At 42.6% G+C, this 72,089-nt stretch overlaps 1 protein-coding gene across 3 annotated transcripts; it reads left to right on the top strand.

Annotated features, from left to right (window-relative positions):
- The first annotated feature begins 28,257 nt into the window (after positions 1–28,257).
- Positions 28,258–34,004, top strand: SCG2 (secretogranin II). Of its 3 annotated transcripts, none has more exons than XM_009560365.2 (2): positions 28,258–28,362; positions 31,649–34,004. In XM_009560365.2, exon 2 carries the CDS (start codon positions 31,662–31,664, stop codon positions 33,537–33,539), a length of 1,878 nt encoding a protein of 625 aa, XP_009558660.1. In that variant the 5' UTR covers positions 28,258–28,362; positions 31,649–31,661; the 3' UTR covers positions 33,540–34,004. The 3 variants fall into 3 exon arrangements, with proteins under 3 accessions (XP_009558660.1, XP_053930944.1, XP_053930945.1); XM_054074969.1 differs by having other exon boundaries at positions 28,265–28,369; positions 31,649–34,003; XM_054074970.1 differs by having other exon boundaries at positions 28,294–28,379.
- The last annotated feature ends 38,085 nt before the right edge of the window (positions 34,005–72,089 follow it).

Below are 72,089 nucleotides of genomic sequence, written 5' to 3'. Positions count from 1 at the left end.
GCAGCAGAGATGACCCCTGGCCAAACCCTGTGTGTTGAGGAGGAAGTTCAGCCTGTTATGTTGATACCTTTTTTTATCTTCTTAATGAAACCTCCTTCCTGCCATTTCAGAGGAGAGGAGGGTTTGACGTCATGTGCTGATGAGTCACTGCTTTTAACAGGCCAGCAAGCAGGGATTGAGAGTGCTGTCTGGAGCAGCTGCTCTGTTAATCATTCACAAAAAGCCCAGAGAAGGCTCAAGGGGAATGCTTGTGAATAATTAAATTTCTGTTTTCATTATGAAGACTCAGTTGATTTACCTGGATCTGCTAGACCCCAGGTATTGGGAGGTGAAGGAGGAGGACAATGATGTCACCGATTTATTGATATCACTGTATTTTGGATAGTCATTGGTGTCAATCAAGCATATACATAATTTATCATTTTTATGCAAAGCTTGTATAATATAGCTCTGATGATCAGCTGCATCTCACTTGCTGCAACTACTTCAACCATACCCATGTTTTCTAGAAGAAAGTTCCTGGGGAAGCAGATGCCCTTGATAGGACAAGACACAGTTATACTGGAAGGCTGAAGATCTGGCATATATCATAGCCTAAAGTCATGTATTTTCAAAGGAAGAAAAGTTGTCTAGGTTTGTTCACTGATGGTTTTCCTGCTCATAAACACCCTGTTGCACTCATCCTTGTTGTGATGAGCTTTAAACTACAGTTGCCCACATGCAGTGATCAGAGTGTTCCTAGATACTGCTTTGGATGAGTAGGACTGTTATTTGAGTGAAGGTCCACACTGGATAAATTCCTACATGGTGAATTATTCGCTGCTCAACTCTTCCTCTTCCGAGTTGTTTAGTATCTTAGACAAGACAAGAGCTGCTGCCTCTTACCCAGAGGCAGAATTAGACGGGCAGTTGTAGTCCGAAAGCCAGCCTATCCCCTAAGTGGTCAGTTGAAGCTCCCTCAGGACAGAAGCACTCCACTTGGCTTTGACAAAATGTTAGATTTAGCTTCATTACCCAGCTGGAGTGCTGGGACGTTAGGGGAGTGGGATTGCTTACAAACATTTACTTTAATTACCTACATGATCTGAGTAGAAAGGTGTTATTCTGGCTGACAGAGGCATAATGAGATAAAACCCCCACACTAAAACCATTTGAGTCTGAAGAACTTGCCTGTCTTCAGGCATTGTTTTTGTGGATTCATGATGTCCCACAGATGTGTAGGCAGAACCTAATTAGCTACAGCCATCAAAAGAGAAAACTTTTAAATAATTGGTTGTAAATGGATTTTTTTCTTCTTCTTCTTTCAGGACTGTGGCAAATTTACTTTCTTGAACTGATTAGTAGAAAAGTTAAATTGATCATACCGACCTCTCCATATCCACATCAACCCCAAATTCTTCCTGCAGTAAAATGCACTTATTCAAGGGGCTGCACTGTTCTTGATAGGTGGAAAAAAAATGCTGATAGCTGAAATCAGACAGTATCACTGTGAAAGAGACATTTGTCCTAGAAATGCAATAGCTGATGATTTGCCATTTCTGTAATGAGATGTTTTCCAGAGCCCACTTCTAGGTCTGCAGATTTGATGGTCAATCAAATGACCCTTTCAGAAGACTTGGCCTCGTTCCCTGAGCGGGGAGGAAGCAGGAGCTCCCCGATGAGGAGTTCAGAGGATGGCTGGACTGGCTTTTTCCCCAAGAGGACGAGAGATGAGTCTGAGTAGTAGCAGGTGCTGGGACCAGGATAGCTGATGTGTCAGTGTGGCGAGTTTGGGTTGGTAGGGTTTCTGTGCTGTCTGTAGCAAAATGAGAGATGGCAGGTGTACCTGGATCATGGCACAGCACAGGATGCTAGCTATGGAGAGACTGGGAACAAACTGGAACTGAAGTGGGAGAGCAGGGTGGGAAAACCAATAATGCTGTGCTGTTTTCACAAGTGTGACCTGGTATCTACCAGGGGACATGGGAGGGAAAATATTGGACTTCACATGACAGAACAGAAGCACGGATGACACTGTAAGCGAACAGGTTGCATCTAGCTTTTCAGATCATTGCCACATGTTATACTGTGTAGGTAGTGTTGTTCATGCAAACCCATCCATCAGAAGGAAATGGGGCTTGCACTGATCTTGGCAATGGTAGAGCTCTATTCACAGATAGATATAGATATAGATATAGATATAGATATAGATATATACACAAACCAAGAGTCTTTCTTCCCCATGGAATCAGCCTTAGAAAAAATACACACCGGGATGGCTGATTTGTAACTTTGGTCCTGTGGCACATCCTTCCCAGAGCTCTTCTTGTTTGACTCCTGCCTTCTTTGTCTCCTTCGAGATTCCTGTGTTCAAGTTACTATTGATTTTAAGGCCTGGAGAAACTTAACTATTAAAAGCTGTGATTTTAATAAATTAATGACAGGAAAAGTATACCTAGCTTTACTAATAACTTCAGATATTCAGATTTGAATTCTTCCGTGTCATGAGCCACTGAGTCTGGGAAGTGAGATAGAGCTCAGTTTCAACATCACAGCTCAGGGTGGTTATTTATACTAGCAGGGGAAAAGGTATCAGCAAAGCATATTGTGTTGCTTGCAAATGGAGCTTACTTTGTGTGGCACACAATAATAATTAAGGTCATTTTTCATAGCAGAGTTGCTATTGAAAAGTTGAGGAATAGTGAAAAAGGAGAGATCGAACAGGAACTTAGAAAGTATGAGAATAAAACACAATCAAAAGGAGGAAAGTATTTAAAATCTGAAAAAAAAAGCCTGTCTCTGAGGCCTTCTGTCAAATGTTGGTTCTACAAAAGATGCTTCTTCTTTGTTGCTCATTAAAAAGGGTGCCACTGAAGAGTTACTGTTCCCTGAGAAATCAGATGCATTGTGTAGTCAAATATCATATTAAAAAAGACAAGGATTTCTGCAAAAATGTGGATGCAAGCAAGTAATAAAGCCTAGGGAAGTTATTAAAATCCACCCAGAGAAACTGGCCATGTGAGGTATGTTACGATACAGAGAAACCATCAGCAATATGCAGTCTGCTGGGACGTGGGAGCCTGAGGCTGCAGTGTGTAACCCTGAGCACCTGGAAGCCTCACCATGCAGATGAAGACAACTGATGGCCTTTCCTCTGGCATTTCTGTGTCTGGAGGCGTTTTCGGTGAGCACGGCTTTCAGGTTTAAGAACAAGTTTGGAATTTTTCCCTCTTCTTCAGCCACATTTTTTCTCCTAATTGCAAGGCAAGTATAGTTGCTTCTGGTTTGTTTTTTGTTTTTTTTTTTTAAAGAACTGATTCAGCCAGACATTTAATCTCTTGCGTCCTGTACCCAGCAAAAAAAAAAGGATGAGTTTGTATGGAAAAATAATATTTGGAGAAAGATTAACACAAAGCACCAAAGCCATCTGCAATTGAATGATGGGCCGTGGAACCTTTCACCAGCCTAGGTCAACAGTGAGACCAGAAACTGTCCAGTTGGTTTTGACATACCTTGTGGTCTCAGTCTAGAGTCCAGGGGTGTTAAAGGGTGGGGGTTTCCTCCCTCAGGCTCTCCCATCAGAGCCCAAGCCTGCCTGCTTGACTGTCTCAGCGCTCGTTGGTAATTGCAGTGTTATGGGGTAGGAAAAAGCACAACTGGTTGCTAGTCAGATAATTGATTTTTTTTTTTTTTCCTTCACTACTGGCTTCTCAATTTGTGTTCAGGAGAGCTCATCTAGAGTCCTCGAACCTGCTGGTTCGCCAGGCCTGCGGTCAATGTCTTACTCACACGGCAGAGCATTAGGGAGTTCTTGTAATGCCATAGCCTAGTATGGTAGAAGTGTCATTATTAATTATTGACAGAGCACTCAAAGATCAGATTGTCATATTTCTGTTCTTTGTTTCTTTTATAAGAAAAATAATAGTTTCTAAAGTTAAATTTAAAAAGCTTGGAACTTTAAAGAGATGCCGGTTCTCCCATGCCTGAGGGATAGATTTATTTTCTTCTAAGGTCAGGGATAAGTTTCTCTTCCAGCCTCCATCCTTGATCTGACACCATGTGATTTACACAGGGCTCTGTGTCCTGTGTAAGCCAACGCATCAGATGACTCCCAAAGCATGAGCTGTAAGCTGTTCTCGCAGGCACGGTACCAAAGGCAGAAGAATAGTTCTGACTTTGGTGCAGTTGACTACTTCTTGATTCTCCAAACTGGCTAGCAGGCTTCCTCAGAATTGATTATGGCTTGAGCTCCTAAAGATGGGAATACCTGTAGCACCCCCTGATCACCAGCACCGTTCCTCCGTGTGTTGCAGCAGGGAGTCTGAGTGTCCCCATGAGGCTGTTCTGCATTTCAAGAGCATGGCTTTTTGTCTCCTCAGAGAGACAAAAATGTGCCTTTCTTTTAGATCCCAGCCTACTAGAAAACAAGGTCAACGTGATTGTTTTGGAACAGATGGCTTCCTTCCATGTAGTGGCTTTTCCCTGGCTAAATGGAGGCTGACTATACATAAACATTAAATGCAGCTATATGTGGATTTATAAGCATAGAAACAAAGTACAAGGACAGGAGAATTTAGTGCTGCTGAAAAAAATGACCATTTTTTTTCAGTCGGCATTTTAAGTTCCTAGTTTTCTTTATCTTCAGCAATCATCCTTTAAACTAAGCTGAGCTGGCACGCGACAGGTTATTCCAGTCCCTCCTTGGGAAGGTTTTCAGTGGAAGATGACTGGAAGCAACTGCACAAGAAAAGCCTGATGTATTCTGAGCCATCTCCCCCGGCGGAGAGAGGTTTTGTTGGGTTCTGTGGAAATGTGAGCTCAATCAGATCTGATCTGGATGCTAAAACACGAGACAGACTGTGAAGCACGGGTGGTGAGGCTAGAAAGAGTACAGCGAGATTAATTTTACACAGAAAGACTCATTCACTATTCCTACAAATGCATACTTAGTTTTTTTCAGAACATAGGAAATCATTGTGCCCCAAATTCTTGTCTGTCTGTATAACAGCATGCTTGGCGGGGGAGTGACCTACATGCCTTGTGCAATAGAGCGTTATTTGAGATTTTCTGTGTTTTCCAGGGTGCCTGCGTGCTTTTCCTCATCCCAGACAAATAGTGTAGATTGTATTAATTAATTAATTCGAACAATATTGTGGAGTCTTCAGCACAGGAAGGGCATGGATCTGTTAGAGCAAGTCCAGAGGAGGCCATGAAGATGATCCGAGCAGCCCTTGGGTCACCTCCCATATGAGGACAGTTGGGGTTGTTCTGTCTAGAGAAGAGAAGGCTCCAGGGAGACCTTAGAGCAGCCTTCCAGTAGTGAAAGGGGCTACAGGAAAAGTTGGGAGGGGATCTTTATCAGGGAGTGCAGGGACAGGATGAGGGGAAATGGTAGATTTAGATTAGATATTAGGAAGAAATGTTTTCCTGTGAGGGTGGTGAGGCACTGTTGCCCAGAGAAGTCATGGATCCTCCATCCTTGGAGGTGTTCAATGCCAGACTAGATGAGGCTTTGAGCAGCCTGATCCAGGCAGTGGGGGTTGGAACTGGATGGGTTATGGTTCTATGATGCTAATATTGCATGGGAGGAAGACGCATTTCCTTCCGAGGCCTATTCTAGGTCTGTTTTATATAGTTTTAAGAAAGCTGGTGGCACCAGTAGTGAATGTCAGTGATGAAGACTATTGACCCCTGAGCGAAACCCTGCAGTGTGTGGAGAGCTTACCTTTCCAGGAGTGGCAGTCTGAGCTCTCCCTTCCAGCTTTATCTTATTCCCTTTTTTCAGAAAATACAGAAGAAATATAATTCAATCACTCTGGTGTTCAGAAGCCCTGGCTCAGTGTAGGACACTTCAGCTTGGTAACAAGAGATGTTGCTTCGTGACTCATTTCCTCTCCTTGGTCACTGAGTCACCGTCCATTCTTATTGCAAAAAAACTACCTGACAAAGTCTGAATGGATTCCTGGGTCCTCAGTGTTTTTATCTAACTTTAGATGTAGAACGAAGCACTTACAGACATGGGGGTTTATCTTTCCCTTTGAAACACCATGAACTGTGTTGAAATAGAGACTTAGCAAGAGCGTTTGAAAGCCTTAAAAATGTACAGGTTTTCTTTGGCCAGTAGGTCCTTGCCATTAAAGGACTGAACCATAAACACAAGGGCCACAAAAGAGTTCAGAACTTCCTGAAACAAACGCTTCTGTTTATTTTCAAATTTATCAGTATTGAAGATATCCTGTTTTAAGAAATTTCAATTTTTCTCTTTTGAGATGGAAAGTAGTTTAACGTGATAACTCCCAGTATGCTGATAAAAATAGCTCACTTGTTTAAATCTCTTCATAAATTCCAGGTAACAAATGACAGGCTGAAAGAGTTGGAGTTGTTCAGCCTAGAGAAGAGAAGGCTCCAGGGAGACCTTACAGTGACCTTCCAATACCTGAAGCGGCTCCAGGAAAGCTGGGCTGGGGCTCTTGATCAGGGAGTGCAGGGACAGGATGAGGGGGAACGGTTTTAAGCTGAAAGAGGGGAGATTTAGATTAAGTATTAGGAAGCAATGCTGTATTGTGAGAGTGGTGAGGCACTGGCACAGGTTGCCCAGAGAAGGTGTGGATGCCCATCCCTGGAGGTGTTCAAGGTCAGGTTAGATCCAGTGGGAGGTGTCCCATGGCAGGGGGGTTGGCACTGGATCATCTTCTCTGACCCAAACTGTTTTATGAATCTATGATTCTGTGATTGAAATACCAGCAAAAGCATTAACAGATTAAAAGGAAGCTAGATGCATCATGTGTTTTTCAATAAATTTAGGCTAGGTAACACTGAAAAGTCATATATTTTCTTCCTCTTTCTTGTGATTTGATTATCTAATGTAATAATTATGTAATGATGTGATATGATGTAACATTACTTCACTCAGACCTTGTATTTAGTTCTTGTTGTTCCAAAGGAGACCTCTCAACCTGCTTAGAGCAACCTGCTGGGAGGCAAACTGATTATACAGAGACCTGCTTTACTTAGCTGTCCTTTCTGCTCCCAAGTAAAAGCGATCCCAGTCATGAGAGTTGTTGACCATCTCCATATGCTTAGCAGCATTCGTCAACTATTTTAGTCCAGAATAGTTTCTTTTGACTTTGGTTAAGATCTAGTGACCATTCAAAGTGACCAAAAGAGCCCACTGTAGAGCTGCTGTCTCCCCAGTTCTGCACTCCTGGTGCTTGTGTCTGACCCACTGCATGGCTGTGGCTGGTAGTGGCAGCAACCAGGAGCTTGGGCTGAGACCTTCATTTACGCCAGTAAGCTGATACATCCACCCCTGTAATAAACACGCAGACCAGAATATTACCATAACTAGGTTCATTATATGAGACAGCTGAGAAATTAGGGGAAAACAAAGCAAAACCTGGCTCCATAAAATCTGATTAGTAGTTTTTGCTAGAAAATGCTCGCAACAAAAAGATTTTATTTGCGTTGTTTCATAGAGGTTGGATAAGACTAAATGACTGAAGCTGAGAAGGATTAACGTGTATGCTTGATTTACGTGTGCTCTGTCCAAACCGATCTTGATGTTCCTGTACGAGTTTAATTGTTCGCAAAGTCTTTGCAGAAGCAAGTCCCTGAAAATTGACTTTCAAAGGCTGGAAATGTATATCCCCAGAGCTCATGGATGTTTAAATCCTTGTTGTTTGTCTTTGCTCATTACAGGATGAATCCTTCTCTCCTGATTAAGGTGTTCGTGAGATATGAATGGTCAGATAAGCACAAGTAACTGAGACTGATTTATGAGTTACAGGACCTCAGTAATCCCTGATGACTGGTGCAGTCTTGGTGTGGTTTGGATTGTATCTCCAGTGCAGCTGCTTGCAGCTGTCTGTACCCCCTTTGCGGCCCTCCTTCCCCTCTGGGAGGGAGAAGGACCATCCCTGGAGTCTGAATCTGGCTTCTGAATTTCTGCACTCTTTTAAGTTTGCTTTCATCAGTTGTATTTGAGACACCTCATGAGGTGACTTAGCAATGGGGCATTGAATACTGGGACTTCTTTGTTTCCTTTTAGTTCTCTAGCTGTGTTTTAGTTAGTCCTCATTTGCATATTAAAATACATTGTATGTTTTGGAACAGAAAATTAAAGCAAACTTTGAAATCTAAGAGCTATGAGGACCTAAATTTGTGTCTGTGCGCAGCATAGGGGTTTGCTGTTCTTGTGGATGAGTTTTCAGACACCTCTCTGAGTAAACTGCAGAAAGGTTGCATCATTGCCACAGATCTGGCTGGCAAAACATGCCATAAGAGCAGAGTCCTGTTGCTTAGCGACTCGTAAAAGATGATTAACCCTTTCCAATCTCTACCCACTATTTGTGAGGAAGCCCTCCTGAGGCATCTTTGTGGACAATCATCGAATATGAAGAAACTACTCTAATATCTCTAGCTGCTCGCTGTATTGATTTATTCATCATTAATGTCAAATGAAGGACCATCTTAATCTTACCACTAGTTACTGAAGATGATCACTTAATAAAAAGTCTTTCTTCCATAGCATGACATGCAATTATTGCAAAGGAGGGGTCATGTAATTACAGTAAGGATGGAGTAAGAAGTGATTAAAAATAATTTGGGGGTTGACTCTTTTGCTGATATTTCTACATTTGAACTCAAGTTTATTTCTAAAACTTCTGCTGTGTGTACAGACTGAGCCTGTGTGTATTGACATTGCTCTTGCACAGGATGCCTTAAAGCAACAGTTTGGTAGCAACAGTGGTGATGGGAGTTCCTCACCTCTCATCTCCTTCCAGTGCAACAGGGAAATTATAAAGACTAGGCTGAAAACACTCATTTTAATTAAAAATGGAATTAGTCCCTGAGATCAATGGGCTGCAAAATTTCCATTTTTGTCTTTGCAAAGTGTCTGAATTTCAGCAAGAGATGATAAGCAGGAATGTGTGGGTGTGGTGGGTGTGCTTGGTTTTACGTGGTGTTGCCCTTTTGTGGATACTAAGGTACAGAAATTTTCCACATTGTGTTACTAACATGTTCCAGCACTCACATTGGTATATTTTTCTCAAATGTGATCGCTTTGGGTGGTGCTCACTTTATGCACTTGAGTTTGAGGTTTAAAAATTGGATGTGGAGTCAGCCTAGCCATCTACATTCAGAGCGAGAGGAGCAATTCTGGTTGGGTCGTTCATTACATCTCTTTTAAACACTTTGTTTTGGTCTGCCCTGGGTTGCCAGTCTTTTGAAAAGCAGCCTAGCAAGACCATTGCACTCCATGGGTGTTAAATGAGATGAGCCCAGCCTGCTGGTTTTAGTGATGTCTTGTGTAGCATTATTTCCACAAGGATGGCTTGCTAGTGTTCAGTATGCTGCTCAATAACAGTGGCGGAGCAACATGGTTTTCAATTGCAGCAGTGGAAAAAAACTCACATGGGACTAGAGGTTAAGGCATAGAGATAGAGGATTTTAAATTGCAATGGCCTCTCTTTGTGAAATTAGCTGGTAATAAAGGCAAGAATTCCCCCAAAGCAAGAAACACTCTGTGTTTCACCTCTCCCCCTGCACTCTTCCAGCAGCAGTAATTACTCTGTGTAACTCTTGGCCCTCCGTCCTGGTAGCACGTGAGTAGGCTGGGGCTGCCGCCTGCCCGGAACAGCTGCTGCATACACATTAATCGTCGTGCAGCATCATTGCAAGCATCTTTGTCTGTCAGTAGTAGAGAAAGCTTTCTAAGCTAGAAATATTTTGTACTTAGTAGTGTTGGGATTGTGTTCTCTCATTTGCAGGTGGGTGAAGTCTGGGACCCTAACAGAGACTTGTAAGGCGTTAGAATCAATGCAGATGACAACTCGCTGGGAACACAACCTTTCCTGTGACGTATGTGAAAGCAGTCCCCGTGTTTCTTAATCTATCCTTGTTCAGTAATGTACTGTGTGCTCCTATCAGGCAAATACAGAAGCTGCTGGAGATCTTGTTTTCCTAATGTCTTCTCCTGATGCATTTAAGTCTTTCGGCTCCAGAGAGCAGTCCCTGTGATAAACAAGCTGACAGCAGGCCACGTGGTGTTTCACACCACTGCTTTTCATGTGAGTCTCCATGCCAGTGAGAGATCTCAAGGGAGATTAATGCTCTAACGGAGGCACAAACCACTGCAGATAGTTCTGAATTGTTAGGCAGATTATTTGCTGCTGTTTCATACAGCTTTCTTGACTCCCCAACAGCAAAAATAAACTTGTGCTACTGATACTGGAGCTGTTTTGTTGCACCACTGTTAATAAGGAGCTGGACCTTGCAAACTGGGATGTTTTGGCATTTCACTAGAATGGACGAATTCGACTTGTCCAAAATATGATCTGTCAGAGGAAACAGCCATTTATCTTCCCTTCTGCTAGCCAGTGCGGCACGCAGTGAGGACAGCATGTATTACTGGCCCAGCTTTCTACCTCTCCTGGCATGTGTTGCTCAGTTGTCGTGGTTTGGTTACGAGCAAGTAATCTTGTGCTTCCCGTTTTGTTTCTGGGCAGAGACCAGCCTGGGAAACCGTAACGTAAGTGTCCATTGATGAAGAAGTCCAGCAGCCTTCTTGTGTGCTCCAGAGGAGAAGCCAGCAGCACGGTGCTGCTCCTGGGGCTGCGGAGGGAAGGGCTGAGGCGATGGTGCCTCCAAGCTCTCTGCTGAGCCATGGTCAGAGGGCAACGTCTGCCTTTCCACTTCTTTCTCCTCACCTACTTACTGGGGTTGGAAATCAGAGCACTGGCATCGCTTAGTAGCGATGGGCACACCAGGAGGCAGCCTGTAGTCACACCGTATGCTTTTCCTTGGCAAGACACTAAATTTCTGTGTTCTTTTAGGTGTGTTTCTGCAGGGAATTTTCACAGAGTTGAGATGCTGGGACTTAATAATATGCTTAATTAATTCAGGACTTTTGTGGGCAGTAGGGCCATCCCATGTAACATGTATGGATGAACCTGGCTGCCACTGGAGAAGTGCTTGGGATTTTTTGTACCTTTCTGATTCAGATTTTGTATGCAGCTGAAGGCCTTGGGATTTTGAGGAGCTGCGTAGGCAAGTCTGCACTTTGGACAGGCTGCAACTTACTTTTGATGCTGAAACCTAGCAGCAAAGGGCACATCCTGAGAGGTATGTGGGTTTCAGGGGGAAGGATGGTCCAGAGGTTGGGATCAGGTCTGGGTCCCCCGCAGACTTCCCACGTGAGTATGTCAAATACCTTGGCCTTAGACTGTCTGTGAAGCCACAGCTATTTGTGAAGTAGCATCCTCTCCTCTCCTTTCCAGGGAACATGTAGTGTGAAGGGGAGGAGGCTCAGGTATTCTGGTGGTGGGTGCACCTGAAAGGATGCTGGGACCTGCCTGTACCCATCTCAGTGAGCTCCAGGGTGGGTGGAGCTGAGTCAGCTCTAGTCCAGCATCCACAGAGCTGTGTTAGCACCATGCTGGGTCTGCTGCTCAGCAAATACACAGTGTACCTGCCCACGGGGATTGAATTATCAAATTCCCATAAATTCTTTAAATTAGGGGAAAAAGTCTGGACATGCAGATATTCATTAGGCCCAGAGGTGTTTCAGCCACGTGAACTGTGAACTAAAAAACAGCACGTGGAATTCTAGTCACTACAATAGGGAAATTAAAGATAACTAATGTAGAAATTATTGGTAGTTATTTATTTTTTTTTACCTTTTCTTGGTTAATATTCAGTGATCCAGAGCTGTACTTGAAGACAGTTGCAAACACAAAATGTGAGACCGGCAATAAAGAGTGGCTAATCTCATTTTAACTTCCTTTAATTAGTGCAGAAAGTAGCCTGTCGACCGTAGCTGAAGTGGAAGGGCTGCACACTGAAGCATTCACTGAGATGAATTAATATGTGATTCCAGGTGAGGCCGTTTCTCTCAGTGCTGTCAACAGTGATCCCTAGGGATTTTGTTCTTTCCAACTGGATGACAGCTAATGACAGATTTCTTAATATTTGTTACAGTGTTGATGCCTTTAAGTGTATGGCACATCAGGAGAAACGATTCACTGCTCTGAATAGCTGAACCTGGTCTTTTTGTTCTCACCATTTGAGTTTAATGCTATAGCTTAAAACGTAAAAGCCTGTGATATGAGATTATCAGAAGTTCTTTAGTTGTGAACTGCCATATTTTAAATTGCTTTCAATTCACCGTGCTTCAGAGATAGAGCAAATCTCAATGCCACAATGCTATAGAGCACAGAAATTTGTGTAGGTAACTTCCACACAAAAACCTGTTTTCAGGCACAGTACAGGGAGCTATTCTGTCACATTTCTCATTATTTTGTGGGTTGTTTCTCGAGCAGTTTTCTATCCTGTGAGTTGTTTCCCTTTCTACTCCCCTCAAAACCTAATGAAAAATTTATGACATTTTTTATACTAAAGAGGCCTCCTGGTCTTGAGTGCTTTAATGCTGTGATGGGCAGGGAAACTTGTCTGCTCTGCGGAGAAAGAAACTGGGAACAGAGAGGCTAACTGAGCTGCTGAAGTCCCTGCAGGAAATGCGTGGCATATCGGGGAAGACATGCTCTTGGCTAACTCACGTGGCCAGCCTTCCTCTCAAACTTGCTATTTGGACCTCTATGTTAAAATATCCCTTATGCTGAAAGGAAGGCTCTTCATTCCTAGGAACAAGCCCCATCCCTAAGCAAAACGCAGCACATTCTGGAAAAAAGAAACCCCACAACTTTGAGCGAATGTGCCTTCAGATACTGTGCAATACTGACAGAATACCCTCTTTTCCATGCAGAGACATCTCTGGGTACCCACACAACCTCTGCAGCCAGCACAGTAACATGTCAGACAGCTGCTGCACTCTCCTAGCCAGCAAAAAATGGAGCAGAACCCAGAGCCCCATCATTGTCTCACTTTGGAAATAGCAAGCAGTCATTTTGTCTGGAAATCTTCATAATCTGATTTATTTTCAGTGACTGGGTGAATGTATTGCTGTGTTTTGTGTTAGAAAGGAGAACATGCTTTCTTGTCTAGGCTCTTCCTCTTGTAGGCTGCCAAGCATTAGCAGAGACCTAGTAAAAGCGAGCCTTAGCAGTGTTTCTTTCCATTGGGATGTAGATCACTGTGGAAGGATGGTTGTAGGTCCTCAGGACTGTCTTTTGGACCTTACGCTCACAGACACCACGCAGAAAGGCTGCAATGACTGCTCAGTTTCATCAGTGTCCATCCAGTCTGGATTCCTTGGCTGGGACATGGGTGAGTGTTGATGGAGAACACCACTCTGATTTGCCTTCAAACATTAGCGAGCAAGTGCTAATTATCCTAACAAGTATTTCTAGGTTTCCCAGCCCAATAAACTTGGATGCTATTGCAATGCAATGGCCGAAGATAGTGTTTTGCAACCATCACTTAAGCTGATAATTAGGTACCTTTTTTACAGGTACTGAAGCCAGCTCCATCAAGAAGGCTTTCCTCTCTGGCCACAGGAAGTTTCTGGTGATGGTAAACAGGGGTAATAGTTCAATGTTTTGATTCTGTCTAAAAACTAATTTCCATAGTATCAAGAGGGAGAAAATGCTACGGGATCACATAGACCTGGGAAAGTACATACAAATACTATATTGTGAGAAGGCAGCTCTACCTGCAGATAAAAGATATAATTGTTATTGAGCAAGATCAGAAGACACCCAAAGAATATATGACTGCAAGTGTATTTGACAGGAAGCAAAGATGGTAATTGAAACAAAAAGTGTCCCACTTACAAACATTCAGTGCTTGTGGTCTGGATCTTCTCATTCCATCTGATAAACATTACCTTTAGTGTGGGAGTGCTTTTTCCCCACTGTGCCATCAATTTGATTTTCCTAGCCCATTAGCAGCAGCACATAATAGCAAAGCATGTATCTTAAGATGTTGCACTGGGGTTTATGTCCTAGGATCTTGGCTATAGGTCACAGCTTGGAGTATTGACAATATCCAGTAATGAGGCAGTGCCATGTCACATACAACTGGACGAGTTATTTGTAGCAAGCAACTGATTTAATTTCTTTCCCTCAGTCCCTGAATGATCTGCTGTGAGGTTTTGACTGCCGGAGATGTGCGTGTATGAAATGACAATGACTGTTTCATGCAAATAGGTTTCATGCTCTGGGTTGCGTATCAACTATTCAGAGAAATTATTTCTCATTATTTGCTATTTCAGCTGAATGACAGGCCTTGCAAGTCATGAGGCATTGAGTCTGATCCCCGAATGAATAGTTTCCAAACTCACATGGAGCTTTCAAGATGATCTTTCAATAGGGCCGTATATATACACTGAGCATAAACCCTGATGAAAACCCATTTGCCGTGCTTTCTTCTTTTATAATGTGTTCTTGTCGATTTTTGTTTATTGCCAGCAAGGAAAGGGAGTGTTGCCTGGTCTGTAGGGCAATCAACTGCTTGTCTTCAGACAAAGCATTGTGAGTACTTTTTGGCGCCATTACCTTGATTGTAAGCAGGGGACTCATTAGTGCAGGAAGACAGGGTTGAATGTACAAGCGGTGTGGTAGTGGTTAATGGATCACTTGGTATGGGTTTGCCGGTACAGCCGCAGGCAGGTTGAGCTGACCTGTGCCAGCAGGGGTTCGGCTGTCCCTGCTCCCGTGGGCAGCCACCAGTGAGGCTGGGCTGCAACACTCGCGCAGCCCAGGCGTTCTCTCTGCCTGGGAAGCAGCCAGCTTTTGCTGTGTTCCTTACGCACTTTTTCAGCAGGAGGTTGTACATGAGAGCGCTACATCATTTGTGACAGTTGTAGCTCTAAATAGGAAATGATTAATATTTCATGATTATTTTTCTGTAGGGCAGAAAAATCTTGGGAGAAGGCATCGGTCTGGCTTGCTGGAGAGAATGAGCCTGCCTTGTTTAGCTTCAAATCAAACTGTAGCCAGGCACTGCATGCTAATATACCTATATTAAATGAAAACTCTCTGGCTGGCTGACTAATGCTCTTCTGCTGATGCGTCAGTACAAAAGTGAACACTTAAATGTTAAAAACTTCTGTTTCACTTGTCAGTCGTTCAAGTCAGCTGTCTCTCTGCCTTTGCTTTGTGCACCTTTAATCTAGGTTTTAAAACAGTGCAAGAGGTCATGAAGGTCCACCAACCACATCAATTGCAAAATCTTTCATTCTGATGGCAGTCTTTCCTGTTTTCTTATTTATTTATTCTTCCCTTTCTTGAGTTGTAAGGAAGCCATAAAGTATTTCAGGATTGCACTAGAGAATAGCAAACAATTGGTCAAGGAAACGTTTGTGTGTCTGTAATGGAACTTTTCTGTGCAGCTAGCTATTCAAAATGCCTCAAGGTAAAATATATTGGCAAATATCTTGTAGAACTTCTGTTCTTATAATATTAATAGGATAGTCCCAGAGTTACAGTTAATCAGCAGCTGGGCCACCAAAACTTTGCCTTATGCTCTGGACTGCTCACAAGGAAGTCTAGAGGAATGTCATGGAAAAATTGGTAAGAAAAATGGAAGCTGCTCTTCTTTCTTCTCTGCAGGTTGTACTGTAGGAAGACTTATAGAACCATAGAATGGTTTAGGTTGGAAGGAACTTTCAAGCCCATCCAGTTCCAAGCCCACTGGACCAGGTTGCTCAAAGCCTTATCCAAGCTGGCCTTGGATGGGGCAGGGATGGGGCAGCCATGACTTCCCTAGGCAACCTGTGCCACTGCCTCACCACCCTCACAGGAAAACAGTTCTTCCTAATATCTAAATCTCCTGCCTTTCAGCTTAAAACCATTCCCCCTCATCCTGTCCCTGCACTCCCTGATAGAAAGCCCCTACCCAGCTTTTCTGTATCCCCTTTAAGTATTGGAAGGTCGCTATAAGGTCTCCTCAGAACCATCTCTTCTCCGGCTGAACAACCCCAACTCTCTCAGCCTGTCCTTGTATGGGAGGTGCTCCAGCCCTCAGATAATCTTCATGACCTCCTCTGGACTCTCTCCAACAGATCCATGTCCTTCCTGCGCTGAGGGCTGCAGACTAAACAGGACTCCAGGTGAGTTCTCACAAGAGCAGAGTAGAGGGGCAGAATCATCTCCCTCAACCTGCTGGTCACCAGTTTATGCCAGATTTTAGTAGGATGCTATTAAGTGCTTCAAATCAGAATGAAGGAAACAGTGGGACAGGCATATAGGTTCTATTATTTAACCTGAACTAACTAAACCAGAAGAAAATGAGATTAAAAGATGGTGTATGTTCCCACAGACTAGTATAATGGTTTAATCCTTGTGCAGCAATACTGTAATGTAAGTAATTCACAGCAGATTCTGCTGGTCACAACCAAGGTTTGACTCTCTTAGATGCAGTAGAGAATACTACAGAAACATGATGAAAGGCAGTCAAGATTGCGGAGAGAAAACAGATGTTAGAAAGTGTCAGCATTAAGATCGTCTGTGAAATGTTAATTTACCGCCCCTCCCCATGCAAGAGCAACACTTGTTCTTAGTTACAGTCACATCTGCCCACTCTAAGCGTGCAATGGAGTGGATATACTTGCTATTAACAAACAAAACAAGGACTCCTGGTTCTTTCCAGGATGCTATTTTAGAGTTGGATTTGGTTTTATATCACAGCTGCGCCGGGTTTTTTTGCAGGGCTGTTGGTTGACTCTAAATAAGGCAGAAAGGAATGTGTCAGAATGGCAGCTCCTTTCTAAGACAGCTCTACATTCACAAGACACTTGAAAATAAGTTTTAGAGAGGAATGATTTGTGACACTAGAAGTACTTTGAGAACTCATTGAGAAACAGGGTCATCTCAGAATTTTTGTCTGTAGTATCGAAGGATTCAGAGACTTTAAAAAAATTACATAGCTGAGTTCTTCTGCTTTTCTGTCTAAAAAAACCTGATAAACCAAGCCGTTTGGGGTATGTATAATTTTCTGCACATGTGGGGATTTACTATGGTGTTTGATGATCCATCTTTTTTAAGCTAATGCTGCTGATATGTCAGGCACAACTTGCTCAGCATTATTAAAATTCATGTTGCTTTATGAATTTAGGACTTACATCAGCACAATGCAAAGTACAAAATCAACAACTACTTCGTAGGTCAGGGTAGACTTCAGATAACAGGCAACGTTGCCAGGAGAAGATACCACATTTATCTGTGGATAGTGGGTGCCTTTGTAGATGTCGCTTTCGATGATCAATGTTGCATAAATTGGCAGGCTTGTTTTATGATCTGTTTACCTGAAAATCATTGTTTGTTTGGCTCTTTTCTCTTAAAGTATCATTGTTTGGTAAAAGGAGTAGTTGGGCTTGGTTATAGTGATTACAAAAAGGAGGTTTGGGTTAGTTCTGTCTGATGCTACTGGCACAAAAAAGCCTCTGCAGTGCTTGGTTTCCAAGTTAATGCTGTCTCGGTGCTGCTGACTGTTGATAGGTGGTTTCTGAGCCCTGGCTATCTAAGCAGCTGTGAGAAGTAACAACATAAACTTAGAACAGAATTACCAGTAGTAATTAGAAATCCCAGCTAAGGGCTCTCATTCAACAAATACTGACTGCTGCTCAAAGCACTGAGGCATGTTTTTAATTCTGTGCATATTCCCAATATGTTTGGTCTTTTTACAACAAAACCATATACTTTCAATGCCATTGTTTTACTGCTCTTTAAAAGCAAATAAAAGGCTATAATTTGTATATGTTCTTAGTAGGTAAAACTCATGGGACATAACTGCAGTTGTGTGTGTGGATTTACTTCTGGAAGCAGGCTTGGCATTTCTGCCTTCCTACAGGTTAATTGTGCTGGGATTTGCTCTGTTATGCTTCTCACTTCAACTTATTTTTCCTGAGATTTCTCTTACATCATAAGCCTCATTTCATACATTTAATATCACTGTTCATCAGCCTAATTACCCTTCGGTCCCACCTCTTTGGCACAGAACCTGAAAGAGAGACTCAATATTCCTACCTCAGCTCCTGCACCATCTGGTCTTTTCAGTTCAGAGCCTTTGGCTGTGGTCTCCTGGGGAGCATACATCTTCTCAGCTGTGCTGGCTCACATATTGCAGCTGCATCACTGACAACTGCACCGTTCCTTTCTCTTCCCAGTTTCTATTGTGTCTCTTCACATGTTGCAGTTCTTCCTTCCCATTTCTTCCTGGTCGGTACAGAACAACTCTATTCTACAAAAAATATGAGATAGGAATTGATGTCCTTTACATGCCTAGCAGGGAGAAAGGAAAACCTTTTCCAGGAGCTCAGAGAGGGCTGCTTTTACGCAGGGCTAGGTCTGTACCCACCAGCCACTGCTGGGTCCTTGCAGAAGATGGGATGAGGAATGAGAAAAGGCCCTTCATGCACCAAGGTGAAAACCAGCCAGCACAGGCTTGTACAAACAGCCACTGAGCTGGGACAGTTTCTGCAGCTGTAGTCTGAGAGAGAAGCCAAACAGCAGTATGATGCCATGTGGAGTATGATGTACAGCCACTGCAACAGGCAGCAGCGCATCAGGAGAAGCTGGGAAGATACTACTTCGACAAACACATATGGTCATGAGTTCCCGATTAAAAGCAAGCAACATCAACCCAGAAGGGTTTTGGGTTTTGTATAATAATATCATGATATAGTTATGCAAAATTGAGAACTTCCTCAATATTACATCTCCAACAGATGGTGACAACACCCTGCATGGACAAACAAGCCATTTAGTTCTTCAGGCAACATCTCCAGAGCCAGACGTAGTATCTGGCTTTTTGGTTCGGCTTTGAGATAAACTGGTGGAAAACCACAGCCAAACAGCTCCCTGTTGAGCCCAGGTCTTATGCAGAAGCATAAGAAAGCCACGCTCTAGGTAAGGCTGACAGTAATTCACTGCGGTGCTTTGTATCCTGATTTTATACAGCTGTAATGCATTGGTTTTGGCCTTGAATTTCAAACAGTTTCTTTGTGGAGAAACAGAACACTTCAGTGGGATCCAGCATCCTGCCGAATGCAGTAGATATGGATGAAAGGATACCGGTCATTGTTCAGAAGATGGCTACTGAGTCCTTGAGGGACGCAGCTTGCATTTGTGAGCAGCTCCTGGGCTTCTTCAAAACAAAGGTAAGAGCTACAAGTCTGGTGCAAAATGTATCGTGCTGATCCAGACCTTTCCTCACCATGCTGCCTTGTACAGAGGAGATCATCACTGAAAATTGGGTTGGTTTTAGGGTCAGGCAAACAGTTTGCTAAGGTGGTGAAACAGGAAAGGTAGAAAAATTAGTGTTAAGTGTAAGAATGGATGGACCTGAGTCTCATGAGCAGCCCTGGCTCTGGTCCTGTGTGGTGTCCTTGTGCCTGGGAAGTCTGCTCAGCCTGTGGAATGAGTATGGAATTGGGGAAGCTACTGACAGCATCACATAAATCCATGTTGCTGCCATCAAGAAAAGACAAAACAATATTATCTCGGTTGTCACAATGCTCATGTGATGTGTGTGGCAACAGATGTTCTTTCCCCACTCAGTTGAAAAGCCCTGTATGAAAATAAAAGGGCTTTTTCAATGTGAGCACTTGCAAATGGAAGCCAATAACTCAGTCGCATTCTCCTGGAGAAGTGCATTTCCTGCAGCCATAGCCCTGTTGCACATTCTGGCTGACAAGACAGGAGTAAACAGGGTCTGTAGAGTTCACGCTTGATTTTCCAATGTATCCGGGAGAAAATTTCCGGAGTAAGGACGCTGCAGATTTGGGGTGAAATACAGTAACGTGCCTGTTTACTTTCAGATTTGAATCCTGTTGTATCTGAATTCTTAGCCCAGCACTGTAGCAGCTCTTTTCATGACAAGCCTTCTGTAGCCTGCAGGGATCCCTGGATACAAATGCTTTGCTTTGAGTACATTTCATTCAATTGGAAATATAGCTTATGTTTAATATTTTATAAAAGAGGCTGTGTTTTGTCGTTGCTGGGTCAGAATGTATGCTCTCCGTCTACTCGTCAACATGCATCCATTTTTTTTGCCCAATTCTTTCATTCTGAGGCAGAAAAAAATGATCTTATATCACACCGTGTTATGTTGTGCGTCAGCTGGGACTGCTCTGCAAGATGCCTGTAGCCATAAGCTGTTTGGGCTACTCTTCAGATGAGACAGTGCATAGGCTACTTTCTCACTGGGTATTTGTCCCTTCCCCAACTTATTTGTTACACTACCATTTTCTTGCCTGAGGAAAAAAAACGGTCATTGTGTTGGTGCGCATGTGGCTTTAGCCAGTGGTGGTATCTCAGCCCAGAGCAGATTGCCATGCGATCCAGCTGGTGGGTGGCTCGGTGGATTGGCCCCGGGGTTTGGAAGGAGAGCAAAGCAGGAGTATGGAGATGCTCAGCCCTTCTCAGGCATAACCAGCAAGGTGTACCAGACAGACAGTATGTGCCTTAGGGGAAAATCGCAGCATTTTTGCCTGATCATATGGATTTTACTTGCCAGTCAACTCTGATAGCTGAGCGAGAGATGCAAGACTGCTATCTAAAACAGTTTGGAGGTCCAAGCAAATGTTCTTTCTGGCTTGCAGGGGTGTTGCTAGTCATCATTTGGATTGTAGCCTGTTTGAGAAACAATACCATCATTCACATTTTGACTTTTGCTAGAGAAGGGAGCAGCTGGCCTAGCACTTTTTTCCCTAGCCTGAGACTTTTTCAGGCTTGAGTGATAAAAAACCAAATTATAGATGCTAACAGAGCTCTTAATCTTTTCAGTGGATGGACATGTTGTGCCATGTGCCTCTGGCTCCCACCCCATCCCGTGCTGGGTGGAGCATGGTGTCTTGGCCGTGTGCACTTATGCAGGGTGGCAGCTCGCTGCTCCCAGACCGCATTGCTCTGTCTCTTGCTGTCCTGAATATGCCTGCTGCACATCTGGGCGATGGCATGAAGTCCTCACTGTCTGGGAAGCACCTCTGACACTTAATAGATGGGCTGTGCCAGAGTCCTTTTCAGCTGTAGGAGCCACAGGGCATGCCTGACCACAGCAGAGCTGCTTGAAGCAGCCAGGCTGGCCGGGCAGGAGGCTGGTGCAAGGCTGGGGCGTAAATGATTAATCCTATATCTCTTCTGCTCTTTTCGCTGGCATTCTGGCCTTGCCTTGATCTTACACTCACTAAACTAGCAAAGATGCTGTTGAAGCCAACCGGCTCTCCCTGGTTGTATATCCTGAAATTCAAAGTCAGTATAGTTTAACCCTGAAAACATAAGCTGTCTGCTTTAATGCTGATGTGGCAAATGTTAGTAGCTATAACTGCATGGGATAATATGAATTTTTGCTCTTGTTTTGATGCAATCACTCATGTTTATGTTGAATTAATTTTTAATTTAGTACATGTATTAAAATAGAGGCATGACATGAAGTGGTTCTGCCTTGTCCACACAAGCTACCAAATCAAACTGTCTGCCCTCCTCTTGGCCAAGGTTATTTCCAGGAAGAAATTCTACAACATTGGCTCTGTGCTGTGCCTTGCATTGAGTCTCTTTTTTCTATTTATGTCTCATTTGTGATCAAATGCTAAATTTGGGGTTGACCCAGATCTATACAGCTTACTGTAGCAAAAGGGTTGGAATATATGTAGGCACATACTTGTTAAGCAGAAGAGGACAAACCTATGGCTACAAAAAAGGCCATAAATGGCACCAGTGAAACTAATGACATGAGCAAAGACAATGAAAGAGAAAACTGTGATAATGTGTTATGGCAAGGAAATGGAGCGTGGATTTTTCCTCTCCTAGCATTAGCATGCTTTGTTGCTAAAGCACTCGTTGCTGTAATGGCTTGGAAATGGAAGAACATTTGCCCATTTGAAGTAAGACAAGCATGTGGCTTTATGCTTTGAGAATGGTTGGATTCTCAAAAAAGAGTAAGAACAGGAGTGTTAATTTTGGAGTGGCAATTTTGCTATTCTGAATCCTATCGTGTGTCACCAGGCAAGGCAGCAGGTAACAAAATGGACATTTTCTGCTAGAGACAGGGAGATCCAAAATCACTGAGATTTTTCATGTTTATGAAAGATTAGTGTGAAAATTAATAAGGCTTTAATAATTAAGTCAGGGATAGAAAAGGCTTAGCCCCAAGATCACGAAGCTTCTGCAGAGGAGAATTGCTGAAATGATTTAGCAGAAGACTACATAATGTAACTAACCTTATGCGCAGCTGTGAAATCACTTCTGTTTATTTAAAATGAAAAATCACCTAAATGTGTACATAGAACATTGTTGTACTGATTTTTTTTCACTCCCATGTAAAACCTTTCTGCTCTCTCATGAAAAAACGTTACTGAAAGACAATCTTGGCTGACCCAGACACCCTGTTGCACCCTCACCCCAGACTGGACCCTCGCACCAGCCAAGGAGCTTTGCACAGGCAGGCAGCACTCACTTGTAAAAGTGGAGGCAAACTGGTTTTTCTGATTGCTGCTGCTACCACAGCTGCTCTGAAGGGCTCAGGGGTTTTGGTTAAGTAATCTCCAATGCTTTGGGGCATTTTCTCCAACTACTACTTTGCCTCCTTCCTCCATGAGTCAGCAGTGGGGAGCAGTGCAGCTCCTCACAAAGATACAATCTGGTTATAAGCAATCATCATTTTATTTGACTCAACTTTGGCAAAGGAAAGTTGGCTGGGGCTGGAGTATGGGCTGCATCTTCTGTATCCAGATGATGCTAAAAGTTGGTGAGTCGTGAGTCTCGTGGGTGATGCATCTTTAAAGCAACTTGTGGGCAGCAAAACTTCCCTGAGCACAGCGAGCCCTCTGGGTGTCAAGGAAAGGGGAGTCTGCCCCTTCCTAATTAAAACTCTTCTCAACTTCTCCTTGGCAAGGTGCAAAGAAATCCTCTTTTTGTGCTCAGCGACTAAATATAAATCCTATTTTGAGTTTCAGAAGCAGCCACATGACTAAAATGAGCCCCTCGCTTTCATTCATGTTTGCTGTCTATTAATCTGTTCTCCTCACCCTCAGCAGGGTATGACTCAGGGCTTTGCATTGTCTTCCTCCCTAAACTATTTGTGTTTTGACTTTAAATTCTGCTGTCTGACGCAAAGCAGCGCTGAAATCATGACAGTTTGATCCAGCCAGCTCCCAGGAGGCTTTTGATCTTTACTGGCTGGTAAATGTAGCGCTTGGAACAGCTATGCAGAGCAGATATTGATATTTTTACACCGAATGTTGGTAAGCAGATGTCACAGGCTTGAGAACAGCCTTGAAACTCCACGCAAGAAAATATGTGAGTATGTATGTGGGGGAGGCCTGGAGATAAAAATAATTCCCTGGTTACACGAGAAGACATATACTCCTTAATGTGTTGGTGTTTTGCTATTCCTATTCACGGTACTCAAACTGGAGGTTGCGCTAGAACAAGTATAACAGTAATAACAGTAAACTCTTTCCCTTCTTTTACGCAGCCCTTTCAGCGGAGGCTTCTCTCCTCCTCCAGTCCTAGCTGAGCTGAAAGGTCCCATCCACCTGCCATGAGCCCCTGGTGACACTCACACAAACACTTGCAGTGTTGGTATGCCCAGGCTGCAAAGGTGGACACCCTCCCGTGTCTCAGAGGTAGCAGTCAAATCTTGCTCTAAGGCTTCCCTTTCTATTATTTTTTTTTTAAATGCAGGCAGCACGAAATCCTGAACATGAAAATGTTGGAATGTTGGGTGAAAGTTATGATTTGTACTTTTTTGTTGTTGTTCTTAGCAAAATCTGTTCTTGAGGCATCCTTAGGGAGCGCATAGCAAACCTTTTGGAAGGCGTGTCGGTCGGGCTGGCATTGAACCTACTTAATCTCTTTGCAGCGTGGAATAAAGCCCAGTGATCTACGGCCACCAGTCATTTGCCTTGACAGCTGTGCTTTTAAAGGACTGTGGTTACAAACTGCAAAGCCCTTACGTTTCCTTACAATGTTATAGCTTTCCCTCCCCTTACAGCTTTGGTAATGAAATTTGAACTGTTATTGTGTACTGAACTTAGGGAGGCCATAAATATTTGCATACAAATATGTTTGATCTTTCAAGCATGCAAAATGAGCACAAGATAACAACTCTAACGTTGGACACAAGCAGAATTCAGGTATTTTGAAATTTAAATAATTTAGAGGAATCTGTCTCTGTGACAGCAGGTGAACTTTTTTTGGAGGAACCAAAACCTCCCCCTTCTCATTACATACAGAATAAGTGCAGATATTCGAGTTAGATATGGACTGAATTTTAAATGCGACAATGGCACTTACTCTGCAAGAAAGGCCATGTCTGTAATGAATTGTAAATTATTTTTAGTTGCCACTGGAAACGGAGGAAGGGGGAGGGGGAATAATCAATATTGACACAACCCTGCTTTATTTTTAAGCTGTACTGATCTTTGGTGACACCAATTAGAGGAGGAGAGAGGTAGAGCTGCAGTGAACTGCACGAAGTGCAAACTATTTCGGTGTTTAGGAAAGAGCCACAACAGCCAGACAAGTGTGCTGCCTGCTGCTGCGCATTGCTGCTAGGATGGTCATACCACCAGCATCACTGCTTCATCCTCTCTTGTGAGCTGGGCACATGTGGTGGGAGGCAGGTCTCACCGGGAGACCACAGTCCACGAGCAGTAGTGGTTGTTGCCATCATCACCACACCAATGCTGGGTCCGTCCTGGGGACTGAGCATAAGGGCAATGACACCAAACCTCATGTCAGAGTTTGCTACTACCTGAAGTCAAGTTGTCTGGCTTTTCTTTCTCCACTAACTTCATGGATAGTGATCTTCTAGGTGGGTAGGACAGAACATAGTCGACTGGAGTCCTCTTGCCTCTGTTTGCTGCAGCCAAGTTCTGCCACCCACCCATTGTCTTGTTTCTTACATGAAATTAAATATAATTTCTCTGAAGCTTTACTTACCCTTAAATTAGCATGCAAGATGCAGGGCTGGCTGATTAACTTTTAGCTCCTCGTGATGCATAACTACATAAGGTAGCACGTGTGACAGGGCAAGCCATTCAGAGAAACCATTGTATTTATTACCAATCTGTTCCAGGATCCACAAAAGGATGCAGCATGATCAAAATGTGCTCAGAAAAACAAGATTACCAAGATCCTCTGGTTAAACTGTTGCTATTGAGCTAGTTTTAATGCAGTTGCCTAAAATTCAGAGATGCTGTGATGTTGCTCTTGTATAAAATGCCATGGAACTTCTAATGACAGCACAGATCAAATTTTCTGTTGCATGACTCACGCTGAGGAAAAGAATGCCATACACAATGTGGAGGGGGAAGTACATTCACTAAGACCCTCCTTGCAGGACTGTGTGGATGCAATCAATCATGAGAACGAAGGCCATGCAGTACTTTTTGATGTGGAATAAAATTGGCAGCTGAATTGCAGATACCCTTTGGTAAATTTTATCCACTGAACCCAAAATAGCCACAGCAGAGACCTAAGCTAAGTATCTGCCTGACTTCACCCCCTGTAAACCTCAAGTGAGTGGTTAAGGAGCAAAGGAAGGAATCATGCTCATGTGCCAATTAATCTGAGGTGTCTGAAACATGCACTGGTGCTGAAGATCAGGGATCTATGGATGGGGGCAGAAGGATGGTTTTGTGGGAGAGAATTTGCTAGATGAATGTTAGATGTTTGGTGGCAGAATGCGCACAACAAGAGGGTTTTTTTATTGTTTTTTTGTTGGTTGGTTCGTTGGTTTGGTTTGATCATGGTGACTATTTTCTCAAGGGACTCAGGTGTATTAGTGACAGTAATGTCTGCATTTACCTGTATTGTGCGCGTTCCGAGCTGTGCTCAAGGAGGATGTGATGTTTAGCAATACAGCTGCTCAAGGTAGACCATGGTCCATTTGGACCTTGCTTTCTGCTTAGTGCAGCAGATGCCTTTTGGTTTCCCATCTGAAAGCATACTATTGTGGCTCCGACCTCCTATTTTGCCTATTTTCATACTGGGTCCAGCGGTGAAAGTGAGCATTTGGGATGGTATCTTGGGCCTGAATAAAGCTGCTGCTGAAGAGTTTCAGCACAAAAACTGGTCCTCTGTTTTACTCATAACTCTACGTGAGGTGATACAAGAGGGTTCCAAATCTCCATTCCAACTACAGCAAATGAGCAAGGATAGGTGGGTTTTGTCCGTGTCCACAGCTGCAGTTATTTCTACCTTGCTGTCCTTATATCAGTTTAATTTTGTAACATTTATTGGTTTGGAAGGACTGTTCATCCAAGGTTTTTTTTTGCATTTTGTGCTGTAAAAGGTCAACATTGTCAGGAAAGATTTATTTTTGGGGAAAAGGAGTCCTCATTTGAAAAATACAAAGTAAAACAACCTTTCTGGGCTAGAAAGGAAGCAGAAGGAACAGGCTAAACCCCAGAGCAGCAGCTGAAGCAACGTGGTCCATATCATGCCTTCTGATTTATGGCACGGTGGTATTTACTCACCCCAGTGATCTGTGCATGCAAGCACCGGCCTTTTTGCACACAAAGTGCCAAGAATAGAGTTAAAAGTGCAAGGGCAGTGCCTGGCAGTGGTGCCATAGGTAAATAGTCCCTCTCTGGCTGAGAGGAGTGGGGTTGAAGCTGGGCCTGTGACAGCCTGGGTCCCATCGCACACCATCAGAGGCAGAGCTTGCCCCCTCCTGCACTGCTGGGAGCAACTGAGGAGGACTCCTTCCGTTGTCTCTTTCCCTGACACGCTTCAGGTTTCGTCTGTCTCTCGCAGTGGAGGGGTGTCATTCCCCCCGGGGAGCACCGAGCCCTCAGGAGGATGGTTTAGTTGGTCTGGAGCTCCTGGGCTTCACGGGCGAGAGGTCACAGATGCTGTGAATTGTCTGCCACAAAGCCAGAACTGTGCTGCAGTGACTCATTCAAAGGCTTAAAGAGAGAACCCCCCCAGTGCAGGCGGGCTGTGGCTGCCACAGGGCAGCTCCTGCCAAGGGCACCGCCAGCGCCCCGTCCGCAGCACGTGCCCCTCGGCCCCAGTCCTGCCGAGGCCGCCCCTGTGCCCCCCTGTGCCCCCCTGTGCCCACAAGCCCGAGCTGTTGCTCACATTAACAAAATTGCCCCCTCCCCACCTGCTGCTCCGTGAGGGCTGAGAAGCAGAAGACACTGACAGCACTCTGTCTACCCAGTTCATTTTCTTTCCCTCATCTTTCTTCCTTCCCTTCCTTTTGTCGTTTTTCTTTCTCTGTTTTTTCCTTTTTTTCCTTTTTTTCCTTTTCCTTCCCCCTTTTCTCTTTGTCTTTAATTTTTGTGGTTTTTCTTTCTTTACCTTTCCTCTTCACTTTTTCTTTCTCCTCTTTTCTCCTTCTTCCTCTTTATTCCTTCCCTCCCTTTTCTTTTTACTTTCCCCTATTTCCTTGTCTTTTTCCCCTATTTCTTTATCTTTTTTCTTTACCTTTCCTTTTCATATTTTTTCCTTCCCTCCTTTTTTCCTTTCTCCCTCTTTTTTCCTTCATTCCCGTTTGTTTATTTTTCTATTTTCTTTTTTCTTTCCCTTTTTTTGTATTTATTTCCCTTTATTTTTGTCTTTTTTCTTCTCTTCCTCCCTTTTTCTCTTTTTTTCCCTTTTCATTTTTTTGCCTTATTTCTTTTTTACCTCTCCTTTTCATTTTTTCTTTTCCTTCTCTTCTCTTCTCTTCTCTTCTCTTCTCTTCTCTTCTCTTCTCTTCTCTTCTCTTCTCTTCTCTTCTCTTCTCCCTTTTTTCCCTTTCTTTTTCTTTTTCCCCTTTTCTTTTGTCTTTTTTTTCTTTTCTTTTTGTCTTATTTCTTTTTTACTTCCCTTTTCATTTTTTCCCCTTTTCCTCTCTTTCTTTCCTCTCTTTTACTGTTTTGGCTTTGATTTTTTTTTTCTTTTCCCCATTTCTCCTTTTTTTTTTTTAATTCCCTCCTTTATTTTCTTTTTCCCTTTTATTTTTGTCCTTTTTTCTTTTTCATTTTTTCATTTTCTTTTTCTTTTATCTTTCTTCTTTTTCTTTTATCTTTCTTTTTTCTTTTTATCTTTCTTCTTTTTCTTTTTGTATTTTTCTTTTCTTTGTCTTTTTTCCTTTTCTTTTTGCCTTTGCTTTGTCTTTTTTCTATTCTTTTTGTCCTTTTTGCCTTTTCTTTTTATCTATCTTATCTTTTTTCTTTTTATCTTCTTTTTTTGTTTCATCTTTTTTCTTTCTTTCGTCTTTCTCTTTTATCGTTTTATTTTTGTCTTCTTTTTGTTTGTTTTTTTTTTTCCTTTTCTTTTTGTCCTTTTTTTCCTTTCCTTTCTGTCTTTCCCCCCACTTCCTTCTGCCTTTCCTCACTTTCTCCTCCCCCCCGCTCCCCCCCCGGGGCGGTCCCTCTCCCCCTGCCCGCGGGCGGGGCTGGCGGCGCGGTGACGTCAGGCGGGGAGGGCGCTATAAGCGGGCGCTGTCCGGGTGCTGAAAGCGGCGGCGGCGGCGGGAGCGGCCGGGCAGGTACCAGGTCGGAACCGGTGTGTGTGTGGGGGTGGTGGTGGTGATCGAGTTACGGCAGGCGGTTGGTGTTGGTGATGAAACAGACCTATAAAACATAGAGCCATATAGTATATATTGGTATTTTCAGCATATATTTGTCTGTCTGTATATATCAGCATCGTTCGTAGAGCGTTTTCTGCTTCTGGCTCACCGATGTGGTGCTTCAGCGGCATCAAAATGTAGGATGAGAGGTGATCTTGGATGCAAACGAAATCTAACTAATACATATGTATAAAACCAATCATTATATTCATTCAGAACTGCTTGTAGTTTGGGGTTTTGCCTTTCTCCTCACCTCATTCTTATTTTGCTCATGTTTTGAGTCTCTTGCAATGGGTGAAGTGTTAGCTATACTTTAAGAAAACCTAATTTACTGCAGTTATGTTATTTATTGCAAAAGTAAATAGGAGGAAGAGGATGTGATATATGTTTCATCTTTTTTTTTTCCTTACGGAAAGCTGCTGTTGATTTCCACCTCAGACTCTTAGGGCAGGGACTCACGTATAGGAAAGCTTATAAGTTTTCCTTGCAGATTTTCACTGGAAACATTAAATTCACATCGGAGGTGACTGCTGAGAGAGATCGAGAGAGAAAATTACTGCTACCATGGAAACATCCCAGAAAGGAGATTTATTGTTTTGTCTGTTTTCCGGGGAACTTCTGTCAGTCTGCATTGCTTTTGTATGTGTTAAATTGTGAACTTAATTGCCTAATTTAATTAATAGAAACTTCTGCATTTGTTGGCCAAAAGATGGTTTTCCTGTTTGTAAGGTGCTAATAGAGGAGAAAATATGCTCCCCATCCAGGATAGTTTCACAATTATCCATCCCTAGACAAAATAGCCATTGTAGCATATTGTCCTTTGAGAAGCACAGGAGCAAATGTGTTAATATAGGTCTTAATTGACAGCCTAAAATGTCACCTGTTTTCTCAAAAAAAAAAAAAAATGGAATTGAAGTCTGAAATACTGGGGAGGAGTCCTCTTCCCCTGGATGATGCAGTCTATTCAATGACAAGTCTTTATAACCTGAACTCAACGCTTTTAAAAGAAATCATTCCCTTTGATAAGACTTTCAAGTATCATGTCCCAGTAAATTAGAAATGAAAATTCATCGAGAGACAAGTACACCCCAAATATCTAGAGAGGAGCCAATGACCTGGTGTTCCTGCAAAGGAAATATCCAGTTGAGCAATATCCTCGTGGAACACTAAACTAAACTTTGCCTGGCTATGTGCATTTTGATTTTAATGGAATGATGACGACTCTTATAAAGGCTCTAGCACTACATAATTGTGTGCCGTGAAGGAGGTTGAGTTCCAGGTCTCTGTGAGTAGGAGGTGCCTGGCAGATAATTACAGAACAACTCTCCCTTCCCCCATTCCTTGGAAAGGACAGTTTCTCATGCATTAATCAAACTAACTCTATTCATAACCAGTTTCTCTGCTGGAAAAGAAAGTCTTGGTTTAATTTATTTGCTACAATAAGTAGCAAAGTGGGTTTTTTTTCCATGGAGATGTACATTTATGTATAGGACTAGTGCCTATTTTTGTGACAGAAAATGATGTGATGTGTTGGCTTTGTCTCAGGGCAAACTCAGATCTGTAGGGTGGGACCTTCCAACCAGCTGTTCTAAACTAATCCTTTGTGAAATCGATGCTCAAATGTGTCCAGGCTTGAGTAGACAGAAATGTTTGAGGAAATTGTTTGCCCAGGCATACATAAAGGAAAAAAGCAGCGCTCTGAATAAATACTGCTTTAATTATTTATTTAAGTCACATTATGATAGGAAAAAAAACCAAACAAACCTGAGTGGAAAGAAAGCTACAAGGGTGTTGAAATGAGCATATCCACACTCACTTTCTACTTACAGCAGTGGGTAAATAGTGGTATACGTAGCTTTTTTAGTCTGTTGTGAAACACCAGTGCCTCAACAGGATGCTTTTACCAAGCCAAAAACCTGCGGAACCAAAATAGGTCATTTAATCAAAGTGGTTTCTATCTTTATAATTTCTTTCTCATTATCGTATTTTATTGGCTAATGTAACTGGATCAGAAAAGTCTCTAACCTGTCTCATGGCCCCAGGGTATCAGTGCCTGAGCGTCTCCCAGGAAATAAGTGACAGCAATTTTTCTCTTCACAGGGTAGAGGGTGCTCAGCTTCCCGCAGGACTAGGCTTGTGCAGCTGTACCCTCATATGCAGCAGTGTGTAATCTCGTCAGTTTGATCGGATGCATATTTTCCCTAGTTCTGTTCCAAAGTTTATTGTTGGCTGGTGTAAGCCAGGCAGACTGACTGATCCATTCTAACTGAATTTAGATCACTTTTGACAATGGTCATGTTTCTGCCTGTCCTGGGACCCGATTCAATTTTGCTGAAGTGAATGAATGACTGAAGTCACCACTGAGGACCTGCCTACTCAAGCTCATTTTTGAGATGGGTTTTAAGGGGTTCAATAAAATTATATTGTATCTATAGGATAAATTAAAGTTTGTCCTTTTGTATAGGGAATCATTGCCCATAGGAAAATGATTCACTCAGAGAGCCTCTTAACTAAAGTTCACCCTTAATACCAATGATATATATTTTTTAATGAAATAGCCAAAAAGGAAGTAGTAACACTTGCAGTAATGACAGAAATAAAGCTGCAAGTCATTTTATATGCCACGTTCTCCACTTCATTACATTAATTTCCTTGCGGTCAACTACCATTCAGTGGTATTACCCTGGCATGAAATTAGATACCCTATGGAGTGATTGCACAAAATAATACTGTATGTGGTTTTAATATTAGTATTTTGAGTGATATTTTAATATAAGGATATACTGATTTTACCATTTGAAACCTTTATTTTCATAGTCAAAATGATGTCTGGATTCCTCTATGGAATACATGAACTATATAGGATTTGGTTTTTATACTTTGGTGCTGCCTTTGGAAAGCTGATGTTCATCAAGCACAGAGATAAGAAATGTCTAGCGCAGAACACCAATAGTTTCCAGTAAAATGAGGAATCATACAGAAGATTCAGGAAAGATTGAGAAAAACTCCTATTTCCACCAAATTATACGGCTTCCATGTATGAGTTACATTAGGGTTCCATAATTAATAAAAACATGTAGTATCTGGTAGTATTCTTCACGATAAGTTCTATTTTAAAATAACAGTCTCTGTTTTCCTTCTCAGTTTTGTAAGTCTGTCTCCATATGTTAACTGATTCTTTTCTCTTCTTCTTCTTTATTTCAAGGAAATATTTTAATATGGCAGAAACTAAAACCTTCCAGCTTGGAGCAGCCTGTGCTCTCGCCTTTTTCTTTGTCCAAATCTGTTGGGTTGATGCAGCTTCCTTCCAGCAGCATCAGCTGCTTCAGAAAGATCCAGACTATGTGATGAAAAACTTACAACGGTTTCCAAATCCTGATATGATCAAAGCTTTGGAATACATAGAAGATCTTCGCAAGCAAACTAACAAAGGAGAAAGCAGCCCCGATTACAACTCTTACCAGAGTGTCCCGTATCTCCTGCAACAGAAAGAAAGCAAAGATCAGGTTCACCTACCGGATAACTTAAGGGATTCTTTGACTGAAGATGAGTCCCAGTGGGTTAAGGTAATGTTGGAAGCCTTGCGGCAAGCTGAGAAAGAGTCAAATGTTGGCCTGAAGGAGAATAAACCTTACGGTCTGAGTTCAGATAACAACTTTCCAGCTGGAGTAACTGATGATTACGAGGCTTACAAGTGGCCTGAGAGGTGGCAGAAATATCTCAAAATGCCACTTGGGCACTACGAAGACAGTTCAAGAGACAGCCCTTTCAAACGTACTAATGAAATAGTGGAAGAGCAATACACACCCCAAAGCCTCGCTACGCTGGAATCTGTGTTTCAGGAGTTGGGGAAGATGGCAGGACCTAGCAACCACAAGAAGGAAAGGCTGGATGAGGACCAAAAATTGTATACAGATGATGAAGATGATGTATATAAAGTGAACAACATTGCCTATGAAGATGTGGTTGGAGGAGAAGATTGGAATCCTATAGAGGAAAAAGTGGAAAGCCAAACCCAGGAAGAGATAAAAGATAGCAAAGAGGAAATTGATAAACATGAAGAGGAGATTGATGATGAAATGAAAAGATCAGGGAAACTCAGCTTCCTTGAGGATGAAATAAGAAGAGACAATAAAGACCAAACGTCAGAGGATGTTTCAAAGCTAATGAATTATTACCTGAAGAGGCTGATGGGTAGTGCTGGAAATAGGAAATTAAGGACTGGCGGAGACCTTGAGGAAAAAAGAGCCCTCGCATTTTTGGATAAGCAATTTGACCCTCAATCTATAGCTCAGGTGATAGAAATCTCAAGGAATTTACAAATTCCTCCTGAGGATTTAATAGACATGCTGAAAGCTGGAGAGAAAAAGCAGAGTGAAAGACTGGAAGCTGAGAAGGAAGTAGAATTCCCAGAAGACCTCGACGAGATCACTGAAACTAATCTAGGACAGAGCGATATATTTAAAAACAATGTAAACTCTAAAAATGGGTACATGAAGCAGCCTCTTAATGTTATTCCAGAAAATCTACCTGAAGACCTCAATATAGAAGATATTGTCAGTCTTCTGGGAACTGACAATTTAGCTAATCAGAATCCCTCCTACTTACTAAATCGTCTTAATCAAGAAAACGATTTGCCAAGACTGTCTTACATTCCCAGAAGATTGAAAGGACACCCGTTTCCTAAAGCTGCCTGGATGAATGATTTGGAAAGGCGACAAATGGAGTATGAGAAACTGAATGAGAAGGATGAAGAGCTGGCTGATTACTTGGCAAAGGTGTTGGCAAAATATCCTGAAGTCGTCAATATGAACCAGATGAAACGAGTCCCAGTTCCAGCTTCTGAAAGCGACCTGCAGGAAGATGACCAGCTGGAGCAGGCCATCAGAGAGCACCTACATCAGTTGGGACCACAGGAGGCTGCAAAGCTGGCTTCACTCAGCAAAAGGCTTTCCATGGCTGGGGACACCGATGACACACAAAACAGGCAGTATCTGGATGAGGATATGCTAGCAAAGGTGCTAGAGTATCTAAAACAGGAGAAATCAGAGCTTGAAAGAGATCATATTACTAAACGGGCAATGGAAAATATGTAAATGTTCCCCAAATATTATTTCTCTTCAATGTGTTGACTTCTATCCCAATTCAGTTGTGATTTCTTCCTGCTCTCCCACTAAACAACGTATGGTAGACTACTTACCATTGAACGGTCTGCATATCTCTCTCAGAGCTGTTATATTGTTTATTGGTATACTTATATATGTTATAAATTATGGGGCAAACAACAAATTGCCTCAAATGTTTTAAGAAACAATTTAATGAAATCAAGTAAAACTATAATATGTAAACAAACGACCTTTGCATTGTTAATAAAACATGATAAATGAAGAGTGAGTTATAATTTGAAATTTTTAATATTAATTGGATTATTTTGTTACTGTCTGTAGTGTTTTTTGTGGAGTATCGAATAAAAAAATAAAGCATTATATATATAGTTTTATTTACAAGGCTTTTTCTATTCAGTGTTTTATTGTTGATGAATAAATTATTTCTGGACTATAGACTCTGTTTCTTTGTGGCAGTTCATAAAGTCATACTAATTTGAAACGGAAACATATAGTTTTACTTTTACCGACAATTCTTCTGGAGTCTATTATGTTACCACAGGGTAAGCTGGTAGCATATACTGCTGGTTTTCTGGGCTGTAAGAATACCAACAGGAATTATCTTTAGGGACAGTTTGTATCCGAAGAGCTTGCTGAAGTCAACCGGGGCAGTAACTGCATAACCTTTTCTGAAAACTGGGCCCCATATAATTAATGATGATGTATCTCAGCAGCAGGAGGAAGATATATGACCTGCCCAGCTAAGGCAGGCTCTGTGATGAAGCTATAAAAAATACAGAGTTGAACCTTTGTACATGAGTAGTAGCAGCTCCGGGAAGCTCTGATGAAGTAGATGAGAAGCTCTGCAGATGAGTTTCTCGCCATCTTTCATGATGGCTACCACATGGCTACAAAGAAAGAGACCAGCGCCAAGGCAAGCAGAGAACTCATCGTGTGGGTAACATCACTTTCTTTTTTCCTAATTACAATATTATTTCCCATTTAATGAAATGACTGTTACCTAGAGTTGTAGAATGGTTTGGGTTGGAAGGGACTTTAAAGCCCATCCAGTTCCAACCTCCCACTGGATCAGGCTGCTTAAAGCCCCATCCAATCTGGCCTTGAACCCCTCCCTCCAGGGATGGGGCAGCCACAGCTTCCCTGGGCAACCTGAGCCAGTGCCTCCCCACCCTCGTCGTGAAGAATTTCTTCCTAACGTCTAATCTAAATCTTACCCCTTCCAGTTTAAAGCTGTTCCCCCTCGTTCTGTCACTCCAGGCCCTTATAAAATCCACAGAGTCTTTATTATTCACTACATTACCTGGACACTTGAGGTATCTCTTGAGCTCCTGTTAAGACCTGCAGTGGATATTCTGGAAAAGCCCTGCTCTTTTACAGAAGGAAAAGCACTTGTGTAACTGAGTCAGACGTGGTTGTCACTGGGATAGCTCAGGCATTTCCAGGATTACAGATAAAAAGTGGGTTTCCCTGTAGTATTCTTCAACAGCTCACCTCTGCTAAGTGGGGTGTGGATGGTTTTTGGCGAGGCAATGTCTAATGAAGTGAAGTGCAACAGCTGCAGAAGTAAGACTTCCTCTTCAGTGCCACCATAACCCTGAACAATCACAGATGATAGCAGTTCAGTCAGAGTTCTTGCTTTGGGCCACGGCAGTTTCCTGTCACTTGGATGACTCAAAATACTAAATGTAGAATGGAAAAAAAAATACAAGAGTTAAATTCTCTTCTGTACTCTAAGGAAGAACAAACCTGTTGCCATTCATGATGCACTTGCTTGTGACATGGGTAGACTGGAATCACCGTGTTTTATTTAAAATAAAGTGGTGTTTTTTTAAAATCCCAATTTTTTACCACCTTGATTCCTTATACTTTATTTCTCCTTGATCCTAATACAGTTCCTGCAATCCTCATAGTTCAAACTATTTTCTTTCAGTCAAGTCTGTAACTTAATACTTAAATGCATAATATATACAACTGGGGAAAGCTAGTAAAAACAAGAGTACTGAGAACTAAATGAATGCTTGCTGTTTGCAGTGAGCCAGATTCAGAATTTTGCATTCCAAGGTCATATTCTAACAGGACACTTTATTTACTGCCCTTATCCCCCCCCCCCCCCCCCGAGAATAGCAAAGCCTAACTCTGTAGCCAACTTCTAGACAATTGTTTTAACAGGGCCGTAGTTAAATGCCCTTCTAATTTTTTTCTTACAGAAGAAAAGAATTAACTCACATAAATATTTCCATAAATAGAGATAAGGGATAGCCAGAGAAGCCCAGGGCTGCGTGAAGGCTTGAGATGCCCACAGAATACAGGCATCGTGCTGCTGGGAAGTGATCCAGCACCCAGTGTCACAGCATTGGCTGTGCACATCTCTGGCTCTTCTGGGTGTATCCAGAGCAACTTCCAACCATGTCAGGTCTTCCCCACATGCATCAGGTGAAGAACAATTTGTTTATAATTTCAAAACATCTCTCCAAGAAGAGAGATGGTGACATACAATGGTGCTTTTACAAGGAGCTTTTCCATTTCTCCATGGAGGCTGCCAAGCTTCAGGCTTGGAGGAGCATCCCTGTCACCCCTGTGATGCAGGGCTGAGCAACACGTTGCTATGGCAGGTGGGAGGCAGCCTTACCACCTCCCCACAGTGCATCACGACAATGAGGAAACGAAGATGAACATGCTTTGAAGTTCCAGCCTTTGCTTCTGCTTTGCTCTAAAATTGCACGCCGATGGCCTCTGCCACAGCCCAGCCAGCCCTGCCATGAGCCTTTGTGCTCTGAGCACAACGCTCCTCATTCTCCTGTGCTAACACTTGCAGCACTGCGGTTCCTCTACCACCACTGAAAGCCTCCAGAATCGAGTGCCATCCTAACGGACCTGGCTCAGAGAGTATTCGGTATTTTCTTCAAGTGGAAGACAAAACCACCAAGCTGTAAAGCTTATGGTTTGAAGGGGAGTTTGATTTTTTTTAACGTCAACATAAGAGGCTGACGGCATCAAAACAATGAAATTTTACAACACATATGTTAATTTAGCACGCTATTATTATTACCTCTTTAGCTGATCTCGTTTTTTTCTTAAGTAATGTTTCTAGCAAAGGGATAGAGGTTCACAGATCGCTGTTTCAGCCATTATTCCTTGAATATACTACCAGGCAATAATATACCTAATTTACAAGGTGTTGCGTAAGAGCTAGAAAAGATGTCACACAAAAACACATCGTTCAAGAACATCAGGTGGTAGTTTCAAATTCCTTAGTTTTATTCCCCACCTACCACAGCCTGGAGCACTCCTTTCCCGTAGCCTACCTGGGCTCCTGAGGAGACCAAAGCCCTGAGCTGTTTGACACAAATGCTGCCTCCGGGATCTTATCCAAGGAATGCTCAGGGAAAATTTTGAATAAAAAAATGATTTTAAGTCTAAGGAACCAGAGATACAAACCTATGCATGGCAGGACAGCATCTTTCAGAGACTGTGCAGAAGAAAACAAGCTTTGGAAAATCCAAAACTTGGCATGAGTAAATACATTACTTTTTAGAAGACCATCTCTCTTACAGGGTGTGAAGCCATAAGGGAATTTACTGTTTGTGATTCATCTTCATACGCAAGAAAAGGGATGTTGAGCTTGAAATGATGGAATTGCTCATTGTATAACAGAACTGCAAGGAAGCCTCGAGCTGATTTCAGGCTAAAAGGTGACACTGAAAACCCTTCCACTTCTAGACACAGAAAACAGAGAGCTAATCTCCCTGTGAGGTACTTAATTTCTAACAAACAAATCTCAAACTCCATTTTGAAATGTAACAACCAAATATTAAATAGGCTGCATCCTCTTGGTAGCTATAGTTGTTTCTTGCTGTCTAACCAAATCTGCAGAAGAGCAGATAGTTATACCTGAATATGCAAGACAACATTATCAAAATGCACATCATAACATGAGATCTGCTCCATTAAACCACTCCAGAGTGGCTGCCTGCAGAGAGGCTGTGTAGTGCTTAATTGTTCTTAATAGCCACAGCCGCTCCGGCTTTCATTTGTCTGTGTTTTATGTTTTGCTTATGAGTGTAGTGGGACAAACAGTCATGTTGTTAATAATGCACACAGAATATGTAATGTAACAGATACGCTATCAAGCTTATTATTATAATTATATACAAAATAAAGTGCCCATCCTGCAATTTTCACCCAGGCAAAGTAAGAAGTAGATTTTTAATTCCTCTTTTGTGCTATGATTTGTCAGCATCCCAGATGCAGCTGGTTTGTACACTCTGTTTATCAGTGGCTTTTGTCCAACAAAGAAAAATGTTCCTGTTCACATCTTCCTCTGAAAGCCTGCAATAAGCTTCATTGTGTTCTCACATTTAAGGTCCTCCCCAACAAGCAGATTAAACAGAAATTCTGCATTTGATCTGAATATAACAAGCTGCTGAACACCTTCCTCAAGACTCAAGGGAGTTTTTCTTTGTACATATACCGGAATTCATTGTACTGTTACCCATATAATACCTTTTTGCTTTTTCATTAGTTCACATGCTACTGCAAGTGTTTCCTTTACATCTACATCTTGATGGCTCCATCATTTTGTCAGTTGGGGCTCAAATAAGAACATTTTTCGATTAAAAAATTAATGTAACCACATTATCTCATCTGAAGAAATTAGATTGTTGCAATTATTTTTTTTTTTTTTTAGAAAAGGGTTTTACCACATTGCAGTGGAAGAGGTTTAAGTCATATATAATATGACAGTTGATAGCATTTCTCAAAGCACTTTACAAGATACCTTGTTTTGCAGGCAAAGCAACGTGAGCCATTTATGATTTTCTTAAGAATACATGGCAAAGGGAAGCCAAGGCTGGAGCCCAGGCACCCAGAGCCGTGTTTTGCTTCACAGCTTTATTCTGCCATTCGTGCTGTTTCCAGCTAACGAGAAGATTCATGACTCAAACCTGCTTCTCCAGGCAAACCCTACCAAACCCAACCTTCCATTACTTCAGATCAAATGTAGCATCACGTGAGTGGAGGACTTTGATAGACAAGAGTCACATGCTGCGATGAGAGCCTTGCGGGCACTGCCTTCGCTGGGGCATCCCAGAGATGCACAACACTGGCCAGTGGCTATTTACTACATGATGCATCAATCTACACAGACACAGCTGGACGCCAGCTGCATTTTACATTTGTTCAGCTACCCAGGCATCTCCAGAGAGGCTTATCCAAGCTGCAAGAAACTCCAGTAGCGGCAGCAGGCAGGTGCAGAGCCTCTAGTGCATACAGTGGGAAAGGAGAAGCTCTGAATCAGAGCTGATTATCTGAAGAGCCACGTTATTCCTGACTTTTGGATAATTCGAAAACATTTGAGATTTTTAATAATTCATTTGCAGACATTGCAGAGCTCTAAATGTGGCTGATTAAATGCATTTGACGTTTCTCTTGAGAGAGGCTGTTATTTCAGGAAACCACTCAGTATCTGCAAATGTCTTGGAATTAGCATACTCAAAATTAAGGGTTCACTTACACAGTTTTCCCCGTGTAAAGAAAGAAAAGCAACCTCTGATTCCAAATGTAATATACACTGGTGAATAACTACAGTACAAGTATTTTAAGTTCACAACAGCCTTTCAGCAGATCTGCTATGTAATGACTAGCAGTGCAAAGCAGAAAGTTCTTCCTCTGCTAAGACAAAAACCTGCAGACAACGAGCCACATAGTCCTACGTTCTTGGGGGAGGAGAGCTAGAAAATGGTTGTTTGGCACCTCCCCAGTTCCTGCAATTGTAGCTCAGTGATATGCTTCCCAAAAACCTTCTTGGCATCTGCCTAAAAATAATGTCCCTGCCTTTTCCTGGCAGAACTGCCAGCCTCTTGTAGGGTAACTTGGTGGGAGTGCCACAAAGCAGCCAAGTCCTCTGGGTTGGCTGAGCAGGATCCAGGGCAGAATTGGAAAGAAATAATGAGCTTTATATCACCTTTGTCTCTCCTGGATTACATCACCAGATATGAGCCCACTGAATTGGTTTGGCTTCATGCTTAAGTTCGAGTGAGCTGTGGGGTGCATTTAGTAGCACTCCATTTATATGCTGAAATGAGAACTAAGCTTTTATACAAACTCAAGCATGTATTTTTCAAGCCAGCGACCCATACCAGAGCAGTTCTCCTCCTACTCCGCCGTCACCACCACCGGGGTCTCTCAGCTACTGGAGATAGCAAGATACACCCCTGCCAGAACTTTGCTCAGGGTCACCTTGGTACGCCTTTTTAGGTTATTTTACTCTCAGCCTAAGCTCATGCCAACACAGAAAAGAGGAGGCACACTGTGCCTGTCTATTGACATTTCCAGGTGAAACACATGGTCGTTCCATCTATTAAAACCCTTTCCAAAACCATACTTCCTTTAAATGGATTGTTTTTCCAGCTCAAACTTTAGATTCCTTGTATATTCAAATTTTAAATCTGATACACATTTCCACTTGTATCTCTCCTCTTTGACCTATGAGAGGGTGTCAGACTGTTTGGATATGACGCAACACATAATTTCTGTGAGGAACACATTTTCTACCATGGCTACATGTTTTGCCATCTGCTAATAATTGTCACAGCGGAGCAACAAACCTCTTAGACACCGCCAGTGCTTGTACTCCTATATTGAGTGTGTAAGAGCCAGGCCAGGAACACGAAGTACAGAGAGAGAAAAGATAAAAATAAAGATAAATTATTAAAGGAAATAAACCCAACATTCCTTATTTGTCATCCAGGTGGCATAACAAGGGGAGACGTGTTAAATCCCTACAACTAAATATTGGGATGCAAATGTAACCTGACAGGAAAACAGTTTTCCACAAGGTTAAGTTTTCTCACATCCAACATAAAATCAATTGATTTTCTTCTTACATACACAAGTGCAACAAGGCAGAAACTGTGCATTAGTGACCAGCACACTGAAGGAGATTCAGAGAAACAAAATCAGAATCATAGAATGGTTTGGATTGGAAGGGGCCTTAAAGCCTATCCAGTTCCAACCCCCTGCCATGAACAGGGACACCTCACACTGGATCAGGCTGCTCAAAGCCCCATCTAACCTGGCCTTGAACACCTCCAAGGTTGGAGCAGCCATGACTTGTCTGGGCAACCTGTGCCTCACCACCCTCACAAGAAAACATATCCCTAATATCTAATCTAAATCTTCCCTCTTTCAGCTTAAAACTCTTCAGCCTCTTCTTACCACCCATCCTAGAGAAGATGCAGGGGCCGGAATCGCAAACCCAGCCTCAACCACAGAGAGATCAATGTTCAACGCCATCTTTGCAGTCCCATCTTCCCCTCCTAGTGTGGGAAAAATCAGGGACACCAGTGTAAATACTTCAAGACACGCCAACAAAACCAGCTAAAACATATACTTCAACACATAGTTTTAAAAAAATCACTTCATGTGGGGAGTCACAGAGCAAGTCTCATTTTCTTCAGCATTGCTTTGGCCCTGAAGTTCCTTTCAGGGTAGCTTAAAATGCTCTCTGTGGAGCTGATTGCTGCTTCACGCATAGATGGCCGCATCAGACTCCAAATCTCTTGGCTCCAAACTAAGATGCTATTTATAGATTCCCCTTAGCCCTCCTCTGCCTTCCTTCCAAACAGTCTGAAATACCAACTCGGAAAATACAAAGCTCTTTTCAAGCACAAAGATAAGAACAGAGGAGATATTAGGTAGTTTGGACATTAAAAATATACTAAGCTAGATTGTGGCAAGCAGATCAGCTCCCTGAGGAACAATATTTTGACAACAGCCGTCAAGAAATTTCTGAAGTGCAATCAATTTAATCAATACTCTGCTTAAACACCTTTTCCCATTCATTTGATCTACGGTTGACTCCAGAAAATCAGATTAGCTTTATTTCATTAACCCTACTAAAGGCAACATTTACATTTTTTATTTAATACTGGATGCTCACTGATACGCTCTGCAAAGCCAGGTGATGAATGAGGCTGGGGAGGTCTCCCCTCCCTATCGCTTGGCTGCTGCTGCGTGCCACAGTTACGATGAATGGCTATGGGCAGCCTCGCCGTGCCATGGACTGATGGGGTAGTGTGGAGGAAACTGGACTGGTGACTGCCTGCAGATCTGCAAGAGTGCCAAGGAGAGCCCAGGTCACCTGGGCAGCCTTCAGTGTCAGAGATACTTCTATCTTTGAGTTGACACCTCGGTGGTTACTGTCTTGGCTAACTCATTTCTTAATTGGGTTGTGTAATTTCCTTTTCTTCCATTTACCTTCCTCCTGAGTCAGCTCAGTGCATGACTCAGTAAGCTTGGCTTAATCATGTTCATCATAAATTCTGAGTCTATTTCATTGCTGATAAAGTTCTTTCTGACCAGATCCTACAGCTAAATATCTGGAATGAAAAAATAAGTGGGACTTTACCTTTGGATTGTGGATATTTTTTTAAAAATAACTCCTGTGTTACACCATCTTTCCAAAGAAGGAGCTAAAAGCAGCAACACTCTGGTTTATAAATATATAAAGGAAGCAACCTTTTAAAAATACATACCAAACTGTGAAGATAGAGTGAGCAGTATTTAGTTATCCTACACCTGTTGGGACCTTTGCCTTTTTTCATAGGAAATTACTTTGCCTTGTAGCTCACCTTTTATATTGCACACTCTTCTGCCTCTGCAATTCATTATCCAGTACTCGATCCACTCAATAGTCTAATGCTGATGTCCTTAGGAAATGAGTTTTTTAATAGCCTCCTTGATGAACGTGTTTTGTGGCACCTGAAAATAGATGTACTATATTACTAGGGTGGTTGCATATTTTACTTATCGAGTTGTCCATCTCAAAGGCTGTGGCTATGTGTTGAGATGGAAAAATAATTTAAAAACTAATTTGCCTGACAAGATATGACTATTTGTCCTCCTAAGTATCCTATGGGTATGAAGTTGGATTTATAGCTTGCTCTTTTCCTTCAAAAGTCAAGGAACAGGAAAGGCACTGCTTTATCAGTTGTTGGTGGTTGGGCACAGGAGTTGTACTCTGTACATACACAGCTTATAAAAAGGCTGTTGGGAGACACAACAGAGAAGGTGCTTTAGTTCAGCTGTTGCTACAGACAGACAGGAGGAAAAAAAAAGATGGAAAATGAGCAAGCAAGCCCCTGCTTAACATTCATGAGGTAGGAATGAGGTGTGGAGGGACCTCTTCTGCCACCAAATCTCACTTGGGCAGAAGGAGATGGTCCTTCAGCTTGACTTTCTCACGAGGAAGGCACCCGCCCTGGCTAATCAGTGCTTCCACTACTCATGCTGGTTTCCAGTAAAAGAAACCACAGCCAGGGATGCTATTCTCCTAAAAACATTATGATCTTTGGAAATGAAAACTAATTTGGGCTGCCTAAAACTGGGTATCTACATTAAAGCAGCTCATCTTTCAAAGTAAATATGTCTTGGCATATCTAAGAAAATGTTGAAATCCTTGTGCTTTGCACTATCTTTTCCTTATAAACAGACACAGTATGCACTGGGGTGATTTACCACAGCGCTGCTGACTTCATTGAGTTCAGAGCACATTGAGCCATCTTGACAAATATTTACACAGAACCAAATAATCCTACAAGTCTCTTTGTGTTTCAGTGTGCAACATATGCATATGCATCCAGCATCTCCGGCAAGCATCAGTCTCTGTCCAGGACACCTCACATCCTCCCCGTGCCCCAGCCAGTAGGAGGCAGGAGATGACTGGCTTGTGTGCCTCCTTGGAACCCACTAATGTGCTTCATAAAGAAGTCTGACCAGCAAGTTGAAGGAGGGAATTCTCCCCATCCACACCACTCTCATAAGACTTCACCTGGAGTACCGTGTTCAGTTGTGGAGTCCTCAGTGTAGGAAGGATGTGGATCTGTTAGAGTGAGTCCAGAGGAGGCCACGGAGATGATCTGAGGGCTGGAGCACCTCCCATACGAGGACAGGCTGAGAGAGTTGGAGTTGTTCAGCCTGAGGAAGAGAAGGATCCGAGGAGACCTTAGAGCAGCCTTCAGTACTGAAAGGGGCTCTTTATCAGGGAGTGCAGGAGTAGAAAGAGGGTTAATGGTTTAAAGCCGAAAGAAGGAAATCTAGATTAAATATTAGGAAGAAATGTTTACCTGTGAATGTGGTAAGGAACTGGCACAGGGTGCCCAGGGAAGTCGTGGCTGCCCCATCCCTGGAAACGTTCAAAGACAGGCTGGATGAGGCTTTGAGCAGCCTGATCCAGTGGGAGGAGTCCCTGCCCACAGCAGGGGAGTTGGAACTGGGTGGGCTTTAATGTCCCTTCCAACCCAAACCGTACTATGATTCTATCATAAAGAGTTTATATATCTCATGCAAACATGCAGAGAGCCCAACTCCTATGTCTCCCACTAGCTCTATGCCATTCCAGCTGAAGCTCCTGGAAGCTGGGCTTCCCCGGGACAAGCCCCAGGTCTTAGTTTGCAAACCTTGCCCTTGGGTGCAGTGCAGGTGGGGAGCGCTCTGGGGCACAAACTTTGCAACCAGCTGCAGTGGGCAAAGCTCTCTGCACCCTTCCCTGCCTTTGAGCTGCCTCTGGAAGTTTTCTTTCTTCATCAACCTGATTAGCTTTTTGATTACACAAATATGGGGAAAACAGAAGTTAGTGCCTGGGGCCACTTAAGGACAGACTTGCTTATGGCTGATCCGTGAAACATTTTCCCCAATGCTTATATGAATCAAAACATAAATGAAGCCTTTCAATTGAAATAACCTAAACTTTTCATTTCACACAACACAAATTTTTATACCAATCTTGAAGTTGTTTTTAAAGCTCTTCTATAAAAACGAAAGTACAAGGTGAAGGTAAGAACCATCTCAAAATAAAACAAAATATGTCCTCTTCTGAAAATTCCCTTTGTTTAGCTTCTTACTTTTTTTTTTTTTTCAGGAATCTGCAGGGTGCTTTACTCAAAGAGGACTTTCATTTTTCAGGAAAAATAATACCTTGTTTCAAGAAAAGATGATCTATCTCTTTTAGTCTGGGAAGCAGAGAAAAGGATCTTCTTTCCAGGTGTTTCTGTGGCTGACAGGGTCGTTAGCAGGGTTCCTGCATTCCTTCTTGTAAGAGAATTATTGAAGAATTAAATGTCATACAAAGAGGCTGAGACAGCCCAATGCAAAATGTTCCACATAAAAAATGAAGTATCCTCCCCTCCAGGAAAGTATTGTGATTCCAGAAAAGTCTGACAGGGATGATTAGTGATTATAAGCTATAGCAGCCAGAACAAGCCAGTTTGCTTTCTTCAACTGCGATTTGAAATTTGATATAATTTCGCAATGCTGGGAGAGCAGTTCAGCTAACTTTTAAAGATCATTTCAAGAATATGTTTCAATTTAGCAGGTAATTTGCAGACACAATCCCTCTGATTGCAGTATATTTTTCTGCCCATTGCAGAAAGCACAGAGAGAAGAGGAAGGCAGACAGCGGCGTTAGCAACCCCACATAATCCACCCTAACCCAAAATGTGCTTGCAAATGGGTATATTAAAGAGTTGAGATGCCAATTAGCTACTTTAATGCAAATTATTATTTTATTTATAGGATGGTTCTTCCTTAGACCCTAAATTGCTGTAGCTCTGATGCTAGCACCAAGTCATGAGATAAATGAATCACAGAGTCAGATTACTGTGTCTGCAGAGGATGTTATGTTCTTGAGCCTAACCTGACGTTACAGCACTTGTGAGAGATCTACGCATGCATGCACACATCTGTCAGATGAAGCAATTGCCAAGGGACATTTTGGTGAAGAAATTCCCATGTGCTTTGAGGGATGGTGAGTTGTGCATCCTGCACAGCCCCTGCTCGTGCGAGCATCTCGAGCTTTGGGTCCACGAAAGGGGTATGCATCCCTCCCCTTCTCTGCTCTTCCTGGTGAGTGCTGTAAGGCCCTTTTGGTGAGTACCTTCCTTCGTAGACACCTTAGTGGCTCCTCCATGCCCAGAGGTGAATCCCATCTCACCAGGACAGGCAACACAGCAGGTCTGTGCGGCAAATGCCAAGTGTTGGTAAACATTACCAGAGGGACCCTGATCCATGATGCTTATCCATCCATTACTGCTCTATCAGACTGGTCCAGTTACTGGTCCCTGCGTTCCTGAATCACCTTTAAAAGCCAAGCGTGTAATTTAGCAAATGAGCCACCAAGGAGAAAACAGGCTATGTTGTCTATAAAGAGAGATGGCTGGAGGCTTTCCAGAAAACAAATGGAGGGTTTTGCTCTCTGTTGTTTTCTTTGTGACACCTGAGCTGAAGGTAAACCCACAGGGTCAGCTTCCTACAGCACCACATGAGCTTTCCTGGCCATGATCCCCCATGTCCTCTGGGAAAATAAGGTCTTATCGCCCTCCACTCAGCACCCCAAGTGCTGTCTGCCCTGCTTTCTGCATGGGCTTTCTACACACCCCAGCAGCTGCAACACTGGCCCCGGCTGGCTCTGCTGACAACTAGAAAATAACATTTGGGAGGCTGAGAGCTCATGCAAAGTATCCACATAGTCCAGGAGGGAAACAGGTCAACTGCTGGATGGCTTGAACCCACAGTACTGCAGTCCATCCTCACCTCAGAGAAAGGTAAGAGACCAAAGACTGAGAAAGAGTTGATGCTATGCCACACACACACACACACATACAAAAACACATACGTAAATAGGCTGATGAGCTCTTGGCTGAGGTCATATAATACAATAAATACAAAAATGGGATTATAATTGTATCAAACCTGGCTTTTTCAACTTAGTATTTCCACTCCTAGAAACTGAAAATACCTGGAAGTACTCTGGCCAATTAGGTACCAAATGTTTCTCTGACATCTAAAGCAACTTTATAAGTCCGTAAGACAACCCACAAGTGCTTTCTAGATGGGATTCAGGATATTTGCTGCTACTGGGAAAGTATTTTGATTTTATTACCTTCTGGTTTAATCCTTTGCAGAGCTGTAACAGAGTTCATTATCACTTGCCTAGCTGAGCTCTGCTAACAAATACCTACAGAGAACTTCAGAGGGAAGATCTGATTGCACTGAGCTCAATGGGAGTCCACTGCTGGCAGTATCCCCCATACTTTGTCCTGGCCCTCAGCGACTACATCTGTGAAATAGGTCCTGTTCCTAAGGAAAAGCTCTAAAGCTCCCTCCTGTTTCTAAGGTTTTAAATCTTGCATTAAAATCTGCCTTAACTGGCTATTAAGTTCCAAACTCTTTCCACATATCTAGAAAAGGTTTCATTATATTCCTACATTTAACACAGAAAAATTGCTCAAGATTTTGGTAAAAACAAGGTCGATGTAACACGATGCTTATAGCTACCAAGTGGGAGTTCTTCTGATAACACAGACAGTCCCAGGAATGGCTCCTGGATAAAGAGTTGACCCAGAAGCCGATAATTTAGGAAACAGATTTAATTGCAATATATGCAAACTGCATTTGCAGCTTGAGCACACAAGACTATTTATGAGAGGGATTTGCTGCTGGAGATAACGAGCCAGTTTTCACCAAAGAGTGAATCTGCCGGCTGCTCACAGAGGCTCCGTGACCGTCAGAGCACAGATCATAGCTACTCAGTACTCTGCTAATAGTGTAAACAGTGATGACATTTAGAATATTGTTTAACTGAGGGAGGAGATTTAACTCACTTCTACAGGATTATCTGAGGGAGTAAACCTCTGCAAACCATACATCACAACTCTGGCAGCAGTCTGTAATGTTTTTAAGCTATATCTTTAAATTATGAATAATGCCTATTAAAAAATCATAACTCTTAGTTGTGGTAAGCATCTCTGGGCAAAGACACTGTCAGAATAATTACAACCGAGATCATGAAGGCAGTATCTGTCCTCATGCCACAGAACAGTTTGTAGGATCAGCACGCACATTATAATAGTTTATTGCACCTCTTAAAACCGACATGCTGAAAAGTGCTTCCCACCAATGATCTTTCCACTTCGGAAGTGAGTAAAACCTCTTCCAAGTCTATAGCTGAGCATGTGAGAGTGTAAGAAATGAGCAGAATGTGCCAGAGTGTGTGAAGGCTCAGCCAAACCCACAGGATGGTGGTGAGACCACTGGGGTGGGACGCTGGAAGCCTCTAAACCCAAAAAATGCAATTTAGCACCATGGGGCAAAGACACTGGCATGGTGGGGCAGGACCAAGGGCTCAACGGTGGGGATATTTTTTCTCATAAAGAGTGTGTGGGACTTGCAGGCTGTGGTGGTGGGTGGGAAAAGTGCTGTGGCTCTGCTTGCCTCCTCCATCCCTTGACCACCGGGGGCTGGAGGGCAGGCACAGTGTCAGTGCAAGTATTTCCTCCATCACACAGTCTGAAAATAGCAGCTGGCCTTAATGCAAGCCTTTTCTCTAACCACTTTTCTTCTAATCAGCTGCATAAAGGCCAATCACCATCCATGCACCAGAGAGCAAGACAGAAATGCTGAGCAGAATGGCAAGGTCAGTTATTTCACCTCAAGAGTTTAATCTGGCTTTGCCTCCATAAGGGAGGAGTGGGACAGCCTCCAGTCAGGTTAACTCTGTGAGTGAATTAGCGGCACTCTGCATAGGCTTGCAGAAGCAAAGAAAATCATCAGCAAATCATTCATGAGGAGAGGAACCTCTAGCAGCTTAGAGCACCTCTTTCTAAAAGAGCAGGCAGGCTGCAAGCAAGCAGAGCAGTCAGAGAAAGTGGCAGATTTGATTTTCTAATGCATTTTTCTCCCTTAGCAAATGTAAAGCTCTTTAAAGGTGGGATGCCAACAGCACCAAGAAATGAAGAAGGGAAACTGGTAGGACCAGCACTAGATTTCGCATACACTCTATGAAGAAGCTCTCCTCAGTCTTGGAAACCCCAATCCAGTGAGAAGCTGTCAGCGATAGTCCCATTTATGCAGACTTTCCTTCTGCCTACAAGGGCTGTCTGGCTGCATGAAAGCCTGTTCTAAAGGTGTACCCAGGTCTGCCTGTTTTCCATATGCAACAGAATGTCTGATTAACAGATTCTGCTGGACCCATGCTGGTCGGGCACGTCATGCTCGCTGAGGCCTCTGGTCTCATGCAATGTTGGCTGTAGCACTGGAAGATCCTTCCTGCACTGAGCCTGGTCCCCTCCTGTCCCACTCCGTATAACCCCATTCCTCTAACAATCAACCACCATGTCCTTACACAGAATTGCAAATGCAGTAGACAGATCCATCCTCATAAAGACCATAACACTGCTCCAAAAGAGGACTGAACCCCAAGTGAACGTCATGCCCACTATCTAGAGGGCCAAGTGTCCTTTCATTCCCTGTCACCTCTTCCCAGGTAACTGCTGGTTCAGGACATGGTCCCATGTGCAGGAGTTCTGTGCCTCCCAGATTACATTAGCTTGGGACAAGGGTGAAATGCTTTCTTGAGGAGAGGTACTGAGTGTTCAACCCTGTGCAGACATGGGAGAGTCAGTCTCCTATGGAGTACTCCAAACATCCGACTGGTGTGCCCAAAGGCATCACTGATGGTACCACTGGTATCTCAGAGCACTAGGGATGAGAAACAGTCACCTCTGTGTTTCTGCAGCATGCACAGAAAACAGACCAGCACCACTGTGGGACCATTCCAGGCTGATGAGGAAGGTGCTCCACAGGTCTTAGGTATTGGTAGGTAGCGCCCAGGGAGACCAGGATTTTTGGACACCTCCTGTGCGTAGTTGAAGTCCTAGTTTCACCAGTGTATTTTCGCTTGGGGAATTCAAGTCACGTTCTCTTCTCCACTCTCTGCTTCAGCTGATGGGGAGATGCCTATAGGACAGTAAGAGCTTTTGGGGAGTGGATGGATCCCTACCCGGGTGACTGAAGCGTGCAGCTCATCCCCCTACAAAACCTACCTATAATGGGAGTCTCTCCCCATCAACATTTAACAGGTTGCATTTACCACAAAACACCAAAATTAAAATGAGCCAAACCCGCAAACGTGCCAACTACACCTCCCACACTGCACAGCATCTGAGATGGCTGGTCTTCCTTTCCAACAGCTTATTTCCCCTGAAGAGGCCAGCTGTTGATGATGTCAAGCTCATCTGTTTCGAACATTAACTCTCACTTTCTCACTTTCTTGGTGGGCCTTTGCCATAGAAACCTTCCTTAGCAACCGGGAGGCAGAGCAGCAGCGGCTCCAGCCAGCGGCATTAATAAGGCAGCTCCAGTCCCTCCGCATGGCACGTCACCTCATGCCCTGCCTGCCCAGCTTATCTTTCCCAACAGAGCATAACCAGTAGGTGAGCATTTCCAGCAGAACTGGGGGGAGGGATGGAAAAAGTTGCATTGGAAAACTGCTTGAGACTGCTCCAAAACTGCCCTTTGATTAAGTGTACATGGGGTGGGCTGACCCAGCTCACCTGAGGAATTTCTTGCAGCTGTACAGCCCTGGTGTGCCAAGGATAACACCTTATGTTTGTGGCCACGTGCACAGGGGGTGAGACAGGAGGAGCCAAGAGGAAAGTGGGGACAGGATGATTTCTGGAGCGTCTTAACGTGGGCTCGGGAGCTGCTCTGCCTAAGCAACAGAGAAACAAGCAGAATGGCTCAGGACACCAAAACCAGCCCTGTGAGCTTCATGAGGAAAGAAAATCCTTGCCACAGCCCTGTCCTGTGCCATCATTCGTGATGCTTTCTGGCCAGTGGGCAATAGCCTCTGGTGCATCCAGGTCTCCGGATAATGCTGCTGTCAGAGTGATGCTCAAACATTCTAGCTCTAATCCTACTACCCATTTCTGCTGTATCTCCATTTAACTCCCATTTCTTATACTGGTCAGAAAATCATTATTGTCTCACTGATGGGAGTGAGGTTCTAAAGAGAAAATCAGTAGCATCTGTGATGTGCTGTGTGAGTAGGGGGGAATACTGCATCCCACTACCACCGTTGGTAGAAGCACACACAGAAATGCAGGCAAGAAAAGCTGGCACTTCAAATCCCTAATCAAGTGCCATGTCCAGGGTGTAAAAGAAGTGGTGAAGGATTAGGTGCAGCGTTATTGCATCGGTATCATCCCTCCCCGTGTCTGAGCCTTTCTGTTCCCAATAGCTTTATTTTGACAGATAGATAAGGCTGTTCTGAGTTTTCCAATTCTTTCAGGGAAATAGCTGACTGCTGCTGTGCAGACAGAGGCAAGTTGGCTCTAACCATGCTGCAGAGCAGGTCTGAGGTGAAACCATCTCACTAAGCGTGCCCAGCCTGGGTGCAGAGCCAAGCTAAAGCCAGCGACCCTTGCAGAGCCTGCTTGTGTCCAGCTACCTTGAAGGCTGAGTAGCCTAACAAAAAAACCTCCCCAGCTGCATCCTCTCTGAAGAGGCAGCGCAACAACACGCACACATGAGATTGAGAAGGGCGCTAACCACCGCTGCCAGCTTGAGGAACTTGTAACTTTATCTTCCCATTCTCTGACTCATCCAGTCACAAACACACCATGCAAGAACTGTGCTGCTACCAGCACTGCACTGTGACTCACTGGTAAACCTGCACTGCTCTCACTTCCAGTCCTCCCTGCCAGGTTTTTCATTATCTGCTCTGCTGCCCATGGGATAAACATCTAGAGGAAGAGTCCTGGTGGCCTTCATCTCCAAACACCTCACTTCTGCGCACCTGTCAGCACCAGGACACAGCTGCAGGCAGCTGACCTGAATTCACAAACCTGGCTTGGAAGGAATAAGGAACAACCAACTTACTAAGTTTCTCCTATTCAGTGGACAATTACTTCTATCACGCATCACAGAATCACCATCAGGCAGGAAAACACTCTTCTGGGTTTCGTTTACTTGTTTGTTTGTTTTCCTGTTTGGTTTTCAAGTTTAATGTTTTCTAACTTTTATCCAGTGACAAACATTCCTGCTCTAAGATAAGCAAATGTTTTTGCCTCTGACCAACTGTGGCCTCAAGAGGTTATAAAGGACATTCATTTAGCACCCAGCTGAAGAAAACACTGGCTTGACTAAATGATTTATTGGATATGTTTGATCCTGAAGACATCTGGAAACTTGATTACATAAAAGGCTGCTGTTTGTCAAGTCCGTTTCCTTCTCATATAAAGACATGAATCTAGATTTTTGCATAAATGCTTACTGAATTAAATAAGGAATCTAATGGCTCTTATTACGCATGCAAATGTTCTCAGAGAACTATGAGTAATTACACATTAAAAGTTCATGGAAAAATCAAACATGGTAAAGGTTAACTGTAATGCATCTTTCACCATCAAAGAGAGAAAGTTTCAGACTTAGGAACAAAAAGAATATTCTTACCAGTGTCAAAAGCGACTAAGGAACAGGTCACCACCTAAACAGTAAGGATAAGATGCACAAGACTAGGCAGAGTCTAATTCCTAGGAATCTGTTATGGCACGTGCTCAGCTTGCTCCATTCAGGTACAAGTACCTTAAGAATGTGGCCCTGCCTTTAAAGCCAGTTTATCCCTCGGGTCTCCAAGTGCATGGCAGGTAACCCTAGCAGACCTCTGCTTCCATGAAGGAAGGGAGCTCGGCAGAGCCACGCGTGTCAGAGCCAGCGCTCGCTCTTGCAGGATGCCAGGCAAAGGCAGCACAAGGCAAAGATAGCTGAGAGCTTTGTTTTCTGCAGGCAGCAAAACTCCAAAGACCTGTTTTATGTTCAGAATGAAAAAAACCAGGAAACGCGATCTAATATGATGCCTGTCCTCACTGCTTTATTCTGATCATAGCTGCCTGAAAATGTTTTGCTTTCTTTTATTTTGCAAGAAACATTAAAAAAGTGTTGCTTTCTATGAGTGTGTTTAGAAATAATTTCTACCATTTTAATTCTGATAAAAGAAAAACACATTGCTACTTTATTCCTTATATTTTTGGCTCAGGGAAGGAATAATACCTGGCTTGCATGTAAACTGACAGGACAAAATCCTCTCCCCCTCTGAGTTCTAGCTTTTCTTTTTATCTTCTTATATTTTGCCTTCTCCATCACTACTAAGTTCTCTGAGCTTTCAGCTTACAGTCACCTAAGATATCGGCAATGGAATTTTCTCTGTCGGTATGCCAGCTGGAAAGATCTGTATCTTCACAGGGGAATGGGAGCAAGGTGCATTCTGCTCCTTTCCCATTTGTCTTGCAGGTGCCCTGCTTGAGCTCTGCAGAGGACAAGTTCTTGCAAACAGATGGCTGAAAGTCTCCACACAGGGTAGGAGAGATACCCCCCACCTCTTCAGATCTCACACTTTTCTTAATTGCAAAGTAGGATGACCTTGGCCCTCTTAACCCATTACTTTCTGCCACCAAATTAGGCTTCATAACTGGTTTCAGGTCCCAATTTCCAATAGGAGGGTTGGGAAAATTCATAATAACACACAGCTTCCACGCAGGCAGCTCATGCTTTTCACATATCATGCTGGACTGTGCTTACAGTGTTCCTTGTATGAATTAAACCTCACACTAAATAGGAACTCTCACTCCTTGAAGATTTTGATAACTACACAATCATGCTACTTATTTTCACGTACTAAATAAATAATTTACACTGGTGTCTGCTTGACTTGTTACTGTCCTTTGCATGCTGATCCATCACTTACTTTCTCAGGTGGCCTTTTATTCAGAGGCAGATACAGTTATTGCACCTGCGTGAAACAGAGCAGCGATGCAGCCACAGGGCCCACATGCTGTGGTGATGGCATCAGTGGAAGGGCCTGGAAAGAAGTCTGTCCTTCTCAGCAAGAATCATAACAGCTCAAATCAGTCTGCTGCTGTTCAGTGCATTCAGCAAGTCCATTATGTTTTTCCATGCTGAAAACACACAGGTTTGCAGGTAGAGGGGTGGCAGAAGTAGCCACAAGCCTTTGTATTTTAATTAGGCAGGTAAACTGAGGAGTTTGCTTTGGAAACTTGAAACAAAACAAAAAACTCCCCTTTCCTCCCCCAACCCTCCCCAAATGAAGTTGATCTATTAACTGCACTGGGGAGAACCTATCTTTATCTCTTAATTATTGTTCTAAAGCTGTATTGAAGACAGGCAAAATTTCAACATCCACATTACTCCAAACTGCTCCGGAACTTCTCTAAAGAGTTGAAATGCCAGCACAGCTCTTCTGCAGCCTTCCTGGAACACTAAGGAAGAGTAGATCCCCCTCACCACCCACCTGCGAGCTCTTAACCAGGCTACAGATAGCTTTGAGAATGAAAATCTCCCTTGCTAGCCAGGAGGCTTGCTGGAAGGTGAAAGTAAAACCTAAAGAGCACTTCAAAGTTGAGTTAGACTTCAAAGAGCCCTGCTGGGAGACCCACACCTGCAGCTTTTCATGTTTTTGTGCTATGTTTGACTGTTTATCATTAAACCATTCATTCAGCCAGCTCTGCACAATAAGCCCTTTAATGGATCTTAGTCTGAAAAGAGTTCAGCCTGCAGACATAAAAAGTAAAAATGTAATCTGTCTGTCTTAAAGAAAGCTTTGATATACCTTGAAATACCATATTTTCAGAGGTAGTTACATATTCACCCTTTTCCTCTTCCTGTGGGCTTTTCAAGGCTTAATAAATCTATGAGCTTCTATTGACCAAACACAGCAGAGGCATATATATTTGAGCATCTTGCTGGATTCTAGGATGAGAAACCCATCTCTGAAAATCTACTGCTGGAGCACAATGCACAGGATTACACGGGAAGGTCTTCTCCTCATGCGTGTGTAAATCTAGGAAGCTCTAATCATGGAAATGTCTACAAAATTTTCAAGCAGCCTGATTCTTAATGAATCAGGGAAACCGCTGATTTATACTATCAAGGACTTGGCTCAATCTCATTAGGTTTCAAAAACTGAACTGAAATACGTAAAAAGCTTTTTGGCTATCTTCCCATCTTTGTTATATAGCCTCCATTACCATGGTATTGGACTGATTTTTAACACATTTATGCTCACAGTAGCCCACTGGGATGGAGAAATGCTGGTTTCTTCCTTGATAGGCTGGAAACTGAGGCATAGGGAGAATAAAGAGTCTGACCCATCAAAGAACATGGTATGCACAAGGACGAAGCTCCAAAACTGAGACCCTCAAATTTCGTATCTCTAAGTGTTCCTAAAAATCCACTGAGTCCTTAGCTAAAGGTTTATCTCAAACACTAGGTGCCATCCTCACACCTTCTTTTTACCAGAGTGATGGAAGAATCACCCATCAGAAAGCCAGTACTCAGGACATAAAAACTCTTTTAGGGCAACAGGGCATATTCATCTTATTAATCTTAACAAGTAAACTTCTTTGGATGATGTAGAAATCTGCCTTTTTTGCTTGGCATCAGTAGTATAAATCCATTGGGATACTGTAATCTCTCCTTACCTACACAAACACTTAGTGGGCAAAAGTAAAAGAAAGTTACAGATGAAAGGGACATTATTTGGTTGTGTGACTGTCACATAATGGAACACTCTCTCTGAGTAAATGCATAAAGAGCAATTTTGTGGGTTTTATTGAATAACTCGAGATAATTTAAGCTTCCATAAAAGGATAGCAAAAATAAAAAATAACTCTATTACAGGAAGACACCCCCTCACAAAGAAAGCTAGGGGCACAATATCTCTGAATGTATTTTAATTTTAACTTTTGCAGAAAACATTGGAACCTTTTAAAAGGAGTAGATTTTGTTCAGAGTGCCCCATTATTTATACCATAGCACTTCAGTTTTGAATGCTATGCAATACTTAGACATATTCAGGATTCTCGTGCTATACATAAGACAACGGAAAGGACAATTCCTGGTCCAAAAAATATTCCCGGCCACAAAAGAGAAAGAGATTTGGGATAGTAAAAACTTGCTTGTGCATAAAGTCTGTCTCCTTGCTACTATACCTACACTTATGTCATCTACCTCCACCCACACTTACCTGTTTAAAAATATGATGGATCTTTGCTCCAGATACTTCAGATAGAGGGTTGTTGTAGAGCCAAATCCAGGGCCCCATCAGTGCCATCTAAAGAGTCAAAACAAGGAAGTCACATACAGTTACTTCTGGTTTTTTGGAAGGGGATCAATTATATCAAGAGTTTCAGCCATTTACCCTGATCTATCCAGAACTTCCGTGGTGGGTCTGAAGAGCTGATCTTGGACCTCCTGTCTCCCAGTTATCTGCTTAGCTAAGTAATAACAGAAGTTACTAAACATGCCACTGAAGGTGAAAGCACTGAAAACACACCGTGAGCCACAGCGTCCACATTTAAGAACTGTTTAGTTCTCTATTTCCATTCCTTTAGTTTTCCCTTTTAAAGGCAATGTCAACACCAAATCTTCCTCAAGATGAGGATTTTGTGATCAGTGCTATTGCTACTCTTCTTAGGGAAAAAAACCCAAAACATCCATCCAGGCAAACAGTGACAAGCATAATTCAGCTCATTTCTCGCAAAAACCACACACGGTGGCAGGGAGCCAATTTGTGATCTCATTTACACCGGGGCAAAGCCATAGCAACGGCACTGCTGAAGCACGCGAGCAGCTCCTGCTGTACGGGAGCTGGGCAGCTGGCACAGCCTCCCCGGGCAGCAGTTTGCTGTGTGATGCAGACAGCTTCTGTCAGGAAAGAGAAAGATCTAGATTGCTACTTGCAACGAGCAGCAACGTGTTTATGCATCAGAAAAAGATCTTCCTGTCTCAAAGAGGCGTTTTGCTGTTAAGCTTTTCAAGCAGATTCTAGAAAACTCAGGTAATGGTTTGATTTAGGCTTTGATTTTGTATTGGAAGATTTCAGGAATGTGTTTCTACTCTCTCCTAGAAAAGCAGGTCATAATACACCAGGATACTTAAGCACTTGTTTCAGCCAGATGTCAGTGAGGCTTTGCTGGGTGCTCAGGCTCAGGATGCCGGGGTCAGACCCAGCAGCCCCTGCTCTCCCCAGCTCAGCCACTTGGCTAAAGCCACCCCACTGAGCCACCGGGGTGCCCTGCAGACTGAGCACGTTTTGTTGGCAGTGACTTGTGTCAGCTGGGAGATGTTCTGGGTAGCGCAGCAGTGCTCGGTGCTGAGTCAGACCAAGGGAGGATGACTCAGCCAGAAACGTCAATGAAAGACAATATTTATTCTTTCTGGGCTGCCCTTGTGCCTGCTTTTCATCCTCAAGAGCAGGGACCCTTTGCACTTTTCTAGATAGCAGCTGAACAAATTTTAACAATGCAGAGTATAAAAATGCAGTCTTTTCTCGATGTTTCTCTCACAGCAGATGCTTTGTTCTTTGTGCCTGTGACACAAGATGTTATGTGGCATTGCAGCAGCAGAAGGTACTGCAGAAGCCACAAAGCAGGCTAGACATAAACCAGTATGGGGTTTGAGAGGGCAGGCTGCCTGCTGGAATGGCAGACAGCCAACAGGACAGTGTGACTCCCACAGCAACTGGCCATGCATTGTCCACCCTCCCATGCCTCTCCAAACCACTCAGTGACTTGCAGTTTGCTCTAGGTCTGAGGTGGGAAGAGAGAGCAAGTCATCAAGTGCATGCAACCACTACATGAACATGTCTAACAGAACAACTTATTTGTCATATTTCAAGAAATCAAGCTTGTGTAGCATTGCAACAGAAGAAAGAGAAAACACTGTCTAGAGACACAGATACTGTCATGAACTGGCTCTTCCCTGTCCCCTTGCTGAGACTTGTAGCCTCTCAGTCAACTAAATGATGGGCTTACCTTTCAAGGGTTTTGCTCCCTGAGACCTTGCAGGTACTTCCCTGTATTGTAAAAGACCTCAGGTTCATCTGGGTCCATTCTCTCAATTAAAATAATCTTCCAGGCTTGTGAAGGTGATAAGTTCTTTTTTTAATAGCCTCATTACCTCAATGTGTAGCGTTGATTCACATGTATTTCCTTCTACACAAATAAGGGTTACCATCTGCAAATACGGTAAGAACAGGAGAACTACATAAGAAACAGGGAAAAACAGCAACTGAAGACCGTATCTATGCCACAAACAGGGCTATAAATCATAGCTCCACTCTTGAGCATACTGAAATAGCTGAACCACTTCACAGGCCCACACTAAGTTATCTATCTGACACTGTTTCATGACCCATTTCACTTGAAAGGTCTGCAATAGATTCTTTGATTCTCAACAGCCAAGCTTAGGTCAGACACTGAAGAGTAGGTGACTACAAGAAAGTTGACTCTAGCTCAGAGCCTAACGATATTTAGCTCAGCAACACCAAATGTCATGGTTTATTAGAGATAATCCCAAGAACTGGAAGCACATCCTGTCATTCTCATGATATCGGGATGCTATTTTGCACCAGATTTTAGAAGTGGTGCAAGGAACAACAAATTTGGCTGCGTAATATCATCCAGAACAGAGAAAAGCACAAAACCTGACTGTCCATTCAAGCTGTGGCCTTAGCAGGTACTCGTGCTCTATAGTACAAGACACCTCTAATCTTTCCATCACAGCACACATCTGGGCATTCAAGAAATGTCCTCTCAGTCTCTGTGCTGACACTGAAGCCTGGTACTCAGGGGAGAGAAGAGAGAGCATGACGTGCTTCTTGCATCCTCTTTTCTTTAGTCTACTCTTCTTAATTTAGATAGACTTGCAAGTGTATGCTCCCTGTGGGTCACACCTACCCACCAACACATTGTTGGGATCCAAAGAGATGTTAGTGAGTTTGTGTGAATTACAGCATTTTTCATATGCGAGATACAAATAGTCGACATTTTAATGGTATAATTAGCACCTATAAAAAACTTTCATTCTAAGAATAGTCACAAGAAACAGAAATACGGAGTGGGAGCTTATAAAATTTTATCAGTTTTGTCATCTCTTTGGAGACAAACCTTCCAGCTGGCCTCAATTTGTCATTCACAGGTACAGCAAATGCTGGAAAGTAGATTTTTCAGAACAATTTTACGCCAGCCTCCTGAGATATCTCAACAATTTTCTTTCTTTGAACAGCAAAGCTGGAGTGTGAGACACCAGAAGTAACAATTATTTAACTAACTAATTAATTAATTAACTAATTGCATTGGGCTGCCATGTCTGACCATTTAAACACAAAGAAATGGCATTCAGTTATAAATAAAGTCAACCAGGGAACAGCACGTGCACCTTTGCATAAAGAATTTAAGAAGTTGATGAGTAGTAATTGTCATTAGAATTTGTGCAGGTTCATTAAAAGCAAAATTTTGTGTAGATATTGGGTAGAATTTTGGGGAAAAAACCCAACCATATAGACTTGTATTCATTTGAGTGCTGTTAGCCACAAAGAGCACATTTTGCTACCAAGAATCGTAACTTAAATCCACAATTAGTTCACTCCAAAGCAATGAATGCCCTTTCGCTGCCGCTGCTCGGTTCCGTGCCATGGGGCTGTCCTGTTGTCCATCAGGCAAACTGATTATTGTCCAGACTAGCAAAGAGCAGCTTTCCAGACAGCCACCCCATGCAATCATTGCTCCAGTGCAAGGCAAGGCTCTAGAGACAGTTATCTGCACAGCATCCCAACATCAATGGCTCTCAGCCTTTGCTCCTTTGCTTCATCAACGCATCACGCAGAGCCCGCACAGGCCAGTCAAGCCTACCAACTTTTCTAGGGAGCACAAAACTTAGGTACACCACATTCAGTACCGCAATGTACACATTCCCTTAGGTCTTTAATCTTAATTACTCTTCTAATATTGTGCTGCTGATGTGGGATTTAGGTTTCTTTATCACTTTTGTTCTTATCTCTGCTATTGGATGTGAGTAAACGCTTTTGAACTGATCCAAGCCATTGTTCTTTTTCTTCACATCCTAACACCCATCTTTATTTTTTGCATCGCTCTCAAGAGAGGATTAGATGGTAGATTCTCCTGGCTTTTATACAACAGTTAGGTAAACACAGAGAATATAAAAGAGCTATCCAGTTGAAATGGCTTCCTTCTCCCTTCTTTCCCTTACAACATATATTTTCCTTAGGACACTGCGTTTCTAACCTACAGGTCAACCTTTGGTCCAAGCCTGTGCTGAAAATAAGGTATGACATTAGTGAACATGAGATTCTTAGGACTCGTACATCTGCACATTCTCCCAGCTATAGAGCTACACACCCATACAATAAGCAAAGCGTAGGTCCATATTGCTTTTTATTTGCATCTACAAGTTAAGCAACACAGATCATCTCCAAAAAAAAAACCACCCAAACCAGAATGGCAAAGACATGAATTAACAAATCATTTCCACTACGGTGACATTGAATTCACAGCAAAGGAAGGAAGATTTTGGGAAACAGTTTATTTTGATGGTTAGGAAATAGTGTTTGATCCCACTGGAAAGCCTAAAAGATCAGCTGCAAATTATAGTAAAAAAGTTGTAATGAAGATGAGCCAATATATGGAAGGCTACAACGATATGATGGTAAAATAGTAGATTGTGTTTTTAACAGCATGCATTTGTGGGAAGGGCTTATTAGAAGAGACTTAGAGATTACAACATACAATTCAAGGCCCACAGAAAAAAGCAATAAGAAAAAAACAGTGGTTATTTTAACTCTTTTCCGTGTTTATGAGCTTTTAAGTGCTTTATAGACACTAGTTTTAAAAAGAGCTTGGAAAGCTGCTTTGATTACTGGAGTGAAAAAATCATTATAATTATTATCTCATCTCTGAGTAAAGCTTAGACACTGAGAGGGAAGGAATGTTCAACCTATTCTGAAACATGACATCTCACCAAATCACCCAAACTGGGACTGTTTCAAGCTATCACAAATTCTTGCAAAGATTTCCCAGGATGAAGAATTTGTTTGGCGAGAGGAAAGACACCACAAATTTTCCTTCCGTTGGGACACAGGACAGCCCTGAAAAAGGCTTTGAGTGTGCTATGTAGGATGGGGTTCTTAGAAATTATATAGACCACTGAACACAGTGCCTTCGAGGGGCACACACTGCTTGCTTACCACTGCTTTTGCTACTTCGGACAGCAAAAATACAGTCCTACATTGGAATAAACCCAGCCAGGAAATTAAGAAGTTAATTGCTACTGATAGATTTACATTATTATTAACCTTTCTCTGAAAATATCTGATTAATTGTTGTTATCTTACATAATTCTGCAGTTCGAAAGGTGCCTAGATACAGTTGAGGCAGCTAATTAACCACACAAAGCGAAGGAGCACAGTGCTCCTATGTAGTTTCCCATTAGTTCTGAGGTGCTCCATAACAAACTGGATCAGGAACTCATTACCAGCTTTCTTAAAAAATCCCAAACTCATCAGCTGAGAGTGAAAAGAGTCTGAGAGGAAAAATGAAGCACACAGGAAAACAACAGAAGCGTACCCTGTTGAAATTCAAATATCTCATATGGTTTTTGACTCTGCTTGAAGAAGGTCATATTTAAATGCACTGCTCTTCCAGGACAGCTGTCTAATTCTGTTTGGAGCACTGCATTTTCCTCCTTCTGGCAAAGTGTGGTTCTTCCCTTGCAGAATCTTGTGTTGCAAGATGGCCCTTTGGTCCCTTGTTTCATCTTGAGAAACAAACCAAAATACCTCTTGTTTCCCTTAGGGACCTTGTTTGTCACACAGACTTGCTCTAGTTTAATTTGGAAACCTTTCTGCAAATGTGTAGGTTAGAAATAGACTGCACCTTTTCAATACCCAAGAGTGTAAGGAAAGGAGAGTTCAAACTAGAATGTCTTTGACCAGATGTGAATATGCTCAGATTTCAAACAGTTTTATAAGTGACATTCTTAGCTAAGCTCACTAGAAACACAAGGGCATGAAGGTCTGGTGGAGAGCCACTTGAAGGTCCAGGAGAGAGGCAAACTTCTTAGAATTCTCTAGACAGGAAAGTTCACATCTTAACATAATAAGCAAGGTAAAAATTTCATCCAACAAATAGGAACCCTATATGACACATGTGTTTTGTCTACCCCACAGATATTCTCCATATCTCCCTAAGTAACTGAGAAATCAAACCAGCAGATAATGTATGCTCTGACAATGCCAAATCCCTATCAATGTAAGAGCGCTAAATTCCTCTACACCACAGCTACGATCAACAAAGTTAGAGCTCTTAATATGAGGAAACAGAACATAAATTGTAGCTGGCTTTTAGGCTTTCCACAGATTCAAAACCAGGGATCACTCAGATTCACTGCAATACAAATGGCACGTTTTTTGGAAGACAAGGGTATTTTTTGCACTATTACGACATTTTGATATTTGCCCAGGTCTTAAGCTTCAAGGCAAGTTATCTTCAGAGATATAAGCTATTAGTCCAGGAAGAATAGAATTTGAAATCACATTTTTCTCTCTGCGTCATTTCCATCCTTCCAATACACCACTTGTCTGCCAAAGTGTATTTCCAAAATGGTCAAAGTCACATTAGGCCAACACCTAAACTAGCCAACATCAATTAATTTCAATGCACGCATATCACTCTAGACCAGCTGGGAAAACAGTTCAATAATACGCCTCTATCCAACTTTGACTGATTAAAGCAGTTTGACCTTAAAGATATATATTCCTTATTATTACTAGAAGTCCTGAGGCTCTGTAGGAAAAGACAGTAAACATCACAGGGTTATTAAATTTGTACCTTAAGGTACAGCTGTGAAGGATGGGTACTTAGCAACCAGAAACAGAGAAGCACAAGATGTTCAATTCTAATGGGGCATTTTGCAAGGAAATACAAAAGATCACATCAATCTGTAACATCCAGGCCAACACAACCAATCTCCCCAAACAGCTCCAAGTTTGTAATTGACTTGGAATGGCCAGATTTAAAAACCCAAAGCGTGTGACAAATATACCTCAATCCCCCAAATTCCTTGACATTTGTGTCCTTACCATCACCATCTTTTCCAATTGGATTTAAACAAGTAATCTCCATTTTAAAAGGTTGGTTCGATATTTATATTGGTTATTAAGGTTGACCAGTCAGGAGAGGAGAATGCTAATTCCTGCGAGCAGATTGCCTGACATTTGAGCAAGATTGAATATTTCATCAATACGGCACATTTTTCTTTGAAAAAGTTCATGTAATTTCTCAGACATGAATCAGCAGAAGTCAATCCTGAATGACAAAGGAATGACAACAACCTGGATCCTTTATGGAATGTCACTCAGACTCACTGGAATATTCATGCAAATGGGAGTTACAGGTAATAAGTACAGCAGAAGACAAATCCAGCACGTTCACCTGTACAGACCTCAGATCTGATTGGGGAAAATATACAGGAATCTGCTTAACGGAGGGAATGGATTCAGGGATGCAGCTAAATGACCAGTCATGAGAAGCCACCACATATGCGTAGGAGAAGTGGGTTGGAGGCCAGGGGAACACGCTGCAATAAGCTGTATCTGTGTTTTCACTAAAGCAATATGAGATACAACAAAGGAAGGACTATTCTAGTCCCTGGACATTGGGACACCACACGTCTAACGAGTAAACTCATCCATCAGAGGCTGCATGCTGTAAGACTAAACCAAGTTTCTGCCTGTTGTCAGAAGAGCAGGCACTTCAGTCCAGGCATTGGGACATGCAAAGACTGCCTGAACTTCAGTGCTCTTCGGCTGCAGCTTTTTCAACCTTTGCTGAGCTCTCAGAATATCCACCCTCTCTTCCTCCACTGCCAGTAGGTGCGAGTCCTGCTTTTTTGTTCCTCCTGCTTTGGAACCTTCAGTCACATCAAATCAAAACACACAGAATCTTTTTGGAATGGTAGGAGATGAGGAAATACACCCTTAAGTGTGGGTCATTCGAATGATTGTCTGATGAGTCTACTGACTTGTGTGGAGGCTGCAGCCAGAGAAATAAAGACTTTTACGGTATCTTCCTGACTGTTCAGTAAATAGACATATAACACTATGATGGTTCCTTCTTCACAGAAGAAAGTTTGAGTAACATCATCATGCTGGGAATCACACACATAAGCCAGCCAGCTCTTCAGTTGTACTGCAAACAAGGACCAAACAGGGAATGCCAGGGAGGGAAATAGATCAGACATGTAGATGAGAATAATCTCAGGGTGAAGCTGATTAGTCCTTTTAGAGACTTAAGTCAAAAAAAGAAAGCCTTTGAAATCGCTCCAGTTTCATGTCTACATGAAAAGTTGAGGATTACTGCACTCTTTTGCTACAAGAACGTTTTTCCTTTCCAAGATACCTAAAGAAATGTATACAAGGCTGATAAAACATTCAGCTAACCTGCACCACCAGCACATGGAAAAGAGGAAGGAAAAAAATTTATACAAAAAACCTCAACACTCTCTCCCCCACACCAGTTTTAAATTACTGATAAATTACCAGAAACTACTGCTTTCGGTATATCGGCTGCACAATCTCTGTCTGCCATTGGGAAAGTTTTGTGACTGTTTGTTTTCAATTTCTTAAGGTGTGATTAAATTTTTGGCTGTAATTAATGGAAAATATGTTAGCCTAGAGGTCCCAAGAGTGATGAAACGTGGGATACATGCTGTACTGCTGCTGTGCCCTGCTTCCAATGTCACAGAGACCTGAGGACAGTCTACAATCTCCCTGGGAGCAGCTCAGTAAGACCTGCTAGCTCGGGAAAAGCTCTCTCTATTTTCCCCCAGTCAGCGGCTGGGTTTGTTGGTAAGAGCCTTCTGCTGTGCTCTCCAGAGAATTGTTTTGCAATGCCTTACAAAAGACAAGCAAAGACTGGGGCCCCTTTGAGTTTTGTGCTTCTTCTGGAGCTCCATATGGGTTTAAAAAGGAGTGGAAATGGCATTGCACACACCCCTCTCTCCATAAATATAGATATAGAGTAAAATTCTAGGGAAAGGAAGGTTGCACGCATATCCTCACTGAGTCAATACTAAATTATTTGCCATATTTGAGGTTTCAATGTTTTCCAGGAGTTTATAACTTTATTTTGTCTAAGAGCAGAATTTGGTTCGATTTTTACCAAAATGTAATAAACAGAATAATCACAAATGAAGCGTGAATATGGTTGCCAAAATTTGTCTGTTAAATCTACTAACACCTTCAGAAAATTAAGGGGAAAAAAACCCAAATTAAGAAAGTGCAAAAGTTGTTGATTTGAATTAAAAACCAATCAACTGTTTTCCAATCATTGAATTTAAATTGTCTATATTTGTCCATTTCCATACATCTTTGTGGCATTCATGGGATTTATGAGCTCCCTCTCGTGGCCACGGTATCAATTATGGGCTGTTACTTTCCAGCCCAGTTCTTGCTGTAGAATAATGGGTGACACAAAATGGTAGTTTGTTGTTCTCTGAAGCAGGAATTGATTTTAATCTCCTCGGTAGCTAACTGAGTCACCCAAGCTCCTGCTGAATCATCCGTCATAAACAGTGGTAGATGTTTCTTTGCTACCTCAGGGCGTATGGGAGACCGGTAGGATTCCTCGCAATGCCTTAAGGCAGCAGGGCAAGGAAGGTGCTCCAGTTGGTGGGCTCTTATGTCTCAAGGTGGGTACAGAGAGTGCTACTATGGGTTCTAATGGCTGTGCTGCTTCTCAAGACAGCAGAAAATGTGAGCTTACAACACAGGATTTCAAGGCTGCTCCAGAGAAGACCACCACCAGCTAAGGGTGGAGGCGGCACAGGACAACCACTGGGCTCCTGACCCCAGCAGGTAGATGAGCTTGGGATGGTTGGCAGCGAGAGCACCAGCCTGATTTCTATGTGCCAGTTAATGAGTAGAAAAAGAAATATTCATCTACCAAACCCTTCTGGGCTACAGGGAGGGAACAGGCCAAGAGAGCAGGAAAAAGATTTGCAAAACAAATCAAACAAATTTCTGAAGCCAGACGTTTCAGAGTTCGGAGGCTGAGTTGAAAACTACTCTTAATAAAAATAAAAGGTCACATTGTGCAAGTGTATCATACGAGTTCTGGCAATGGCTGCTTTCTAAACAGGCAGAACGTTATTTACAAACTTATGGTATCAATTTGCAGACAGTCACTAAATGCATGACTGACATTTCTGATCTATTTTTAACATAAGTAAAATGGAAAGACAAAACCTGCCCCGTTTCTTTCATCCTAGAGTCATTTTTCTGTCAAACCAAACACATGGTCTCAGAAGACTGGTTGTGCTCTTGCTGTCAAAAGCTAGACGGCAGGTTTAGTAACTTAACCCTACACAGTCTAGGTGGTGGACATGGCAATAAATGAGTTATAGCCACCCAAATCCTGCACAACTGCTAACTTTGGAATTTTATTACTGAGATGTATTGCAGGCACCATGCCACAAGAATAAACATACAGTCCTGCAGGCTTTAAATTAATAGTACCCCTATTACTAGAATACCTTTTAACACAGGGCGTTTACTGAAGAAAAGTTCACTTCTTAAAAAGAATCAGTTAAAATTCATCAAGGGCATTTCTTTTTCTTGCACATCAATACTACCTCATAGTAAGACTATCAACATCTGATGAAGATCTGGACCATATGTTCCAGGAAAAAAAAACATTTAGTTTGTGCAAAAACAGGCAAATTTAATTTCAGATCATTTTTATATGCTCAATTACCACATTGCCATAGGCAAATAAGATGCTAAAATGCACACATGGCTAAAACTCTCGCTGTTCTTTTTGCACTGGCAGTTATTTGATCATAATGCAGAATTGCTTTCTCTACATTTTGCTTATTTGATCATGCAAATAGTAATTGTGATGATTAGACCTCAGGCTTCTTAATTTAAAAAATGGTACCCCCAGACCCTGTCCCTTTTCCTGTCAGCCCTCCCTGCTCTCCCCAGGACTGTAAAGGGCTCCTCTTGTGGCACTCATCAGACTTGGGATCCAAGCTCCAAGAGACAACCCCGAGTCACAAGAGACTGGTGTTGAGGTGCTACAACACCACGCAGCTAGGGAAGTTAAATGCTCTACTTACAAAGAAAGGATAACAGCAAAGCTGACCACAACATGTTAAACTGTTGTACAAGCTGCAGTACAAGCTCAGTTCCTCCTGCAAGTAATTGTTTCACATTGAACAGCATTTTCCTTTTTCAAAGGTCTCAAAGGAAGACGAAGAAAAGAACCCAGTGACTCCTTCCCCCAAGCCCCACAACCTAGAAGAACCCTAGGGTTCTGCAAGGTGGACAGCAGATGGAAAGAGAACTCCATGACCCCAAGGAGCTGCAGTAGCTAAGGAGCTGCTGCCCACAGAAATTACTTTAGCACCTCCTAGTTATAATTTTCTAATGGTTGAACACTCCATTTCACCGCAGCTCAGCTCCTCACCCCTGTGGCCCAGCACCCCATTACCTATGTGTGGGACCGACTTGGGGACATCAGAGTCAGTGCTGGGAAAGCTTTCCTTAGGCTGCCCTCCCTGTAGCTGTAACCGGAGGCGTAGGATTTGCCCTTTCACAAGGGTACCTGTGCCCCATCACCATGGGTGCATCCAGCCCCATCTGAGCTCCTGCACAGCTCAGCATCACTGTGGGTACCAAGGTACCTCCTGTAAAAAGTTTTCCACTGCGTTATTCCTGCCTGGGGAACATCTGTTGAGGCAAACAGAAGCTGCAGGTTTCTCCTTTCACTCCCCCACCTTCCTTATCCTTAACTACTGAGAGGTTAAGAGGGAAAATACGTTTTAGAGATCGTTCCCACCACCAGATCCTAACATAGGTGATCCTGTTACAAGCTTAATTTTGAGCTGAAAACTGACACGTGAGAGAAGGGTTTAATTTCAAGAAAATTTTAAGGGTAAATCAGACCACAAATGACATCTCAGAAGCACTCATTTCACCAGACTGTTTGTCTAACTCCATTCTGTGCTGGGAACACAGGCTACAGAACAATCTGGGAGCAATGCGATCACAATGATAGCTAACACTGAGCAGTCAATTATGAACTGCAGATGCAGTTTGGCCAAGACTTTCTAATGCTAAAAAGCTACAGTTGGAATCTGGTTTTTTTCTGAATGATCAGTGTTGGGACCCCTTTGAAATCTAGCAATTTTGGCACATTTTAACACTGATTAAATATTTTTTTTCCACGTTCCTTCTCAAGCAGAAAGAAATTAGGCAGACTAATAATGCACACATTATAGAGATAATGCCTTTGGGGAAATAATAATACCCTATAGCTAATTTACTGAGGGAGGTAAGTGATACTCATATCCTTTACTAGCTAGCATAATATTTAAAGATACTGCAAAAACCTAATTACATTATATGCTGTGAAACAGATATAAGACTAAAACCCATTTAATAGTTAAGCCTGTTGCTATAACAACCACATTTCAAGGACATGGATATACAAAACACATGCAACAACATCTGCATGAACAAAATGTCTCATTGGAATTGAGCTGTACCTGGCAAAAGAACCAATTAAACTTGAAACTTCTTTGTTCAAAACAACAACAACAAAAAAAGGCAAACAAAAAGACAGGATCTTTCTCAACAGGATTCCATCTTTAAACACCAACAGCATCTCCATGGGAGATTTGCTATTTAATTCATCTGGGTTTGGATTCCCTCCCCAAATGTTTCCCCTCCAAGGAAAACAGGTCAGCCTCAGTATTGCCATCCCGGTCAAGCAGACATCTAAGCATTTGGCTGTTTCCACTTAAGTGAGTGGCAACATTGCTATGGATGCGTATCGCACCACGCTCAGAGAGATGAATCCTACCAGCCTTTGCTTACAAAATTAAGAAATGAGAATGAAGGCTAGAAATTAATGCCTCAGTATAACATAACCCAAAGAGCCAGGCAAGGAATCGACAGAACAGGCTTTTTTTTTGAAAAATCAAGCAATCATTTGGCACAACTTTTTCCTTGTTAGACCATCATTTAGCAGCCTGGGATAGAAAAAGTCTGTAGAATAATAATAATAATTAAAAAAAAAAAAGAAGGGAAAAAACCTAAGTCAAGCTGAGGCCAATAGAAATATGTTCAGTAAGGGTCAAGAGTAACATAATTTGTGGTGCTCTGAATAGATACGAATAATTTTTACAGAGAAGGGAAGCTCAGCTCTGTTTGAATGTAATAATGCATAAAGGACTGCTATACACAAAACATAGTAATGGAAGTGCTAAGATTGCTACTTCAAAATAAAGAGTAAAGAAAATACAAACTTCTGCATAATACTTTAAACTATTTGCATACCCTAAATGGTGACATTAGAGAGGAGCATAACTCAACCTTTCCCAGTGATTATTTCCATAGTATCAGGAGGTTTCAGTTTACCCATAAAACATGGCACAACTAGAAAGACTGAACGTGATTTGGATCTAATTTAGGAAATAATCATTTTCAGCATAAAACATTAATAAAGGAAGTTTCAAATATATAATAGCATCGCACAGGTGGTTGATAATCATGTCACTGTTTACAAAGGGATGAATATAGCTTCCTCCTCGTTAAATCTGTGCTTCACAGTGTTAGTCATGAAACACAGCAATGGAGAGATAAGAGGTTGTAGCAGTACTTGTACCCCTCTGATTGACAAATGACATTTCTGTACCCTGTTTCTCTGATCGGAGCATCTCAAAAAATATAACTCCCACAATAAACACAAATTACTTTGTCTTGCTCCATTCCCTCCTCCTCTTTTCAGTTCTTGGATTTAAATGCTTACATAGTTTAGGAAGACAGCTTTAGCAGCAAGATTAAATTCAGCACAAGTTTCACAAAGCTTTCCAGAGCTGTGACTTCGCTAACAATAAGCAGAAAATACAACAATCTTTTAGCTTCCTCTTGAAGATAGCAGTTGTGGCTTTGAATTAACGTTATTGTTTTCATTTGACTGCGCACCTTTTAAAGGAGCAATAAGAACACTTGAAGCTGAAGTCAATAACTGCTTTATATTGTTCAAGATTTCTAGTTACAACCCAGATTACATACTAGGAAGGCAGTCTGCCAAAACTGGGCCACAGAAAGAGCAATAAAAATCATCCCCTTTTTTATTTTTCTTAAATGTAAACACAAACTCTGACATTTATTAAGGCAAAACTTTTACAGCAGAAGGCAACAAGAGCATTAAACTATTGATGATGGAAAAACAAAGTTGCAGGCCTCTCACTTAAACAAAACCAGCCCTGTCCCTAGGATGCACTTTTCAGCTGGATGAATTCTCAATCACCCTCTCGTATTTGTTTTTAAATTCAGAGGCTTTCAAGCACTTTAGCAATCTGCTTATCAATTACCAGACATACTCAACTCTTCCAATTCAGAGCTCTAACAGGGGGAGCATGGAAGGTTAAATGCATCATGAAACGTGTTCCAGGAGCTGGTAAAGCCACAGACTGAAATCCAGCCATCTCTTCCAAAACAGACAGGAGTTCACCCACTGAGCTGATACATTAAATCATAAGCTGAAAGTAGAAGGTGCTGCTGTGACGCTAACCACCATAAACAAAACCCCCAAACTAGTAGCTTTTTACTAAAAAATGTGTTAAGTGAGATTAAGATCAGGAAAACTAACTCTATCTTATTAACTTGCAACTGAAACCCAGTATAGCCGAGTAAAACTTGTGTGCAATGTCTGATTCCTATCATCTAAAGATCATGAGCACCTAAACTAACTATGGAAAGCAAGTTACAAAATAGCTTCTAATTAGAGAAGGATGACAAAGAGAGAGGAAATTGCCTCTGACATTAACTGGCATCACACTCATACCCATATTTAAGATATATCCACTATCTCCCACATGTCACTCTTTTCTTCATAAGGCAACCGTTGTATGAGAAGCAGTAATCTTTTAAAGCCAAGAGATATAACTGAAAAAATACAAGTTATCAGACATTTCATCTCCAGTTCAACTCTTTTGTAGCCTTAAGCTCCTGGAGGCCAGCAAAGAGCTACCTTCTCTTCAAAAGAGGCACGATGCCAGCACGGCAATTTCTCTACAAGAGAGCACAGCCAAGTCACACACCAGAGCAGAGTCTTGAAGTGCCTGCTAGACCCTGCACGAGCACTGGCAGGCTTCCATCTGGAGGGCAAGCTGTGAAGCTTCCTCAGGGTGAGATGTGCAAGACACGCTATTCCATTTTCTTCCATTTCAGAGAGCTGTATGGTTTCCTGCTATTTATTTCACTATTGCTAATCTCTTTTAGCCCCAGCACAATTTTCACATTACAGACAATGGTAAGAACAATGCGCATGAAAGAACTGATGTTAAAAGTTGTCATCTGTCTCCACTGTTAGTATCTGGCAAGAAGACACATGGCATCCTTTATATAGTTTAGCAAATTTGATCTATTATCAATTATTTCTGCCCACTTTTGGTTAGAGATGCGAGAGAGACAGCCCATTTTTCACAGTTTCTAAACCAAGGCTTTCAGGACTGGATTCAATTACAGCTAAGTTATGAGATAAAGTTGGGATAAATGTTGTTGCCTTCTCACAGTCTTTGCACAGGCTGAATGTCTGCTTGTATGACATAAAGAAAGGGCCAACCTCTACCTTCAGTTTAGCAATGCCATGATGAGGGTGTTGTGAAAATGTGTAGAGCAATTTTCACTTCTGCAAAGTATCACGAGAGATCTTTTTGGTTCGCCTGTACTATCAGCAACACCGGTAATCTCTACCTGCTTCTCATGAAAAGGGAAAATGCTCCACAAAGAGCTGTTTCACAGAAGCATTTGAGATGGTCAGAAATGTTTCCTGCTTCAATAAAAATGTCAATGCCTCGTCCCGAAGAGGAGTGCACACCCAAGGTATGCAATTCCAATGCAATGGTTAGTTAGAACTTAGCTCAGGCACACCCTGCTCTCATTCTCCTCTGTGAAGACGGCTCCCTGAGCAGTCTTGTTCCAGATGGTCCCGAAGGTAGGAGACTTAATCATGGACATGGCCAAAACGTATCATGAGAGATCATGAAACTAAGCTTGTGGAGGGCAAGTAGAACATCAAAACATGGATTACTGGCTTCATAGTATGCTGCCCTGGAGCAGAGAGCCACAACCGTTCCTATGGAAAACAAATATTTTCTGGCAAAAAGCCTCCAGAAATACATTAAATGTAAAATATTCACTGATTATCCCACAGAAAGTAATGAGTTACCTAGCGAGCGAGTAGCTGTGCCATGAGCAGGTTGGCATGTAGCGGGCACGTTGACTGGGGAAGCTCTACCAGGGGAAGCTCTACCGGGGGAAGCTCTACCAGGGGAAGCTCTACCAGGGGAAGCTCTACCGGGGGAAGCTCTACCGGGGGAAGCTCTACCAGGGGAAGCTCTACCAGGGGAAGCTCTAACAGCTTCAGCAGAGCCATTGTTACTTCACCCGCCTGGAAGCCCGGCCCTCGCTTCCCTACAGCCACTAGAGGTCAACACGATCACACACTTCAGAGCCACCCCAGCTCCAGCTTGAGCAGGAGGACTGGCTGTGGCAGGTGGTACGCCTGGCGTTTGTGGTCGTGGGTTTCTGAGGTGGGTTAAGGTCAGTGCTGACCTCAGGGAGCTGTGAAGCTCCACAGGGAAAGCTGCAGGCATCGCCTGGTGGCACTTAGACTAGACATAAGGAAGAACTTCTTCACCATGAGAGCAGTAAGACACTGGCACAGGTTGCCCAGGAAAGCCGTGGCTGCCCCATCCCTGGAGGTGTTCAAGGCCAGGTTGGATGCAGCTTGGAGCAGC

Source organism: Cuculus canorus, chromosome 9, assembly GCF_017976375.1.
Source record: "Cuculus canorus isolate bCucCan1 chromosome 9, bCucCan1.pri, whole genome shotgun sequence".
NCBI classification, from domain to species: domain Eukaryota; kingdom Metazoa; phylum Chordata; class Aves; order Cuculiformes; family Cuculidae; genus Cuculus; species Cuculus canorus.
The sequence above is the reverse complement of the archived record's forward strand: the minus strand, read 5'-3'. Positions and strand labels throughout refer to the sequence as shown.

Excerpts from the sequence above, each read along its gene's own strand:
- SCG2 (XM_009560365.2), top strand. The coding sequence starts at position 31,662 with ATGGCAGAAACTAAAACCTTCCAGCTTGGAGCAGCCTGTGCTCTCGCC.